The sequence below is a fragment of the Falco biarmicus genome, chromosome 3, assembly GCF_023638135.1.
Source record: "Falco biarmicus isolate bFalBia1 chromosome 3, bFalBia1.pri, whole genome shotgun sequence".
Classification (NCBI taxonomy): domain Eukaryota; kingdom Metazoa; phylum Chordata; class Aves; order Falconiformes; family Falconidae; genus Falco; species Falco biarmicus.
The window spans coordinates 12,689,506-12,759,334 of NC_079290.1; the positions used below are offsets into that span (position 1 = coordinate 12,689,506).

At 50.1% G+C, this 69,829-nt stretch overlaps 2 protein-coding genes across 6 annotated transcripts in view; one reads left to right on the forward strand and one right to left on the reverse strand.

Moving 5' to 3' along the window:
- The window catches only part of TOP1MT (DNA topoisomerase I mitochondrial), a 13,371-nt gene extending 1,414 nt beyond the window's left edge, over nt 1-11,957 (reverse strand). The window contains exons 1-12 of one of the 2 annotated variants that reach the window (XM_056332363.1): nt 11,688-11,957; nt 10,440-10,555; nt 7,735-7,856; nt 6,846-6,968; nt 6,132-6,319; nt 5,330-5,375; nt 4,258-4,401; nt 3,556-3,741; nt 2,879-2,947; nt 1,706-1,820; nt 1,101-1,228; nt 325-419 (exon numbers count right to left, since the gene is read on the reverse strand). In XM_056332363.1, the coding sequence (XP_056188338.1) occupies nt 325-419; nt 1,101-1,228; nt 1,706-1,820; nt 2,879-2,947; nt 3,556-3,741; nt 4,258-4,401; nt 5,330-5,375; nt 6,132-6,319; nt 6,846-6,968; nt 7,735-7,856; nt 10,440-10,555; nt 11,688-11,785 (1,430 nt within the window). In that variant the 5' untranslated portion in view covers nt 11,786-11,957. Of the gene's footprint in view, nt 1-324; nt 420-1,100; nt 1,229-1,705; nt 1,821-2,878; nt 2,948-3,555; nt 3,742-4,257; nt 4,402-5,230; nt 5,376-6,131; nt 6,320-6,845; nt 6,969-7,734; nt 7,857-10,439; nt 10,556-11,687 lie in introns of both variants that reach the window. The other variant, XM_056332361.1, reaches the window with a different exon arrangement.
- A 10,458-nt stretch (nt 11,958-22,415) lies between these two features.
- RHPN1 (rhophilin Rho GTPase binding protein 1) lies at nt 22,416-53,440 on the forward strand. Of its 4 annotated transcripts, none has more exons than XM_056332825.1 (15): nt 22,416-22,956; nt 32,777-32,895; nt 36,832-36,960; nt 40,369-40,462; nt 40,836-40,913; nt 41,933-42,057; nt 42,365-42,531; nt 43,086-43,273; nt 43,442-43,598; nt 45,689-45,808; nt 48,019-48,213; nt 48,506-48,582; nt 49,638-49,784; nt 51,070-51,228; nt 51,385-53,440. In XM_056332825.1, the coding sequence occupies exons 1-15, from the start codon at nt 22,861-22,863 to the stop codon at nt 51,577-51,579; spliced, it is 2,046 nt and encodes a 681-aa protein (XP_056188800.1). In that variant the 5' UTR covers nt 22,416-22,860; the 3' UTR covers nt 51,580-53,440. The 4 variants fall into 4 exon arrangements, with proteins under 4 accessions (XP_056188800.1, XP_056188801.1, XP_056188804.1 ...); XM_056332826.1 differs by having other exon boundaries at nt 32,780-32,895; XM_056332827.1 differs by having other exon boundaries at nt 22,417-22,956; nt 40,387-40,462.
- The last annotated feature ends 16,389 nt before the right edge of the window (nt 53,441-69,829 follow it).

Below are 69,829 nucleotides of genomic sequence, written 5' to 3' on the forward strand. Positions count from 1 at the left end.
CCCAGCTCCAACCTCAAGCTAGGCATACTTTGCACCATGGCATTTTGTAGGATAACTCCAAGCCAGCAGCTTGGGTTGAAATCTCAGTATTCACTGAGGTGTACCCTAAACACAAAGAAATGCCCCTGAAGGAACTCTTTGCATTCCTACCATTGCAACGAACCATCCACAAGACCTCCACCCATCTGCCAGGCTGCCATAGAACAAGAGGCATCCAAAACCCAACACACACATTTCTGTTCTGATGTACTGCACAGTGTTGGACCACACCATTCCCATATGGAGACCCTCTGCAAAAGAGGATTGTAAGGGATTGTCACTTACACTTCTGCTTTGGCATCTTTTGTGTCTTTGAACTCATCTTCAGCTTTTTTCAGCTCTTGCTGGGCTTCTTCCACCTGTTGCTTCTTGGCATCAATCTGTGAAGGTAAATACGAAATCAGCCCATGCTCCCATCCTCCCTGGAGGTTTCAGCTATCTCCCTCTTTCCCTTTTATTTGCCACACCACTCCTTAACTTCTTTCCAACCCCAACAGCTTGCCCCTGTATCACCTGCTGGAGCTCAAGCATTCCTCAGCATCTTGCAAAAGAACCTCACAGCACGGATGCCAGAAACTCAGCTCTTATCTGTTCATCTTGGGCAACTGCCTGAGAACCGACTGGCTTGTGACAGCGCTGGAGCCCTCTGCAAAATCCCAAGATCACCAGTAAGGTGAGAAAAATTAAAAGTGGTAGTTCAAGGTATCTCCATAGCAGACCCATGAAGTTTTCAGCTGGTCCTCCTGCAAACAGCCAGACAGGAAAACCAGTTTCCCTAGTCCTGAAACAACTGTGTCAAAGCTGTGCCATCACAAAAGGCACCAAGTGATGAAAAAACATCCTAAACTGTGCCACGTGCTTCATCCAGCATTTGAACTTTCCTCTCCACTCCTAGGTTGCTGATGTCTCTGCACTGATTAAGAAAGCCACTATTCCTGGTTCATTCCCTGCCACGCTACCAATATGATCTCCTTAGGCATCAGGTTATTTACCCTCCCTCTCCTTGTCTCCCCCCTCAACAACAGATCAGGTCCAGGAGCTCTCAGTTTGGTCTGCCTCACCTTGGTCTGGAGTTTTTGCATCGACTTCTCAAAGGTTTTGGGTGTAGACCTCTGATGGTTGCACAGGATGGCCACAGCTCGGTTAGCTCGGTTGTAGGAAAGGAGCTTTCCTGCAACATTGTCCTCAGCTGGAAATAGAAGCATCACCATGTCTCCTTTCTGGGAGCCGAGGAAGACAGGAAACAGGCCAGAGCAGCAGCAAGCTGTTTTCCATCCTTTCTCAGGAGAGAGCAATACTGGTTGTGGAAATTGGTGAAGGACACTTGAGCATCGCTGATACTGTGCCTCATCACCCATATATCCAAGGCAGGCAAAAAATAACGCAACCAACCAGCAGTGCAAGGAAGGAAGAAGAGGAAAAAATACTCCCATCTTGGCTATTAAATAGTCAAGACTATCACTAGTGGGTAACTATTTCTCACTTAACATGGTTCCCAACCTGCTGCATGCCCCCATAAGTTACATGCCACACTACAACATTGTGTGCATCACCAGCCAAGGAGGGGCAGGCAGTTCTAGGGACCCCAAGGCAATGGACAGACATTGCTGACCCCACTGGCCACATTATGTGGCTGGTAATACCACAAACACTGTCAGTAACTCACAGTTAGTGAGGGCCTTGAGCTGTTCCTGCAGGGTAATGGAGGCATTGTAGGTTCTGAACACTTTGGCACTCAAACCATCCATCAGACTCTGCAGATGTCTGTTCAAGATGGATGTCTGAAGGAAAGAAAGTACAATGAAGTGTGGGAAAAAGGAAGGAAGACAACAAGCAGAAGTCAGGACAATAAAGCACTGGTTTTCTCAGACCTTTTCCTGTCTAAATGACCACGTTAGGCATTAAAAATATAATCTGTAGTTTGCTTGTTGTGTCAGGCCCTCATCTATCAAAAACTGGCACACACTCTACTTAAACCCACAACAAATTTCTCTCAAAGTCAAAAATTTCTGCCCATCTGTGTCCAAGAGGACACATCTTACATCCAGTATCACATCTTACATATATCACATCTGATATCTCTCTTCTACAGAGCACATGGGACTGCAGTTGGACTGGAAACAAAAGATGCTAAGAAGAATAAACTGGGGTTTGGAGGAAGCCTTACTTGTACCAAGAAAGACTATACCAGAAAAATCCTATATAACCAGAAAGAAGCAGCCTCTTCAGAGGAAAGACGGGCAAGTGGGTTATAGGGGATGCAGGCAGAGGGGGATCATGGGTGGCAGCACCCCATATCCTATACCAAGAGGGGGGAGGTTTTTCTAGGGGAGTATCTTGGGAGGGAAGGCTGCAGCACATCTCTCCAGCAGCATCTCACACTTCCCAAGCCCTGGCAAGGCGGAAAAGCATCAAACAGCTGAGGTTTGACACCTCCAGCAATGCCTCAAGCAACACGTGTGTGGGCAGGCCTTCCCAGGCTACAAGAAAAAAGCCTAAGCAGATAAGTTAGAGGATGGAAGGAACAAAAAGACATCTCCTTAGCAGGGACACAGGTTACTGATGAGTGCAGGCAGGCAATGAAGCCTGTGTTCAGCAAAGCAGAGATGCTACTAGTGCAGAAAGAGGATGGGAAAAAGTACTACAGCATCCCAACAGGGTGCTCAAACAGTTACAGTCATGTCTCTGGAGGGGAGAGAGCCAGAACCAGAGTAAGGGATGACCAATGATGCAGCACCACAGCCTAGGAGCCTGCAGGCTGGACAGGGGTGTCACAGGTTTGCTTCTACTCCCTCTGGGCTATCAGTGCAGTTTCAAAAGCTTTGAGGTGACAACGCACATTGAGCCTATCAAAGAGGTCATCTTCCGGGTCCTTGTTCTTTGTGAACAGCTGCAGGTTCTTGAACACCTAAAGAAGAGAAAAGGATGGCCCTTGTCAGGGACGTGGAGCAAATTGCTCCTAGACATCTCCCTCATCATCCAGATGGACTCTGATTCAGACTTGTGTAGTACACATCCTACCACACCACCAGCCTTCTCAACTTCAAGGGCTGGCACTGGGACCTCAAAGCCACTAGTGCCACAGGCTGTTTTCTCCCATCTCTGCTATTACCCCAGGCACTCCAGTTTCCCCACAGACACCATTAACGCCATCCATCCCACAGGCAAAGTGAAAAATAAAGTATCAATGAAAACAGTTCAAGGCCTGATGCCCACCAGTCAATGGAAGATGCTCCAGCAGGAGGCACAACTTCTCTTCTGGTTCATAGGCTAAAACAACCTTGAAAGCCCTACCCCAAAATTCCCCCCCCTTCTCCAGGACAGGGTCAGTTGCCACCCAGCACTATTGCATCTTATGCACATGCTGCCAACTGTGGCGTTAAAGCACAGAGGCATCTTTGCAGCAGGTTTCAGATGCACATCTGGGACTGATGACCACCAAGTGAACCAAGGCAACCGGCTAACCCTGCACCATACTGCCATGCTGGCCGCTGCCTCCATTTCTGCCCCACTCACCAGCTTCTCCACCGACACTTTGTTGTAGTAACGGATTGAGTCTTTCCCAAGGAAGTCAAATTCTACGACATACTCCTGCCCATCCAGATTGGGGTGCAGTTTGATGTGCTCCACGCGCAGGGAGCAGCAGCCAACTGTGTCTGCGGTCTCCCCTTCCTCCTTCTCATTGCCGGCTCGCAGGGCCAGCTGGAAGGAGACAGCGAGTCATCCATCCCAGCCCACTTCAGTTCCCCCTTTCCAAGATTATTGAAGTAGATATGTAGAGATAAAGTAGATATAAAGTAGAGAGAAAACTTTCCCAGGACAGTGCCTCACTGAAGAGTTGCTGGGACCATGGTGGAAACCAGTGACTGCTTCCAGCAGACTGTTTCACTGCTTTAAGAACCCTAAAATGTCCCTCCAGAATAAGGTCACCCAGCTCTCCAGTGGGGTCTTTGCCATCACACAGACACACACGTGCTGTTAAAGTCCAGGAAGGACAGCACAGCTCCTGCACTGCTACACAACTGCATCCTCACACAAGCATCAGCAGATAGTAGAAGTCACCATCCTTCACAACCACTGCCAGATCCCTCTCGTGCAGCAACCCTGGCTACTACAACCAGCAAACACCCATCCACACCAGCATCAGGTGGACCAGCTAAGCTAAACCACAACCTCCATGGATGGGAGACCCGGGGGCCAGGCTGAGACTGCAGATACCTTATCAATGAAGTAGAGGGCCACTGCTCTTTGTCGCTTCTTCATCTCCTTGGACTTCCAATCAGCTTGGTACTGAGCACGGATTTTGTGGACAACATCCTTTAGGCGCCGAGCTATCTCATATTTCTGCCAGTCCTTCTCCCCCTGGAAAGAGGGGCACAGACATTTTCAACCATTGCCCCATCTTCCTTCCACCCTATCAGTTAAACCCTGTTCTGGGAACACCTCCAGCACCTAAATACTGCTCAGACCCCATTGTTTTCTTGAGAAGTGTCCATGAAGTGGAAAAATCAGAGGAGAAAGAGCTCATCTAGTGTTTCCATGCCCTCTGCTGGCAGTGCTAGACCTGGAATCCTGGCCAAGTCTGAACTGCTTGTAGTCTGGAGGTATCCTCCACCTGCTAGCAGCCAGCACACAGTAAATGGGGGGCCAAGCGGTCAAGCACTGTATGGCCATGGCCACTGCTGCTGGGACACCACCTATGGGATGATGCAATCCACTTGCTCAGTTGTGCCCAACTTGTATGCAGTGTCCATATTTACTTTGAGGACTGGAAATAGCTCTAAGCCACCTCTCCCTCCCCACAGTGTTCACTCCCTCCTTCCCAAGGCGCTATAGATTGTGATCCCACCTACCCCTACCCTCCATTTACTGGCATAAATTAATTCAACCTTATAGACTCTGATCCCTGTGGACCCTCTCAGCCCCTGCCTGGCTTTCAACAACCTTGGACACATGTGAGCAGCACAGGGATGGCTCTGCCAGTAGCAATCCACCCCTAGAACAGGCTCGATGCTTAACAATCTTACAAATTGGCACACCAATTTAGTTTACACGCTTTTTTCTCCTTTTTGGCAGCGAGTACATTTTCATTGACATGCCACATCTCTGCTTTCCCCTGATCTTTCCACCTGGCAAAAAGCCAGCGGCTCAAAAGGCAACAGCTCTGCCTGAACAGCAGCACCACTCCAACCTTCAGCTTGGAGCTGGGGTTCAGCATGATGTACTTCAAGCAGTTCTGGATGTTCTCCGTCCACGAGGCCAGCCAGGTAACTGTGTTGTCAAAGCGTACCTCTTTCCACTTGTGCCCTTCCGGTGGCTTGGGGATCTTTGAGTCCCTGAGGGCAGAGCAGGGTTACAGCCCACAGACCATGAAGGAGAAACAGGCCATCAGCTCAACTGCTTCTTCAGTGAGCCAAGGACTGTCAACACATTGTGGCATCACTTACAGAAGACATACAGCCCACCCAAAATCACTCCACAACGTGATCAGTTCTAACATTTGGATGCTGGGGGCAACATAGGAACTTGCTGGGCTGGTGGGGAGTGTTTTCCATCAAGACCACAAAGTCTTTGTACGGATGGTTTTCAGATCAATCCAACTCATGTAAGAGTGTTTGCCCTCTAACTTAACCCAATCGCTGCCTTTCCTCCCTCCAGTGACCATCCTGATGCTTCCAACCAGTACAAGGGACCCATAAAATGAGGAAGAATGGCTCACTGGGAAGAGGAGCACAGGAGGACAGAGTTGTCCCTTCTCCAGAGAGACCACAGGAGCATTGCAGTGTTTGTATTTGATGTCAGGTGAACAGTGTGGACACCAGTGAGAGATGGGAGCCGCTGACCAGCTTCCTGCCTATCCTGGCTTCCTGGTACATCCACAGAGAAACTAAGAGTCAGACCTAACTGCAAAGCAGATATCTGGAGGTGACCAGGAGGCAATAGAAGGGCTCCAGTGAGTTCAAGCCTCAGGGTGTGCAAAGCTGTGATTGCAGGAGATAGCAAAAGCACACAGCAGCTCTGAGCAGAGATGTGCTGTTTACCCCAGTCCCAAAAGCAGATCCACAAGTTCAGCTCTTCCCATGGCAACTCACTTGCTGCAGTTGATGATAACATCTTCTGGCATGATCCTCTTCTTCAGCATGCCCATCTTGGGGTGGTCACCACGGCCACGGAAAAGGCCCGGTGGTTCAGTTTTGAAGTTGCCTATCTTCTCCCGGTGACCATCAAGGATGCAGTACCCATACTCCTCCTGGATCTTATCTGCCTCCTCTTTCAGTTTCTGAAACGAGCACCATGCCACCATCATCCCATAGGGTGAAACAGAAATTCTAGACTCATGCCTGCTTATCACTACCCTCCTTTTCACCGAGAAAGGAAGGTTGGAAAGGCAGAGCTCAAAGGATTGGAGGAAGAAGTGAGCATGAGCCCAAGTCCATTCCCAACAAGTGGCTCATCTCCACCCACTTTTTAAATCCTCAGTGATGCTGTCCCAGCACATGCTGGTGAACAAGCATGGGCCACCAGCCCCTTAAGCAAGGTCCACCATCCTCTGGACAGGGCAGGACCCCAAACCATGGTCCTCAAGGATGACTGGACCCTGCAAAGCCAGGAAACATGCAGCATCTGCAGACAAACTTAATGAATAGGCATGTGATGGTCACAGGGACAGAGCTGGTTCAAAGGCCAAAGAGGTCCCGGGTCAGGAGGGCATAACACCAGAAAGGAGACAAGTAGGAGCCAAAATACTCTGAGCTGGTCCCAAAACATGATATCTGGGACTGCATGATATAGGAAACAGTCCTCACCTGCTTCTCCTCTTTGGAGAGTGCTTTCCGCGCCTCGTTTTTGTCCACAAAATACCTGTGGATCTTCGTGAAGTCACATTTGTCCAGGTCTTTGATTATCTCTTGCTCCTCTGAGGTCATCTCCTGAGCAAGACAGAGGGACCAGGTAAAGCCAAGACACAAAACTGACTTCACACAGAGCTGCTGCCTATCTTTCCTTTCCTGTGAAGGAAAGTCAGACACCCACTTGCCAGTTCTTCAGAAAAACCAGAAGGAAGCAGCCACCCCAGCTACAACTACCCTAGCCGCATCCACCCAAGGGCAGACAAAGCTGCCATGGCAGGAGGCCAGGCTGCCTCTGGACACCTCAGCCTGCACCCACAGAGAAGCAAAACCCAACCAGCTCCGGGGTGCAACAACCTCTAACTTCTGCTGTGGAAACAAGCAGTCCCCAAGCATGACCGCAGGCAGCCTGCAGGGACTGCAGAAGCAGCACAAACTTGCCCTAGTACAGCTCTCGCTTTTATTTGGGGACTAAGATGCAGTGCTGTGGGACCACAAGGTTAATCCTTTAGAGGGACATATGCCCCAAACCATTTTTGAAGATGTTTGCAAGACCCAGCACCTAGTGATGCTTTCTTAGGTGGCATCACTAAAACTCACAAGGGAGCACAATTGCCAATGTGGAGGCCTCTAGGATGCTGCAGACAACAAGCCTCAGTCCAACCCACAAGAAGCAAGGAAATAAATAATTACCAGGTTATAGACAATATGATATGATTATAAAGAACTAAGCCATGAAAACCCTCATCCCCTCCATCCCATACCACCACCTAGTGTCTGCCTGGGTTTAATGCTAAGTGTTTAACGCAGAGGATGGACAGCAAGGAAGCCCTCACAGGGAAGGTACCTTCCTCCAGTCATTGAAGAAGTTGTTCTGGAAGACCTCCTTGGTTGTGTATTCATGATCGAGCATTTTGGCATAGAATGTGGCAATTTCCTCCGTGGCCAGGCTCAGCTTCAGGGGTTTGCCTAGGAAGGGAGAGGACCTTTAACATCAGTTACAGGGACAGCCCAACCCCTCTTCCCCAGGCAGGCGTTCAGTGAATCCTCAGGCTCACCACGGTGCCAAAACAGGGACAAGAGGTGAGAAGACACTGGCACGACTTCAGCAATGCCCCTCCCCACCCCCACCCCCGACACAGCATTACCAGGGGATCAATACCCAGAGCACCTGGCACAGCAGGATGCTGCTGCAGCCCATCTGCAATCACACACTCCATTTCCTTTTCCACAAGAGTGGAAATCCTGATTTGTTTTAAGGTCACTGAGCCACAGGGCTTTCAGCAGCCACCAAGCGATGATGAGCCCCAAACTAATGGCTCCCCAGCACAACACAGAACAAGTTTGCTCTCTGACCACGATCACTTCCAGGACCACGCTGAATAGCCAGGACCCCACTTGGAGAAGTTTTGTCTCAGTACTTCCCCACATGGACTGAGCAATTGTGGGAAGCTCAAAGCTGAGACTTGTGCAACAGTTACAGATGCAAGAGCCTCTCACAGAATGGTTGGGGTTGGAAGGGATCTCTGGAGATCATCCAGTCCAGCCCCCTGCTAAAGCAGGTTGCAGAGTCACATCCAGGCAGGTTTTGAATATCTCCAGAGAAGCAGACTCCACAGCCTCTCTGAGCAGCCTGTCCCAGTGCTCCATCAACCTCAAAGTAAAAAAGTTTCTTCTCACCCTCAGATGGAACTTCCCACGTTGCAGTTTGTGCCTGTCACCCCTTGTCCTGTCACTGGGCACCACTGAAAAGAGCCTGGCCCCATCTTCCTGACATTCTACCTTAAGATATTTGTATGCATTGATAAGCTCCCCTCTCAGCCTTCTCTTCTCCATGCTGAACAGGCCCAGCTCTCTCAGGCTTCCCTCAGAAGGGAGATGCTCCAGCCCCCTCTTCATCTTCATAGCCCTCCTCTGGATCCTCATGGTTTTCCAGTGGATCTTGATAATTTCTTGGAGGTGGCAAAGCCACCATCCTCCCCTGAGTTCTCTGGCTAGAGCAATGAAGTCTAGTGAATCCAAGGAACATCTTGGCTTTTCCCAGGAAACCAATGCTTTGAAATAGCTTTTCTAGGCAAGCTGCAGGAAAAGTACCCTGCAGAGCTCCAGGGGACTGTTCAATCCTACTTGCATTAGACACCGAGTTCTGGTGCTCCTGAACTGCAGGGTATGGTGGGTCACCATGGTCTTATAGAAGCCTCATGACAACCTACATACACTAGCTCAGACATTGTCCCTTCCTGCCTGTCTGGTCATTGCCTGTCTGCAAACACTTTTTCATCCAGGGGATGGTGACACCTTTTAGCAAACCTGCCAATGTCACCCAAGATCCCAGGCCAAAACCACCAGCCTAGGTGCACATAACATAGATGGATCTCCAACAGCCGAGAGGCCACAGAGAAGATACAAACCCTATGCAGGACTACACGCTGCTGCCAGGACTTCTCAGAGCCAAAAAAAGTTGACAGCCCCACCGATGTCCCAGCAGTGCCCTCTGGTGACAGCGTTGCCAGACACCTCATTTCCCAAAATCGGCCTTTTTTTCGACTGTAAAAAAAACCCCAAACCCACAAGGTATAGGAAGCCCAAGTGAGGGGTCTGAGGAGGACCAAGACACCATGGGACTGTGGTGCCCTACCATCTCTGGCATCCCTTGATCAAGCCTCAAGGTCCTTACTGCCTCCTTCCCTTGATCTGTCAGAGAACATGTTGCTCAGGGATGAAGCTGAGAACAGGGAGAAGATGACAGCCCAGCAGGCACGGTAGGAAACCAAGGGGGACAGCAGAGACCTAGATCTGTCCTGTCAATTTCAGTCCCTCAGTGATGCACTGAGTTGCTATAGAGGCATGGTGGCTCTGGGGACAACATCAGAAGCCGTGACTAAGAGCTCACAGCAGCTCAGTCAAATCCTGCAACATCTTAGAGGGCAAGTGAGTGATGTGTCAGTCACAGAGACCACAGGACAGGCAAACTGCAGCTCTCAAAAGTAAAAATCACATTTTCTCAGCTTGTGGGGAAACCATGCATGAGCTGACTTAAAGCTCAAACTCAAAAGGCATCTTAATGAGACTTTTTTTTTTATCTCCAGTCCATCTTCACAAGAGGTATACAAGGACTTCAGGCTACAGCATCAAGATGCATTGCTTCCCCTAGAGAAACTTCAGGTCCAGCCCTACCAATACACATCCCACAGCCAGGAGGGGCTGTGGGCAGAGGCACAAGTCTCAGATCCACACATGGTTGCATTACAACACCCTAAAACCAGCTGCACAGGGGTCCTCACCCTGATAAGGGTGCCCCACATGGGAGGGGATGAATGAAGCACACTGCATCCATCAGGGGCTCGTTAGCTGCCCAAGAACCCTGTAAATCCTACCACATGCAAAACCCTCCAGCTTTACTCAGGGTTCAGGCTTTATCCAGTGGGATATTTAGGCCTTTTATTCTGTGTTCTGCAATACTGCCCATGTCCCACCCCCATATAAGAGAAGATACCAGCTTTTTGGCCAGGCAGAGGACATGCCTCATGTCCTACCACAAGGCAGACATACCGTCATAGTAAAACTGCACATTATCAGGCAGCGGCTCATAGAGGGGGGCGAAGTAGGGTCCTCTGTGCTCCAGCTGAGTCCACTTTACCCCATCTTCTTTCTTCTCCTCTTCCCACCTGGGACAGACACAGGGACCCATGAGATCAAACCAACCCAGGGTCTGGGACCTTCTCCCAAGGTTCCTCTAGGAAGATTGTCTACGAGCACTGTCTGTTGCTGCAAAACCCAAGCGAAATCCTGTTGCCTCTGCTACTGCCTCAGTTTCCCCATTCTTTCAAACAAGGAAGACAACGCAATTCAGGGAAAGGTGTCTTGAGGAAGAGGACACACTTGGTGTGGTGACACAGAGGGACACAGGGGGAGAGTGAAGGGATGGATCAGTCAACCAAACTCATGGGCACAGGGAGAGGCCCCACTGCAGAGCCACAAAGGCTGCTCAGTTTGCACAGAGGTGGCTGCAAGAACTAAAAACATACCCTCCCTTCCCTCCCCATCCCTCCCTGCCTCCTTTATTTAAGGAACCACGCCCCAAAAAAAGTGCATAGGTTCGTGTGTACATGCCAGAGATGGGCAACACACAAAGTCCATGACTACTTACTTATACCTATGATTTTAATGTAAATAAGACCTTAATGCACCTCTACCCACTCCAGAGGAAACAGGATTTTAAAGTCACTGCATGCTTTAGTTGTGAAGATTTTTTTAAAGAAAAAAGTAAAAAAATAAAAAGGTCAAAAAAACCACCCTCAAGATTACAAGAATAGCATTAAAGAGGTAACGCAGCTCAGGGGCGGAGGATGAAGCCCGCTGGAAGAGCATCGCTGACAGCAGCGCACGGAACAGGCAGGGCTCTGCACCACCCTGCAGCTCAGCACCAGCCAGGCTGGCACCGGCCCTGGACCCCAGCACCTCTGGAAAGAAGAAGGATTGCTGGGAAAACCCAGCAAGGGGAAGAAAACCGCCTGGGTTTCTTGCTCAGCAGCGCCCCGGAAGCATTTCTGACTTTTCTCTTCCCCACGGGAAGCAGGGTAGAATAAATCGCTCAGGTCAAAAGGTGCAACGTGCCAAGAAAGCATAGAAAAAAAAAGGAAACATCCTAAAGAACGAAATAACCATTAAGCTACAGAAAACGTGGCTGACAGCATCTCAGGCAGGCAGCTGCAAGGGCTGTTTGCGGGACACCGCAAGGGCTCCACCTCCCCTCCCAAAGTCAGGCGATCCCCCACCCTGGCGGCATTGCCCACTCACCTGCTGCAGCCCCCCGAGCCCCGCCGGAGCCCAGCGGGGGGCAGCCGGGGGCGAGGGGCCCTGCGGCCGAGCAGCGAGGCGGCGAGAGTCCGGTACATGCCCCTGAGCCACCCACGGACACACGGAGGCTGGTGGATGCCCAGGTCACCCCGAGCATCCTGCCCCAGCACCCTGCTACCCACCGGGCTGCGGTGGTGCCGGTGCCTCCGGCATCACCCGGAGGGGCCACCACCGTGCCCAAGCGGTCCGCGTTGTGGCACTCCCCACATGCCGGAGTGGTGAAGCCTTATGGGAAATGTAGTTCTGCCCCTGTTTTGGAGCAAAACTGCTGCAAAACAAGCTGATGCTCGGTACCAGCCTCTCGCCTCCATACCCGGCTCCAGCCCCCCAAACAAACAAGAGAGCTTCATAGTCCCATTTTTCATGCCACTCTGTGCTCTACAGGGGCTGTCCCAAAGGTCCAAGCGCTCATGGACATCCCTGTCTGGGATAACACACTAGCAGCTCCCTGCAGCTGGGGTTTGCAGCAGGCTCCAAACCATCCCCCCACCACACAAATGTTCTTTCTCTGCCCCAGAGTGATGGGGTGCTCTGGGAGATTGTGACATCAAGTGGCTAAAGCCACTGCTCTCTTGAAAGGGATTACATCCTTTCCCAATGCTCTTGTGCCAAAAAGCTTGCCTGGATCAATCAAAAACTGCTGAAAAAGTGGGAATAAAATAAAATGCAGCCCCTCTACAACTCCCCGATATAGGTCCCGCTGTCTTGGAAGCTGTTTGATTACAAGGCATTATACAAATCCTCTCCTTCCACCTGAGAACCACCCTGGCTGGGCACTGGCAAAGTCATTTCAGGAAGAATACATATTGTATATACTGTTATAAGAACAAAAAACTATCATTCAAATACTATTCTGTATTTAGAACCTCTCATTATCTCCCACCCCCTTTCTGTTGCCAAGAGCGCAGAGTTTAAGGCTTAATACAGCCGAGCAGCTGAGAAATAGTAGTAAAAAACAATTTTCAGTTTCACCCTAAGAAATAAAACTAAAACCCCAATTGCATTAGCATTAGACCTGCCCACAGGCCAAAGGCATGCAGAACACTTGCCATTTCCACTTCTTTTCTGCCTCTGCATTCTTTTCTTCTTTCTCCTTCTTTTTAGCCTTTTTGTTTTTCTTTTCTTCTCCTTCTTCCTTAAATTTCCTTTTCCGAGTTTTCCCTGTGGTCATGTCCACTTCACTTTTCTCTTTGCTCTCGTTGCCCTTCTCTTTCAGTTCCCCCTCTGGCTTTTTCTCCTTGATTTTCTGCTTTTTCTTTTTCCCTGGCACATCTCGCTTCCTTGCCGCCTCCTCCTCCTTCACCTCCTGCCCAATCTTTGCACTCTGCATCTCTCTCCACCCTTTCTCATGCACCTTCTCTTCCTGCTCCTTTACTCCTTTTCCATCTTCACTTTGCTTTGCCACTCCATCTCCCACCCCTTTCTCTCCTTCCTCCTCATCTGTCTTCTTCAGCTTTTCCTCCTCTTCCAACATCTTTTCCTTCTTTACTTTCTTCTTCCCCATCTTCTCCACCCCCTCCATTTTCACCTTCTTGCGCTTCTCTACCTTCCCCTTCTCCTGCTTTTCCCTCCAGTCACCCCATCCCTGGGTGCTGCTGCTTCCTTGCTTGACTCTGTGCTGTCCCCTTCCCCAATTCCTGCCCCCATCAACACACTCCTCCTCAGCACCCTCCATCACCTCCCTGGGACTTTCCTCAAACTCATCCTTCCTCCTCCCTCCTTTTCTCCCCAGCTCCCTTCCCTGGTGCTTCCTTTGCTCTCGCTTCTTCTTGCTTTCTTTTTTTCTTTTCAGGTCTTGGGCATCCCCTTGTTGCTGTGGGACAAGGAGGTTCAGCTCCTCCTCCTCACCCTCCCTCATAGCCGCAAGCCCCACATCCACCTTCAAAACCCCAGGCTCTCCAGAGGGGTATGCAGCCCCACCAGCAACACCATCACTTGGGTTTGGGACCTGTGGGAAGCAGCCATAAGGGAAGAAATGCTGAGACTGGGAAAGGAGAGACCTTATCCCAAAGCCCAGGTGAATGGAGGAGGTGCTAAGGGATGGGCCCCATGCAGGTTTGGGTCCAGGGGCTGACAGTCCCCCCAGGTTTCCTACCTCAACTCCAGCCTTGGTTGTTCTTCCCACTGCACAACTTCCTCTCTGGGGTTTGCACTGCAACCTACAACAAAAGCACAGCCACTTCTCACTGCTTTGGTGAGCAGTAGCCTCCTTACATGCAGAATTAGGGGGTTGCTCCCAAATAAGCCCTTTGTTTCCCCTTCAAGCACAGCAGCAACACAGGTGCTGCAGCAGGTGGAGATATCCCAAAGCAGCAGTGACTGGCCCCCATAGGAACTGGCACCAGTTTGCAGCTCATGGCATAAGGATGCTCAAACAAGCAGGAACACAGGTTCTCCAGACCAAACAGGGGAGGTCCCAAGGAAATGCCCCCAGAGACATCTCTGCCCAGAGAAGGTGACAGGTTTACAAGGTTTGGCAGCATCACAGAAGAGGACAGGTATGACATCAGGCTGAGCATTGCTGACACACAGGAGGACGAGACCTTGTGATGGGACACATCTCCTGCGACTGTGGGGGACAGGCTCTCCCACTCCCCTCCCAAGAAGGCAGCCTGAGCACTGGCACAACAAGGAAGGACACAGCCTCATCAGTGCAACACACTGCAGGAGAAGGAGTGTCAGGATCCATGATGTCCACGATCAGCAATAGAGTTGGGGAATCCAGGAGCATTTTCCTGGTCAGCAGAGAAGTCAGGTGAATTTTGGAGCTTTCTGCAGGATTTGCAAGCATTATAAATCACCACCCTGCCCCTGTAAAATACTTTCTCACAAGGCTTCTCCAAGACAGGCAGAGAGTTGGGAACATCATAAACCTCTGAGCTGCTCATGTTCCTCATGTTCCAAAAAAAGCAAAGCAAGAGATGAACAAGACAGTAGCAGGCACAGCCTAAACCAACCTACATCTTGTAGCTTGAGCCTATATATCCAAGGGTTGAGGTGATGATGTCTCCTTGCCCACAGGGAAACTTAGGTCTGTCTCTGCTGGGTCATTACTGCCTCCCAGCTGAGTGAGATGCCCACTAGGCTGCAGAGCATCATATCCCCAGCTTGTAATTGGCACCACCATCAAAAACCCAACTTATCCAAGCAAGCAGGTGAAAAGCAACCAAAGCCACATTCCTCCAGTCCATGCTAGGTGAGCTTGGAGCTGAGTTCAGACCCTTGTACCAGTCTACAGGTCAGGCCCATTGCCTGTCTTTATCCCTGCTGGCACCCCTCGGCATGGCCAGCTGCTACCTAGGAAGGAGCTTAGAAGCCAGGTTTCTCCTTCCGATGAGGATGGTGGTGCCTCCCCTGCACACCCAGGTAAGAGCATGGAAAGATGAGCCACAGTTTCTGCTTTTAGCCAAAACATCCTGCAGACATGGTTTCTGCAATGGAAAGTGAGAATTTTGGCCCATTTCTAAAAGTTCATTTACGTTGATGCTAAATTACCAAACTGTGGGACATCAGTGTGACACAGGGCTCAGGAAAGCCTTCGAGCCTGCTTGGGATGGAGGCAAGAAGTTCTCAAAGAAACGAGGGGCCAAATGCTTTTTCCACACAGCTAGAACATGTTACACAATCGCCACTAAACTCATTAGGGCAAATGGCCCAGCAAAACACACTCAGCCCCTCCAATCTCATTAGTAGCCAAGCAGATTCATGACTCAGAAGGTGAAGTCTTGCCACCTTTTGGGATCGGCTCCTTCCCCAGAAGGTCTTATTAGCGGCCTCTCACCGGACATGAAAGCCCCTGCCTGTAAGACGCAGAGAGGATTAACCTGCTAAGGGCCAGCTTTATGAGTTCAGCTGCCTATCTCTGCCCAGATCTAGGATGGGGCGAGGGAAAGAAACACCCTTTTCCCAGGCTTTGCAAGGCTGGTTGTTCCCATTAGCATTTCCCCACCACCTACCTCTGTATTTATGTAGGTATGTGCATCTGAGCAATCGCGCCCTGCTGACTCTAGCATCCTTGGGGTGCTTGGATGGGGCCAGGAGCCTCTCATTCCACCCTCAAATCCCAGGATGGGGCCTCATATTCCACTTGTGATGTGAAGACGCCAGGACACAGTCAAGCTGCCCAGTGAAGGCATCAGCAGCAGAGTGGTCTCAGTGATACGGGAGGCAAAACCAGAGCTGTGCAACCCCATGGCAAGGAGAGGAAGGACAAACTTAAAGTTCTCTGGGCAAAAAGCATTCAGAAAGTGACCCAGCTTACCTTGAGGAGTCTTTCAGCCCCACTGATGGCCCTTGGTGGAAGGTCAATTTGGTCTCCGCCTGAAAGACACAAAGTGTTGATCTGGGAGAAGGTTAGCTGGCATGGGTACCCCAACAGCAACACCACCCCCAAGCAATCACTCAGCCTCTACAATGGCAGCCAGACAGGCCACAGTACCCATGTGTCATTGACTTCACCTTGCTCTTCCTCAGCCATCTTGGCTAGAAACCAGGAGCCCAAAACAGCAGGCTTTTCAACAAGTGTAAGGACAGCTTTGAGGTTTCACAGGGTTAGGAAATCCCCGTCTTAATTCCAACAACACTGAAAAGGTATTTTATAGAGCAAAAACATGAAAACTATCACCCTTCTTCTTCAACCACCTGCTAATTAGATGTGTTTCTGCTATCAGGGACAGGAGTCCAAAACAGCAGAAGGGGTGGAAGGTCTCCAAAACCATGAAGCATCAAGTGACAGCTTACAGACATCCATGCCAGCTTAGTCCTTAGAAGATTAAATGACCCTTGTAGAAGGTGGCAAGAGGGAAAGGGGGGGGGGGGGGGGGGAGACATAGGGTGGGAAATACAACAAGGGTGAACAGAGGACAAGGAAGAGAAGGGCAAGCAGAAGGAAAAAAGCAAAATATAGGGAAAGTGGGGACAGGACCTAGAAGAAAATGAGCTCAGAGGAGACTCAAACAAAGCCCTAAGAGCTGACTCACGGAGGCCACCAGAAATGTTATCACACTTGGCACACTCTTTCTCAAAGCTGAAGCCAGGTGGTTCTGCTCCTGACCGTGCAAGGCTATGTCTAACCATGCAGTGCCCTGAAACCTGTTCCAGCTTAATCTGATGCTTGCCAAGTATTAAGGCTCTTGTTATGAATTCTGACTTCCCCAAGTTTCTCTTTCAAAGGCTTTCAAGGGAGGCCAAAACCACACAAGGATTTTTTTTGAAAGCTGCTGCTGAGAAGCTGCTAGGTTAACTCAAGGGAAAAAAAAACCCCCGAGTTAATTATAGGTTAGTTATGGCAATATAAACTTCCGTTCCCTGGGAATACACCTGCTCTCAAATTCACAATCCTTCAGCTCCTGTCAGAAATCAGGTTGGTAAATTCAGGAGCAGACAGTCACGATCTTACAAAGAAATTCTGCATGCAAATGCCTGATGCTTGCACCAGGAACACCAACACCACCAGGACACCAACCACAGGCACCCTTGGTGGTGTTTCAAGGCTGCACCTTCAATTTCATCCATTCAGGAGTGTTTGCTGGCATTTTAAGACCCTGTTTGGAAAAGCGATGGAGACTCACCATGGGGAAGAGAAAGAACATCTCTGCTGGTTTTACATACTAAGAGGACAAGAACAATATGTTAATGTGGGCAAAGCAAAACATAGGGGGGTATCAGCTACAATCTGTGCTCTCCAGCATCATCCAAGAAGAGCAGTGAAGACCAAATGCCTCAGAAAGGGATGCTACCAGGATGAGACCAATCCTAGCCTCAAGCTTGGAAAGTGTTGGAGACACCCATGTTCTGGTGCTCCCCATTAGTGCCAGTTCACACTCTTGGTCCAACACCAAAATGTGACTGATTCAACCCCGTCACATGCATCTCAGCTTCAGGCAGTTTACTCTTTAATTCAATTCAAGATGCTCCAAGGATCCCTTTCAGGGGCTCATAACCACAAGTTGTAGGACACCATCCTCACAGCTCCCTTGAGAGCAAACCATGAGTGCTACTTAATCCTTAATACTTAATTAAGCACAGACACCACCACGTACCAACCCAGATGCAGCTCCCTCCTCTGCTTGGATCTCATCCTGTAGGCTCAAGCCAAGACTTGTCCCTTTTGCAGCCTCTTGCTTTAGAGAACTTCTTGGCCAAAAAGGAGACAGAAAAGGAACACAAGTTTTTCCCTTAATAAAAAAGCTTTTTGATAAAGCAGCCCAAGAAGAGCAGAGTTGGGCATGGTGCTCCTGTGCACTACTCTGGGGTGAACCCAGCTGGGGAACCCCAACACACAGGGGTGCAAAGCCCTACAGGTCCCATCTCCTCCCCAGCTGCCACGATCAACACACCCATCCAGCCAAAGGGTTACCTGCTGATGATGTTTTCCTGCAGTGGCTTCTCCTTGACCTCTGGTGATTTCTTCTTCCCTTTTACCATAGAGGGCTGTGCACCAGGACAGAACAGTGCAAGAGAGAAAGAAATTCACACAGTGGCTTTGATGCCCACAAAACACTGGAGACAGTCACAAGGGTCATCTCAACATCCAGGCACAGAGAGGGCTGGCTGGTACCTGCACCATGCATAGCATTTCCTTTGGCTTCTTCTTCACAACCTTTCCCCTGAGCACCTTCAGCACCTCCTGCCCCTTCCCTGACTGGCTCTTTTGCTTCCTGAGGATAAGGACAAATTCATGCCACCAAGGCCAAGCAGGCAATGCCTGCAGCAAACCCCTCGGCAGCAGAAATAAGCCATGGCATGATACCACACTGCTTAACCTCCATGTCTAGCAGCACCAAAAAAGGTCTCCCAAAAATAAGTTTGGAGGGCTTTCCCCACTGACCATTTCAGGGCTGAGCCGCCCAACAGGACCAGCTGCAGCAAGCATGATAACATGATGCTGGAAGCCCCTCAAAATTCCCTTCCATGCCCCATGGTACCCACCTGCTGGCATTCTTCATCTCAGTGGCCTTCGAGACCCTAATGGGACAGGCACCTATTGGCTCTTCAAGATGTGATACAGGGTTAAAGCAGCATCCCATAGGATGGTCACTGCAACAAGATGTGACAGTTGTGTAGCTGATAGCACCCCAGTTTTGCTCTTAAGAGGAAACCCCAACAGGTACTCACTCCACAGCTTAACCCTGAAGCATGCAGCTACCCACAGGGCCAAGCTCAGCTTTAACAAGGATCCAACTAAAACATCAAATAGAAAAGCCTTGAGCTCAGACCCTGAGCTGTTGTTGGAGACGGCACATATAACATGGCTACCAAAATAGAAGGAAAGACCCCCCAAACAGCATAGGAATTCACAGCACCAGGCAGGTGGATGGGGATTGCACACTGGGCTGGATTTACACCCTCAGAACAGCCCAGGGTACACGGCAAATATTATTCAGGCCCTAATTACACCCAGAAAACCACCACAACAAAAACAATAAAACACAGCAGAGAGACAGGAGCACAACTGAGATAATAGCTCTCCCCACCAAAGCAGGCAGCTAAGCCACCATCACCCAGCTATCACCTGTCCTCTTTTTCTCATGGATAGAGCAGCCAGACCTCCCCAAATCCCTGCTCCCCCTGGAAACTCAAAGCCTCAGAGGATGCAAGAAATAAGGACCATATTCACACAGCACCAAAGCAGTCCCTATCCATGAAGGGCCTTCACCAGTGAGACAAAAAATGTGGGCTTCCCAAGGTGAGAACAAACTACAGAGCACCAGAAGACATCCCACAAACTTTTCAAGGAGTAGAAAACACATTGAAAAACATCCATATTTTACCAGCCTTTGGTGAGCCACGAGCGCTTGCAGCTGCTGATAGGACCTCACTCAGTACATGGTGACATGCTCCCCTCAAAGCCTTGCAGACTGGAGAAGACCTCACCCCTTGCCCAGCTGCCTCCCTAAAAGCAACGCCTCTCTGCAGGCAGCTGATTTAAAGACTCCCTCAGCGCCAATTGGAGGGTCCTGCCCCAAAATGCACCCTGGGAAATGAAGTTTTAGCTCAACAACTGAATTCAAGGAGAAGCCCTAGCCACCATCTTTTTAATAAGGGTACTTGCTGGGGGAAAATACTTTATGCTGCTTGTTGGGTTAGACTAAACACATTAAAATCAGCTTAGGGAAGTCTACCTTCCAGCAGATAACCCCTCTTCAATTATTTTATTACGTTAGTTCCCCAAACCTAGCCTTTCTTAGGTGCCCATCAGAGCCTTACTGTTGGAGTTAGAAAGGTCTTTGAGCCAAGATACTTGGTGTAGAAGGCCAATATCCTACAGAGTGTTGCTTACTACTGCCTGTAACCCTTGCACTAAGCACTCACCCCCTCCCCCTCCTCTCCAGCCCTATTAATGCACGTTAGTCTATTGCTTTCACCTGGCCATCAAGCACCTTGTCACAGCTGAGCCTCAAAATTACCTCAACCACCCTCAACCTGGTGTAAGCAACACTGCTGGAAAGGGTCTAGTGCAAAGGGGCTACGGGGACTTTGCAGAGCAAAGCTTTCCCCTAAAATATTGGGTTTGGGGGCAAAAAAAGGCATTGCCCCATGTTGAAATCCCTGGCCAGGGTAAGTAGCGGGGCCACACGTTCCCCTGTGAAGATGCTGCCTGGTTCATGGCCAGGAGTGGAAACGCTCAGAGGCAGGGCTGGCTCTAGGCAAGCCCCTTTGATCCCTGTTGTGCCACCCGGGGAAAAAACATCCAAGCCACCTTTCTTGCTGGATGAGTAAAAGTTGTCAAGGAATAGGAGCCAGCCCTGGGGCAGGGAACAGGAGAGGACAACTTCATGCTGGGGCTTGTTCACTCTTGGCTGCCTTCTGTCGAGCCAGGGACTGGTGTATATTTGATTTTCTTCCATTTTTACGCTGTGACCCATATATGTTTATTCAGCTCTGATGCCTGATGAAGGTTTCTCCTAAGCCCTCTATGCTGGTTGGGATGCCCATGATGGGAAATGATGGAGTTCACACAGTGGGGTGAGGTGAGAGAAAGCTGTCCTAGCCTAGACCACCTCCAGTTCGCTTATCCATCCTACCTAAGCACAACCTGGGTTAAACTTCTTAATAATTGACAGGAGTTGTATGTATTTTTATATATTTTTCCTTTGCAGATGCTCTTCGCAGTGGGGGAGACAGGAGCAGGATGGCTCCACCCAGGGCTCTGCAGTGGGGAAACGGGGACCGCTCATCCTTTGGGAAAACCAGACTGCAAAGGGGGTCCCTGTGTGGTTTAGTGACGATATCCTGCGAGCTGCCGATTGTAATCGGGTTGAAGGCAGCTCCCTCGTCAGCAGAGGAATAGACGCCTCTCCCTACACGTTCCCTGGTGTGCAGACAGTTGCAGCCACACGGTTAAAATGCTTTCCCTTGCAAACCACTCCAGTATTTATATATATACATATAAAAAATATATAAATATAAATATAATTTGGAAAAGCATTGCTGCCATTACAGATTAAACAGTAATTCCACTTTTCTAGTCCAGCGGCTCCTTTCAGATTAGGAAGTCCAGGAGGGAGAGAAAAGCCCTTCCTAACGTACTCCCTTCCCTGGGATGGCACACTCCTTGAAACCCTGAGAAGGAAAAATTGGCTGGGAAAGGTGGAAATGGTTGAATATATTCAGCTATAAAATAAATTCATGCAATATGAAAGGTTTAATGTATGCCAGGCTAATTCCCCTCCGCCCCCTTGTTAAACAGCCGAATCTGCACGGGACTCCCCGTGCCCTATTGAATCCATGCACAGCTTGGGAATTGGATTTTTCCAACCCCTGGACACTTTTCTGAAAAATTTTGCTGGACTTAATGCTGTTGCCTAGTCCGGCTCTTATTTTACGAGCATGATTGAGAGGAAAACCCTCCTGTGGTTCAACAGTATAGCTCAGTAGGGGGTGGTGGTGGGGAAAGGGTATGATTTGCCTGTATCTGGCTGGAAAAGGTAAAAAATAAATTTGATTTTATTTCTTCATTAATTTTTGCATTGCGTTTTCTACGATACTGAGTTTTGTGCAGGAGTGGAGTCGAAAGGCTATAGCAAGGCAAGGGTATGGCATTCCCAGATGTTGCAGAGTCGCTCCAGCAGCTGTGCGAGCTGCGGTGTCACCACCCAGATGTTTGGGTTTTTTTGAGGGGGGGGAGTGGGATGCAGACCAGGAGCCACACGCAGGGGAGCACCCGGGACCCAGCGCTGGGGCAGAAGGCAGCCGGAGCTGGGTGTGTGTGGGGGTGCACGATGGGTGCCGCCTTGTGGCGCTCCCACCCCCTCCACAGCAGCCCAGGTGTTGCGGGAGGGGCGGGGGGGGGGGGAGCCCAGGGCTTGCACGGGTTGAATTATGGGGGGGCGCCCAGATGTGGCCGGGGTAGGGGCGTGTGCGCGGTTCTAAGTGGGGTCGTCCAGATGTGGCAGGGATGGGAGCGGCCGCGCGCCCAGCTGTGCTCATGGGAGGGGCGAGAGGCCCCGCCCCCCGTGACGTCACCGGCGTTCTAATTCCCACCGTTGCCACGGGCGACAGACCCTCCGCCCCTCCCCTCCCCGCGCCGCTCCGTTCCTCCCCCGCCGCTACTTCCTGTCTCGCGCTCCCATTGGCCAGCGCCGCCGCCGATCCGTGCCATCCCTCTTTCCCATTGGTCGAAGCCTGGCTCCGCCCCGCCCCACCACCCTGCTTATGCCCGGCGCCGCGGTCGTTCTCGGCCGGCAGCGCCCAACGGCGGGGCCGAGTTGGGGAGAGGGGCGGCCCGGTCTGCCGGGGCTTGCTCCGGTAAGTGGGGGTGGGTTGGTAGAGCTGTGGGGTTTGCCCTCCCCCCCCAGTTGAGGCATCTCTCTGAGTCAGTTCGAGGGTGTTGGGGGTCTGTGGGGTTTACCCCCGTCCTCCGGGGTGGCAAGCTGTTGGGTGCGAGGGGGGGGGCCGCAGCAGGCGGGGGCTAGTGGGTGTTGAAGCCCCCAGCCAGGCCAGAGCTGGGCTCAGGAGCCCCTGGGGGCTGGCAGGGTGTGGGGCTAGGCCAGGAGAAGTGGAGCGGCCCCAGGTGGGGACACCAAGCCCCAGAGCCAGCCGGTGAGGTCAGGCAGGAGCCTCCAGTGCGGGCCCATCCCCCACCCCACCTGTGGATGCGGCGTCCCTGGAGATGATGCCTCCTGAGGAGGAGAGCTTGGATGGTGGCGGGGACAGGGATGGTGGCCTCGTCCTCCTGCAAGGCCTGAAGAGCGGCAGCACCCGGAAGGTGAGGCACGGCCATGGGGTGCTGTGGGGGGGTGCAGGGTGGCAAAGCACCCAGCTGATGCTCTGTGGGGATGGTGGTCCGTGTGGGTGGGGGTGCAGGTCTGTCCTGGCCATCAGGTGGTGCTGGGTGCGTTGGGGCACAGCAAGGACCTGGTTGAGGAAGGGCTTGATGGGCAAATGAAATGTGGCAAGTAGCTCATCCCTAAGCAGACCTACGCAACTATCTCATGGCTCATCATTCTTCAGTGCCACTCCTTTATCACATCTTCCTCCACTGGCTCAGTCTGCAAGCTTCCCAGCAGCTACTTTTAACCAAAATCTCCTGGATTTTGGCTTTTTCTCCTTCCTGCACTGCCTGTCCCTCCTGTTGTTGTCGGAGGTACCCGGCAGGGTGTTGCTCACTGAGTTTCTTCTCCAGGTGCTGTCCATAAGGAAAGTCGGTACAACAGCAGCCTGGCCATGCCTGTGAGATGGGGCCAGTAGCTCCGCTGGCATCACTTCTTTAATTAGTAACAGCAGGGTGAAACCAGTGGGGCTTGTCCTCAGGCTGCCACTGTCCCAGCTGCTCAGCTTTCCATGCTGTCTCTTGGGTATCAGTGCATGCATGTTCCTGGGGTCAAGTGTTGCTTTTCACAGGAAAAGATGAGTAAACATGAGTTTTTGGGGCTGTTTAAGTGTGCCTCCCGTTAGGTTTGTCCCCTGGGAGCCAGCTTTACAAACCTGCTGTGAGTTTGCCCTGTAATCTGAGCTCTTCTCACAAGTATGTAATTTTCAAAACTTGCTCTTCAGCAGAGCACTGCATTTCTGCAGCCCTTTGGCAAAAAACCCACAAACCCAAACACCCCAAAACCCAGCAGTCAAAAAAGCAGAACTCATCCAGGCTCTCTTTAGAGGTGTTTTTTTCCTGAATGAGAGCTGAGATTGCAGCCCTGGCTGAACAAGGATCAATCTGATCTTGAGTCACTTGAGCCTGGCCTCTGACTGCAGCTAAAGAGGTTGCAACCTTAAACCAGGTTGGAGTTTACTCAGGGTCTTGTCTAAATAGCAGGTGCTGCTTGTAAAGGAAGATTAGCTGGAGTTCTCTTCTGCTTTATATGAACATAAAGTTTATATATTTTATGGATGAGCTGTTCCCTTATATAAGCAATTGGTTTACCCTGTCTGATGGATCTCTAGCACAGAGAATAACATAGGAAAATATTGCAAAACTTTTGGCGGGGGGGGGAGGGGAGGCTGGCAGGGGATATGTAGCATCTGTCATAACATGGTTATTTTTTAATTAAAAAAAGCACCTGATTAGACTTCCTATTAATGATATCAGTTTTTAATTTAAAAGAAACTATCAATATAGCATTCTAGTTGTGGGTTTGGTTTTGTGTTTTTGGTTTGTGGTTTTTTTTTTTTACCCCGAGAGCATCAGGGGCTGTGGATGGGACCACTGTATGTTTGCTCCCTCGCAGGGGATCCTGAATGCTGCTGCAATAGTGATTCTTTATTATTTTTTTTTGCCAAGGTTCATGTACCGGGGCTGAAGATTTAATACATCTGTTTCCTGCTGGCACCCTGCCCCAGCTTTCATGATGCCCTATGCCTCCCCCAGCTCCCTGGAGCAGTTTCACACTACTAAAATTCAAGCTATAGATGCAGGTTTTGCTGCTTAAAACCCCCAATCCCCCATATTTTTATTTCTCACCCCCCCCATTTTATTTTTCCTTCCTCTTACTGAGTGCATTAGCCAGCAGCGAGGGCACTTCGCTGGGAAATTTAAAACCTTAATCCTCCACTCATTTGTTAAAAGGCTGTGTGATGTAACCATATTCTCAATAAAAGGTTTTAGAGGTTTTAGCTGGTAATGTCTCCCACAGAAAAACAGCTTGCAGCCGGAGTGCTTCATGAGATTAGTTTCATGATAGGGACTTTATATATAAATAGATGTTCAGGGAGCAAAAACGTTTGTTGTGACCTACTGGTTGTCTTCCAGTAACAGCCCATATTACTTTCTGAAATGCCCTTGTTTGGGAGGAGAAGGAAATTGTTGATAATCTTTTATGAAGGAGAATGTTAAAGCCTGCTTTTGTGTGTGGGGTAGTTCTCCAGCTTTTGTTTTGCTCTCTATCCCACAGGCTAATGCAGCTAAACGAGGGTCACTTGGCCACTTGTCCTGTGCTGGCCTGACTCAAACTTGTAGGTTGCGAAGAGGAATAATAATCCCAGTCGACAGCTCAGATTCTATCAAAATAGCTTATAGACCAGCATGGTTCTGGAAATAAAACGGGTGCTGAGAGCTTGATGTTCCAGTTACCTTATTTCTACAGTGATTTTTTTTTTTCCAGGTGCTGGATCATCTGTGCACTGGGAAACATCCCTTTTTGGGGACAAAGCTGTGTTAGGAAATACTGAGCCTGAGTGTGGATGAAAATAGGCACTTGCTTTTTTTTTTTGAGTGGGAGGTGTAAACATTTACCAGGTAAAACCTGCAGGGCTGAGGTTGTACCTAGAGACCATGTACTCAATGCATAGAGTTGGGACCATGGATCAAGTGTATCTCTGTTAACAGCAGCGTCAGCGCTTCCTAGAGCTGTGGAAATTGTTGTAATCTTCATCTGTTCTTTGTTCTGGTGCAAGAATTTTGCTCTAGCTTTTACTATTGAGAAAATCTTGATATTCTGGTGCATGCCTTGATGCAGACTTGAGTGGCTAAACACAGCTTGGACTTGACCAGCTTTTATGCAGTTGCCCACCTCTGCTTGAATTGTGCTTGATGGTTGGTCCTTGACCCTCCCAAGCACTGATCTTTGGCTCTTCATTCACCATCCCTGCTGGGGTTGAAGGCTTCCTGGGTGCAAGCCATATGATTTCCTTGCACTTTAGCACCTCATGCTCCTTAGTGTGCTGTTTTCTTTCATTGCATTGTGAGTGTAGACGGGTAGTGCTGGAAAGGTTGGTTGGTCCCTGACTTGGTGCAGGAGCTCATCACCCAGAACCCACTTAGCAGAGAGCTCTGAAGACTGGGTGCCTTTAGGGTTAACAAGAAACTGTATCTAGCACTGGTGTGGATTTTAACAGTGCTTGTGAATCCTGGTCCTACCTAGAGGAATTCTCCTCTGAATGAGAAAACAGTTTGCAGATGAGATCAGTCCTGATGTCCAAATGTTGCTGTGGCTCTGTCTGCAAGTGTGGCCCTTGTGGCTATCAGGTGTCAAACTGAGATCTTGGGCTTCTCTTGTAGCCTTGCTTGGCTTTGTCTTTGGCTTCAGAGGATTTTTATTATTTATTCTGTCAGTTCTCTCTGTGCATGGAAGCAGCACCTGGGGTGTCTTTTCTGGGAACTGCTGGGGTAGGAGGAGATGAAGTGGAGGTGAGAGACATAGGGAGCCAGGCTCCAGCAGAGCTCCTGCCACTTCCTCTTGAGGAGTGTATTTATGCCCTGATCAACCAACGCCAGCAACTGATTGCTGTGAGGAGGGAACAAGGCAGCACTGGAGAGGTCAGATGAGAGAAATCCCAATGGGTTGTCCAACAGAAGGCTTGAACAATGTCATCTTCCTTCCCTGGGAAAGCGTTAAATAGTAGTACTTTTGATGTCTTTTGACTCCCTTCCCTTAAAAAGCAGTAAGCTGTCAATTCCCTAGGAGGCATAACATAAAATTAAAACAAAATTATCCTTAAGGCTTTACGGAACATACGCAGCAGTCTGGGCACCTTTGCCAAATGCAGCTGGGCTACACTTAACATGTTCGTGGTGTCCACCATCCTCCAAGTTGGTCTGAGCAGTAAAAGCTGTGATGGGCCTAATCCTGCCATGAGACCTCAGCTATATCCATGAGCTCTGGTTGTCTGGTATCTAGCACATCGCTGTGTTGTGAGACTGGGTCTGAGCCTGTGTTGTCTGACACGAGGTACCAGGACTGCGGTGCAGATGTGCTGCTGTGAATGGTCTTAATGACAAATCTTGGGACAGATAACCTGCTGTGGTGGAAATAAAGTTATACCCTCACTGAGAAAGAGGGAATTGTGTGTAAAAATGCCTGACTGTCCAAAGCAGCAGCTCATCTCTTACATATTGCATTGCCTGGCACCAGGAGTCTGCGTGTTTGTATATGCACATGGCAGTGATGCAGGGCTGGCTGGTGCCCTGTTCCCTTTGCAACTTTCTCCTTGAACTTCCCTGTACTTGGATGTGAAGGTTGTCTCCTTGGTGGTGAGGCTGCCTGTAGAGCCTATGTCAGCACCAGGTGATGATTCATCTCACCACTGCCGTATTATGGGTGTCTCCAGTCTCTGTGTAAATTAAACTTCTTTCGTTTCTCCTGCTATTCTGTGGGCACTTTCCAGCTGCTTTAATTGGCAGGAGTTCTGGTGACTGTTTTGTGGCTAAAGCTGGTCTTGGAGATGACGCAGCTTGGTCTGTGCTTCAGCAGGTGGGCTGTGGAGCCCCTCCTGTGATCCAGCCAAGCCCTGCAAGTATATAGGAGCTTTTGCTGCAATGCCCATTGAGGCTATAATTTAACTCCCAGCTACAGACCCCTTTCTCATTTCTCTGAAGAGAGCTATGTCTGGCTCCTGCCAGCACGCTCCTGGTCTATGCCTATTCCTCTGGGCAGGGATGCAGGAGCCCCTTAAGCAATTGGATCTGCATCTCTGTTTCTCTCTTGCTTATGGCTTTACCAGCATGTTCTAGGATTGTGTTTTCCCTTGTCACAGTAACAGCTCACAGTCATCCTTAGATTGCTTCATACACTTAAGTTTTGCTTTTGCTCAGTTGCTGGAAGCAACTGCAGTTCCAGCAGAAACCAAAGAGCAGAAATCAGTCCCTTTATGCATGGCTTTGCCCTTTGGACTTGCTGGCATACACCTCTCCTGACAGGTGATTAGGTTTTTCTGTCACTAGGGCTGGGAGGCAGTGGCCTTGTTTTTTTGGCACCAGGGTCACAAATAATGGTATAGGTGTGCCTTGTCACCCAAGACATAGCCAGGCTTCATTTCCTGGAGATGTGAAGTGCAAAGTACACTTGGTGATCATCTCTAAACACTTGCTGCCTGAGGACTTGCTTATAGAAGGAAATGTAACCATGTAATTGCCCTATTTAACACCACAGATGGGTGCTCTTGAACTGGAAGAGGTGTTGGGGAGCTGGCACCACCATTACGTCATTGTGTTCTCTGCGAAGATAGACTTTGAGTTGGCAGAAGCCTTGACATCCCTTAAAGGGGATCTGTTTGTCTTGGCCTCCTCTGGAAAGGGTCTTCTGGCCTTTTCCCTTTTCTTCCTTATGTGGAAGCATTGGCTGAGCACTTTCTGTAACTCTGTCATCTGCCTGTGCAGAGGGTTGAACACAATGTTATTTGGCAAATGTCTTTGAGCATAAAATGGCCTTGCTACAGTAATACTGGCTGTAATCCTGCTTTGTCAGAGGCAGTAAACTTCAGAACCGGACACAACTCGTATAACTTAATGATGCACACCTCATTCATTTTTATGGCTTTCTTAACATATGCTGTCCTCTGTGTACATACAAGTTGTGCTGTTCCCTGTCTGCTGCACAATTTATGGCCCCTTACTGGAAGACTTAGGTCCTTGCTTTCCTTTTGTAAAAGCTTTAAACTAGGAAGGTTAAGAAATCTCATGTTTGACCTGCCAGCTCCTTAAGCACCCAACTCTACTCTTCCGCTGATTTCCCTATGCGCACCCCAAAGCCCAAGAGGCTGTTGAAATAACACCTCTTTCTTCTTTGAGGTCAGCTCTCAATGGGTTGACCTCAAAAGCTTGTGCAAAGAAGAATTAAGCAAGGAAGATGCCTTTTAAAAATGAACACTAGGTTTTGGTGGGGCTTTTTCCCTTCGCACCCCCTACGTAAGGCATGCTTATATCCGTCACCACTTTAGAAACTCTGTGCTGTAGTTTTTAGCTTTTGAGTGCAACTTGGAGAGTATGGGTACAGGCAAAGTGTTGGCTTCTTTTAAACATAAGCTGTTGGAGGATGGGCATGCTTGCCTCTTGACTCCATCTCCCCTGTCTACCTTTTGATTTAAATATGGCTCTTTTTTGCTTGTGGTGGTGTTTACTTTCATATGTAAGTTAGCCTTGGCTAAGCATGTTATTCTGGAGCTGAATTTTCTTCTTGCTCCTATATTTGTGAAATAACATCATTTCTGCAATGCTTCAGGAGCAGGTGCAGCCTAGGCTTGATTGTTCCCCATGGTGGCCTTGGCATTGGTCCATGGCAGCCAGGGATGATGCTTTGGGACTGATGGCAGATCTTCTTTTGGAGAGATATGCTGCAGTCCCATGGGTTACTGCACTTCCCCAACTTCATAAGGGGTGAGTAGCAAAGCAAGGTGTGGGGAGAACACATGAAGTCCCTAAGGGCAGCAAGTCTCAAGATCCTGACTTGACATCCTCACCAGGGTTTGGTATTACATTAGGTGCTCTAATACCTGACTTTCTGGTACCTTTTTGCTGTTGGCTTAGGAGCCTGCATGGGAATTGATAACTATCTCATTAAATCAGATTGAGAAAACACTGTTCAGAATGGGGTGGGGGCAGGGGGGAACCTTGCAGCTTTACAGATGGCTTAGTGTCTCTTAGAGGAAGATGTTTAGGCAAATCCAAATGCCATGACTGCCTGGATGTTGTCAAATCGTGTTTGGTCCCCAGCTACCTCAGGGCTTGCAAGTGTTCCTGGAAGGTAGCTCCTCTTGTGGCCCTGAAGAAAGATGAGGTGATTAACAGTTATCAAAGCTGCTCTGTTTGCATGCTTGAGAGGGTTCGTGTTCATCAGCTTTGACGCTGGTGGTGCCTTGAATTTTGCCTCTTGGTGTTGTCTGAAGCTAGGCATGGGAGAAGTGGGGAGCCGCCAAGTCAATTAAATAAACCCCAGAATTGCTTTTGCAGTGAAGAGGTTTTAACGCTGAATATCTTGAGGAGCCATCCTAGCATCTTCTCATGCCACTCTGCATCTTCTTTTCTTTCTTAATTTCTTCTTGTCTTGTCATCCAACAAGGCAGTATTCATGGACCTTCTCTATGGCTTTAGATAGTCTTTCCATCCATGTGCCTCTTCCATCATGTCTTACCTGCAGCTTCCTCTGGCCTCCTGCCCATGTATTCAGGTAGTCTTTGCCACCTGCTGCCCCTGCTCCCTGCCCCCCCCCCCAAAAAAAACCCACCCAAAACCAACAAAAAAAACCACCCCAAAACAAAAAAAAACCCAACAAACCAAACAAAAAAACCCAAACAACCCAACAAACTCTTCAAATCCTCTGACTGCTTTCAAGCAAACCTTTGCAGGAAGTGTGAAGGTCTCAAAGGTGATGAAAGCTCCTGTAGGAAGAGCTGGAGGCAGAGAAAAGGTGCTTTCCACCTCCAACAGTTGCTACCAGGGTTGTTGAGTTTTGGACAGATTTTTGTGGCTCTGGAGGCAGAAAGAGGGGGCCTCGATCCTGCTTGCTTACATGTATTTGGACATATTTGCATAAGCATTTGGCTCACATGTCTCTCGAGCTGACAAGCACACACAGCTTTTGTCTGTAAACCTGAGAGGCTGTTGAAATTTTAATAAGCTCCATTTTTTTTCTTTACTGCTCCTTCTCCTTCCTTAAGCTTTAACTCCCATGTGTAGGTTAATGTCCTGCACTGTATGAAGAAACATCATTGAAGGCACAATGTTTGTAATCAGCCTTCAATAAAAGAAATACTTGTGTAGTACCTTAAACTACATCTACACAAGAAGCTCCTTTCTAAACAAGAATTTGATGCTGTCGTCTTTGCTTTGAGAGCCTCTGGGTGCTCAGATTTGAGTAGTGCAGATGTGGTTGGGTTGGGTTTTTTTTCAAGGACCGTTTACAGTGATGACCCATCTCTTTCTTGCTAGAGAAAACCTGGCATGGTCCCTTCTTGGGCGTCAAGGTGTGGGATTCCTTATCCTTTCCCTTTTTCTTCCAACTTCTGGATTTTTTCCCTGGCAAGCCAACAATGTGTGCAGGATGGGTGTGTTGCCCCAGGACAAATCCAGAAGCGGCGCTTCTGGATCAGCCTTTCATGTATTTGCTCCTGAGTGTCTCAGACACAAGATTTGTGCAGCTGTTGGAGTGTTTTCATTAACATCCCACTTAATTGCATTTCCAGAATAGTCAGTCTCATGCTTCCAGCTTCTTCCTTCAGTAATTTAAACAAATTATGGATTACTGTAAAGCACTAAGCCTGCAGATTTACGGACCAGATGAAGTGACCCTGATTCCTCAGTCTCCAATGTACCAATTAAGACCTCAAATCTTTCACTTAAATGAAAATGCTAATGTTAATCCCAGACCCTTTTTAAAGGGGGCACCACTTAGTGGTCTTCAAATATGAGAAATTATTTTTCAGAAGGCTGAAGTCCATGAAAATGCAAAATTTTCCATTCCCTACTTGCTAATCAAAGCTAGTTGCGTACTTTTTTGAGCAAGGATTTTTTTTCTTTTGTTGTAAGTCTAAAGGTTGTTGCTTAAAAATTAGACTTGAGTTGCAAGGAGAAACTTCCTTTGTGTCTCTCTAGGCTAGTGCTAAATGCAAACAGAGGAAAAAAAAAAAAGGGTTTTTTTTCCCATTCGTACTGCCTCAGAAAAATGAAATAATCTGCTAGAAGCAAATTTTCCCAGAGTAACACTGGGACTCTACAGTGTCCTCTGAAGAGGTAACCAAGTGTTGCCGTGGCTTGTTGGATTTGAGACTTTTGTGACCCATCTTGGAGGATGAGGTGATACCTGGTGAAGCCCACAGATCTCTACATGGATGAAATTAGCTGAGAAGGTGTTTTGGACAGAATGAGAGCAGGCACTGTTGGAGCTCTGTAGAATCTCTTGAGTGGTGAAACCCTTTCTTGCTGTGGAGGCAAGAGGCCCACCAGTAGCAGTGGAGGGAAAGCACTGGGGAGAAGGGTAAGACTGATATGCATAGCTAACAGAGGTTTTCTAAGGGAAGCAAGAGCGTGAAATAGTGGCTTTGAGGGATTTCGTTTAGTGCTACAGTGGATCTTGATATGTTCTTGGAGGGATCTGCCTGTGCTTTGCACTGGTGTATGAAGAGCAGGCTTGGAGGGCTTCATCCTCTTAAACTACCCAACCTTGTGCCATGCCAAACAGGTGCTGTGTTGTTGTTTTGGGTTTGGTTTTTTTTATCGAGGGGTCTTTAGAGGCTCATTTCATCCATTTGAACCTCTCCTCGCACAAGGGAAATCATCTCTTCTTGGACAGAGCTTTTGTGGCCCTGGATTCGGAGACCCTCCTTGTGGCAACCTCACTGCTTTGGGCATCCCATAATAACCTCTTGCCCCTGTGAGACAGAGGGATATTGCTGTCTGTTATTTCTTGAAGTCGGAGATTAAATGTTTCCCTGTCTGCAGAAAGTCCAAGCCAAAGCCAAGGAAGGAGGCAGGGATGGAATTAATTTACTGCTTTGTACAACTCATTTCTCCACCCCCATGAACTCTTGACTTGCTGCCTGCACTCAATCCCCTAGAGCCAGCAGGAGATGTGAGCACATATAGACATAGGGTCACATCTGTTCCTGAGCTTGAGGGTTATATTGAGCTCATCTGCAGCCCCTTGGGTCTTATCTTGTGTCTGGATGGCGAGACCCTGGGAAGGAGATGCTTAGTTCCTGTTCACAGCTGTGTTTGGGAAGCCTTGCTTAGAAAATAAATCGCTGTAAGCAACATGTGGTATTAGATAGTAAACCCTTTATTTCAAACGAAATGCTGAAAGTGCCAGTTTTAATCCCAAAATGGTGGTTGTTTGCTTTTTTTTTTAATTTGTTGGTGAGACCCTGCCCCTCTCTCTCAGCAGGGCTGCGACCCCTTTGCCCAGACCCAGCGCAGCAAACTGCAGCATCGCCGGGCAAGGATTAACCAGCAGATCAACAAGGAGATGAGGATGCGAGCGGGGGCAGAAAACCTCTTCCGGTGAGTCCTGGTCCCCAGAGCATCTCTCTGGCCCAGGGATCTGGCTGGAGGTGAAAATATGGCCTTGATGTCTAGGAGGCAGGTGATGCTGGCACTCCCCTGGCTATGGTTGGGGTTTGCTCAGCCCTCTCTTGACTTTGCAGTATTCATGCTAGAAATGCCTGCCCTCCATCTGGTGCAATGCTAATGCTCTGCATTTTCATGAAAAATGATGACTTCAATGCCCTGAGAGACTGGTACAAAGCAGGATGTGAGCAGGTGGAATAACAGAAATAAATGTTTAACTAGGATTGAGTTTAGACACCTGAGCTCCTGTCTGATAACCCCAGCAAGTGGATCAAATCCAGCTTTAGTTCTAAAAATCTATAAAAAAGCACAGGCGCAGTGCTTCCACTGGAGCAGAATCTGAAAATTCAAGTATGTCTTTGCAGATGGGCACAGTCCAGTGGGTCTTCACCCTGTTGGAAGATGCATTTACGGGATGGCACCTTTGCATGGCTTTTAGATAGCAGCTGGTCCAGCCGAAATGGAACCAGTGCATTACTGTCTTCCCCAGCAGGGTGTTCATAATGCAATTGCATTATTATTTACATTTTTTTGCATGCAATTGTGTGCTCTTTTATTTTCTTGTTAACCCAAGGATGATCTTTCTTTTGTAGCTCTTGTGTGTATCTCATGTTCCTGTAGGATACTGGAACACGTGCAGGGTGGGCAGGTCTGTTAATATAAGAACATATAAGGCTTCCCTAAAATAGTTTTTTGGCGTATTTTGCCTGTTTGATATTTTCGTTTTTCCCCAATAAAATAAAATTGACATTTTACTTCTGAATGTGAATGTTTTAATATCAGTTGCATGTTCATGTTGCACCTGGAAGAAGGGAGTAATAGTTGCTCCACCAAACTATAGGAAGAAATGGTATTTTACTGGTGGGTGAGGACAGTGTGGCTTCCTAGGGGAGGCAATGTTACAACTCCCATACTCTACTGCTTCAACCAGGCTGCCGTGCCTCATCTAATTTAAAAAAGTCATGAAATCCCAATGTCTGCTGCTCCACGTGACTCCCTTTTATTATAAAAAATTAGGAGAAAATGTGCTGGCTCAGCAGAAATGTGCCCGGCTGCAGTTTTAGTGTGAACAGTGGGAATCAGAGCCACGTGCAGGGGAGTGAGCAAAAATGTGATGCAAAACACATCTTAATTATTCTGCCAGGGAAATGCACTGATGGGGCTTTTTTTCTTGTTGTTGTTGGATGAGCAGTTTGAATGTCCTTTTGTAGCAGCCAATTTTCCTCCCTCCCACAAGTCCACTTTGCAGCTGGGTAAAGTAATAATGTGGGTTTCTGGGCGCTATGGTTCTCAGAGCTTATGAAACAGGAAATCTGGGGGGGGAGGCAGGAATCAAGCTTGTGCATGAGATTAAAGGTTGGGGGGGATGGTATGTTGTAAGTCTAAAGGTTATTGCTTAAAAATTAAAGACTTGAGTTGCAAGGAGAAACTTCCTTTATGTCTCTCTAGGCTAGTGCTAAATGCAAACAGGGGGATAAAAGCTGCGGGTTGCCCAGCCTGGAGTAGTGTTTGCAGCTGAACTTGTTGGTTTCTTTGCCTCTGAAAAAGAAAAAAAAAAACCAAACCCCAAACCCAACTCTGAATGCTTTACAAAAATAATCTCCCAAACTGTTCTGTTCAGCGTATCAGTCTCCTTTCCTGGAGAGGTTGTCGTGAATGGTGTGTTGGAAAAAATGCATGTGGTGTTTGCTCAGTTAAGAGGGTTTGTTTGCTGGATAAATAAATGGGTAGAGGCAGCGGAAACCTTTTCCTTTGCTTTGCTCAGCACCAGTATTTGAACAAGAATCTGGGAGATAAAGGTGTTGCCAACTAACCAGTTTCTTTAAAAGAAAGCAAAAAAATAGATCAGAAATCTCTTTGGTGTTAACTAAGCAAACAGCTGATAACTTCACCGAGGAGGCTGATGGAGACACATAGGCTCAGCTCTTGCTCCGGGCAGGGGCCGTGAAAGCCTCGCTGCAGGTTTGCTCACAGAAACAATTGAGTGATTCCCTAAATTACCTCTCTGAGAGGTACTGTGCTCTTAATTGCTGCGTGTGGCTCTTGTACAGTGCAAACTGAGTGCCCCAATGTGACTTTGGGCTTTACAGCCTTAACCTGGTGGCAAGTCCTGGAAACACTTGCATGTGCATGCAAAATCCTGCAGAGCAAAACTGGGCTTGACTAAGTGCTATGTCCTTTCTACTGCAGAGCAGGGGTGAAAACACTGGTCAGAAACATATCGTGTGTATGTGCAAGTGTTGCCTTGGTGTTGCTGGGTTGCAAATCAGCACAAATCAGCTTTCGGTAATATAAGAAATTAAAAAATTACTGTTGCCAGCTAGGGGCAAGACAGGGAAATTCTTTAGTTCATGTTGAAGGAAAATTGTAGCAACAGTAGTGATGCACCCATGTCTTGGAGGTGTTGTGATGTGTGGAGGACTAGAATAGCAACTAAACATTGGTTTATGTGGAAAGATGATTACTGTGCTGATACCTTATGCAGAATTGCAAAAGTGCTGAAGGATGTTTAATTGGAAGCAGCCGCAGAGATCTTGGGACCTGCTGTGGTTTTGCTTTTGTTGTTTAGAATAAATAAATAAAAAAAAGCATTGGTCTTGGGAAATCCCAGCAAAGGGAACTCAGGAGAGTTGATGCTGAAGGACCAGCATCTTAAAAAGAAAACAGCATAGCTCCTTCTACTACCCTGAGCCAGGTCAGGGCAAAGCCCTGATGGGATGCTATCCACAAAAAAAAAAGTCCAAGGCAACATCCTCTGCAAAAGCTGGGGGAAAGTGGTGCCCTGGCCAAGCAGACCTTGTGCATGTGGTGTTTTTCCTGGAGCCTGATGTGATTTAGCATGAGCAGCCAAAGCCCCTTTCAGCTCTGGGTTATCTCTCCCTACTTTCCTTCAGAGCAGATAAGAGGGGTATAATCAGCCTGGGAGCTTGTCTTGCTCCAGCAGGCAGCTGAAATCAATCCTTGATGTTTACATCTCCTGACATGCATGAGCAGGGAAGGGTCCAGCTCTACCAATGGGTGAGCACCAGAAACCTCTCTTGCAGAGGGGTTGTTTGCACCCAAAATAAGTTGTGTTTTTTTTTTTGTTCCTCAGACCCAACTATAAACCACTTTTATTTGATGTGGGTGAGGGCCTTGAGTGCTCATAGCCAAATCTGAAGCTGCGCTGGAGGGTGGGTGCATGGATGGGCAAGGGGAAGGCTGCTCTGGGGCAGAAATAACAGGCTCATCTGAGCAGGGTGCAGCACTGTAATGAGTTTGCCTGGCCTTGACCTCCACGGCACAGTGATCTGGATGCTCTGAATTCCCCGATCCTAAAAGTCTGAGAGAGATGGGGTGGTTCAGGCTGGAGAAGAGAAGGCTCCAGAGAGACCTTGCAGCCTTCCAGTACCTAAAGGGCACTTACAAGAAAGACAGGGACAGGCCTTTTAGCAGGGCCTTTAGTGGTAGGACAAGGGCTAATGGCTTTAAACTAAAAGAGGGTAGATTCAGACTAGATATAAGGGAGAAATCTGTTACAATGAGGGCTGTGAGACACTGGACCTGGTTGCCCAGAGAGGTGGTAGGTGCCCCATCCCTGGAAATGTTCAAGGTCAGGTTGGGTGGGGCTCTGAGCAACCTGGTCTAGTGGGAGATGTCCCTGCCCATGGCAGAAGGTTTGGACTAGATGACCTTCAAAGCTCCTTTCCAACCCAAACCATTCTATGATCAAGTGCAGAGCAAGAAGCATGGTTCTGTGGGAAGATTTGGATAGATGCACGCGGTATTGCGCTGCTGGATAACTTAATCTCTATTGGTGCAATCAAATGGTGATAAATAAAGGCATTGATGAAATGGGAGAGGTTTGATCCCCATGGTGTTGTCTTGCAGGGCCACCAGTAACCACAAGGTCAAAGAGACTGTTGCCCTGGAGCTGAGCTACGTGAACTCCAACCTGCAGCTGCTGAAGGAGGAGCTGGAGGAGCTGAACAGCAGCATGGATGTGTACCAGAATGACAGGTACACCAGGCAGCCAAGCCAGGCGGGCAGCTGCTTGTGGTGTTGGAAGAGCAGCTTGCTTGGTTGGGATTTGATTATTAGTACTGTTGTTGTTGTTATTACTACTTTTTTGCTCTTTCTGAGAGCAAGGCAGCCTTTCAACTTGCACCCGTTGTTTTGCCTTCCTGCTCTGCAGAGGGTTTGGCCTCTGGCAGGGACCACAAGGTGGTGGCTGGAGAATAGGAGAGGACTTGGGCATGGGCTAGGCTTGCTGGAAAAAGTTTTTCATTCTGGGAACATCAGTGTTTCATTTATAGAGCTGCAAGGAGAGCTAACTCAACAGCTTTTCCTAGCAGATACTTAGATATTTGGGAATGAATGGGTACACCCTCTGGACACTGGTGTCCCAAAGCAGGAGGAATAGCAGGAATCATCTTCACTTGCATCACCCCCCTTTCCTGAGCATCCCACCGGAGCATGAGTTTTTTCCAGGAGGTAAAATAAGGTATTTCGTGGAAGAAATTGAAAGTGTGGCTTCTTAGGTGCCCAACCTTCTGCTCTGGCTGTTCTCAGAGCAGGCTACTCCCCGAATTCTTTTCACATTGAGGGTATTGGGTTATTTTTCTCTCTTTCTGAGGTTAGACCTTTTGTTAATTGAAATGCTGTGTTGCTTTGAAATGCTTACCCAGTCACCTTGATCTTGACTCACTGGTGCAATAATCCTAGCACGCTCACCAGCAGCAAACCAGTATGCCAGACTGGCTCAGCCATGCCATTTTGCTGGGTGAGAAAAGCAGAAATCCCTGAGGCAGAACATACCGGGGATGCTGCAGCAACGTGGGAGCCAATGCCTCTCCTTGCCTTCCTGAGATGGATGGGTGGATGACACCAAGCAGAGTGGTGCGGTTGCCATGCCTGAGGGATGGGATGCTATCCAGAGGGACCTGAAAAGCTGGAGAAGTGGGCCCATGTGAACCTCATGAGATTCAGCAAGGCCAAGTGCAAAGCCCTGTGCTTGGGTCAGGGCAACCCCTGGTATCAATACAGGCTGGGGGATGAAGGGATCGAGAGCAACCCTGTGGAGAAGGACTTGAGGGTACTGGTGGAGAAGCTGGACACGAGCTGGCAATGTGAGCTTACAGCCCAGAAAGCCAGTTGTGTCCTGGGCTGCATCCTGAGCAGCGTGGCCAGCAGGGTGAGGGAGGAGATTCTGCCCTTCTGCTTCACTCTGGGAGTGTTCCCCCGTGGAGCACTGCATTGGAGCATGTCCCGTCCTTGAACTTTGGGGTCCTCAACACGAAGACAGACAGTGACCTGTTGGAGTGGGGCCAGAGGAGGCCACGGAAGGGCTGGAGCACCTCTCCTGTGAAGAAATGCTGAAAGAGTTGGGGATTGTTCAGGCTGGAGAAGAGAAGGCTCAGGGGATACCTTCTTGCAGCCTTTCAATACTTAAAGGGGCTTATAAGAAAGATGGGGACAGACTCTTCAGCAGGGCCTGTAGTGATAGAACAAGGGGTGATGGTTTTCAAGTAAAAGATGGTAGATCCAGACTGGATGTGAGGAAGAATTCTGTTACAATGAGGGCTGTGAGACACTGGGCCAGGTTGCCCAGAGAAGTTGTAGAAGCCCAATCCCTGAAAACATTCAAGGCCAGGCTGGACCAGGCTCTGAGCAACCTGGTCTGGTGGGAGATGTCCCTGCCTATGGCGGGGGGGTCAGACTAGATTCTGTGGTTCTATGTCCATCCACATGCTTTTCCTAGCACATGGTTCTCCTTGAGGGAGGATTGCTGTGCTGTTGGGGGTGCACAGACATGCGAAGACCAGGAGAGCATCAGTGACTCCATCCTGTGGGTTGCTTCAATATTAAATGTCAGAGCAAGATGATGTGGGTATAGGTTTGTGGCATCCCCTATGGGGAGAAGGCTAAGGGAGCCCATATCTCCACCACCCTTGGGTGTTTGCTGCACTCAAAGGGCCTGTTACAGTCTCTGAATGTAATCCTGGGTGTTGGCCCTTCTGTGCTAGAAGTAGGGATGCGTGCAACATTTCCTGTGTTGTGTGCATCCTCCCCAAGTTTTTCCCTGTCAGGGTGGCTCGGCTTTTCCAACCTGCCACTTGTTTGCCCTGGTTTAAAAAAGAAAACAGCAGCAGCAGAAACCCCAAAACCCTGCCCAGGCCACACAAAAGCCCCTTTGTTTGCTCTAGGCATTGGATTCAAGCAGAAATCTTGTTAGGGAACGAGCAGTAATGGCTTTTCTGCACCAATTATAGCTCTTGAAGCTGTTTATTCAGTATGAACAGATGAAAATGTGGGTGCAACCTCTCTGCCCTGCTCCCCAGGTTTCTGCAACTTTCTTTGCCTCTTTGCATGCTTGGAGTAATGAGTGGTGTGCTATCAGTGGTTTCTGGAGGGTAACAAGCAGTGGCTGTTTTGCAAACCTGGGTTGGTGAAGGCTTGGTCCTGCCTGATCAGCCTTCCATCTCGCTCACTGCCAAACTTTCTTGTCTCTTTAAACGAGTCCCCTGGGAGGCCAAGTGTCCAAGGACATGATCACATGGCTCCGTGCCAGGGCTGGGGACTTCCCCGAGGGATAGCTGGGTATCAGGGAAAGCGTTTGCAGAGCTGATGTGATCTGCAGGTACCACGGCCGGTTCGTGTTCCCCATCTCTGTATACAGGAGCTGGATGATGGGTCCAGCTTTGGGGTTCTTTGCAGGGCTGTAATTTTCTGCATGCTCCAGGCTCTACTGCTTATACAGACAGCTTCTTTACTTCTTGGCAGCAGATAATTAAATTGCCTGCTAAATCCCCCAAAAGGTGGTCTTTCCTGGCTGTCATCCTGCAGCACTTCTTCCTCAGTGCTGCACAACTGCCCTGGTTTTAATGTTGAAAAACAAACCACTCCCAGCTGGGCGTTCCCAGAGTCATCATGAGCTTGTTACAATATCAAACGGGTTCTGCGATAGGAGCTATTATTAGATAACTGCTTTTCATAGAGGTAGAGAATTTCAATATCAGGTGCAGCGCTGCAGCCCAAGGAAGTCCTTGTCAGCACCAAAGCCCAGATTAGCACATAGGAAGTGGGTGAATCCATGACCTGTGCACATATCACGCCCAGTTCGCAAGGGTAATTAAAGTAATTTCGTTGCTGGAGCTTATTTTGTTACTACTAAATTTGTTATGGAGAGAAAAACAGAAGCCCATGGAATAAGGGTGATGGTTTCAGGTTATTTTCTCTGCACCTTTTCTTTTGCACTGCCATTCCCAACATCACATTGGAAAGAGCATCCTTCTGCTGTGTGTGCTTTGGTCCTGTTCTAGTTTTACCCTTTAATAGGAGCAGCACAAGCCCAGGGTAAAACGCTGCTTCATTTTAGTCCCTGACACACAGGGTCTTTCCAAGACTTTTAAACCAACCACCAAGTAGGTTGCTGTCTTCTTCCAGTGAGTCCATCAGCGTCCCCATGATCCCTTTGGGCCTGAAGGAGACAAAGGAGCTGGATTTGCTGGCACCACTGAAGGTGAGCATTGGGGATTTGCACACTTGGTGTGATTGATGGAGGGAAGGGACCAGGCACTGTGGGAGATTTTCAGCCGGTGGGTATGGTTGGGTGTCGCAGCAACTGCAAAACACCTTCTGTTTTGGAAGAACTGCAAAAAATAAATTTATGGGGAGGAGCAGGACTTAAAACATGGGGAAAGCAAGAGATGAGGGTCTGGAGATGCTGGAGAGCAAGAGCTAGGCAACGGGGAGATGGTTTTCCCTGGTGCAGCTTTCCTTGTGGTGAGAGCTGGCAAGTTGCTTGAACAGAGTCACTTAAAATCACCCTTTAAATCGTGAAAATCTGTCTTGAACCGTTGCTCAGGTTTTTCTTTTCTTGTTTCTGCATCCAGGATTTCATCAGCGAACACTATGGAGAGGAGGGCATCTTGTTTGAAAAAGAAATCAAAGAGTTCATGGAGCTGCGGCAGGTATGTGTCTCTTGATTGCAAAGTCTGGCTTTGGCTTGTCCAGAAACACTCATTGGAGGTGCCGTGTCTTGCTTTGGGGGTTCCCTCATCCTGTCTCCAAACTGCACCCTTATGCTTGTGTCTCAGGATGCGGGATTCCCACACTAGGAATTTGGTTCATAGGTTGCAAAATATTACAGACAATTCAGTAATTGTTCTCTTTCCCTGTGCTTGTCCCTGCTGACCTAGAACTGAACAATAACAGCAATAACAGTTGTTATCTATTGCCGGTTTATGAATATTAGTTCACCCCCAGCAAAGCTAAATAACTGCTCTCGCTCCAGCTAGCGCTTGGAGAAGAGGAAATATAAAGCAATCCAGTAAAGGTGAATTTTCTCCTCTCCTACAAAACAGCTCTCATAAGTAACTTCATGTTTTGCCTTGCTGCGAAGCTTTGATCCAGGAGAGCGGAAAGAAAGAAGCTTCCTCAAGCCCTTGTGAAGGGCCTGATCCTGCTCTTCAGGCTGTGGGAAAGGAGCCCTGCAAAGCCAGAAGATGGGAAAAGGCTCGTGGTTAAAATTAGGCATTAGGAGAGCTCTGACCCTCCTCACTGTGCCAGGTCAGAAGCTCAAGAACTTTTTTATTAAGAGCAAAAAATCTTATTTCTTCCCTAGCATTTCTTTCATCAGACTTTGCATGAGTTTTTCTTAAAAAACCCCATAAAATAAAATAAATATTCCAGCTTGGTTTACATGAGCATTGCCTCCAGCATGGTTACCAAGCTGCTGGCTCTGGATTTGGGTGCCCCAGCACCAAATTGGTGCCTCCCCAACCTTTTCTGTGGCTGAACTGGTGCCAGGGGGCTGCCTCCCACTGCTGCACAGCATCTCATCTACTACTGATCCGATCCTATTGATCTAATAACTCAGGTGGATTTCTCTCCCCTGGGTTGCCCAGCATGTGCAGCTCCATAAATCTGTCATTTCCCCTTCTGTTTTCCCCCTCTTCCTACCCACGTGTCTCCTCTCCCATCCCTGCAGGCGATGCGCACCCCGAGCCGCAATGAAGCTGGGCTTGAGCTCTTGATGGAGTATTACAACCAGCTGTACTTCCTTGATAGCCGTTTCTTCCCTCCCACCAAAAGCCTGGGTGTCTTCTTCCACTGGTTGGTGCAGCTTTCCCTGTCCCACCTGGGGCATCATGAGTTGGGAGGGAGTTGGGACCAACCCTCCACGAGTGGGTTCACTCCCTCTGCAGCGAAGTTGGGGCTGGTAGACAAGAGGAGTTGGGTTTGCTGTTGCCCTGGGTGGGTTAATTAAGGGAGTCAGGGGAAAGCACTTAGCCCGTGGGGTTGAGTCATGATGGAGACAGTAGCCGCAAGCCCATGCGGAGCGCTGAAAACCCTTCAGGATCCTCCTGCATCTGTGGGTGAGGACCGGGCATGGGCAGCTCTTGACTCTTCCCTTCCCCAGGTATGACTCCCTGACGGGGGTCCCATCCCACCAGCGGGCACTGGCCTTTGAGAAGGGCAGCGTGCTCTTCAACATCGGAGCCTTGCACACCCAGATCGGAGCGCGGCAGGACCGTGCATCCCTGCCGGGGCTCAACCAGGCCATCGATGCCTTTCAGAAGGCGGCCGGTACGTGGGTTCCCCCCTTCTCCAGCTTCCCGGGGGCATGCAGGCAGCATTTCCCTGGGGTGGGAATAGTCCACACCAGTGCAAGAAGGCGAGGGAGCAGTTGTGCAAAGAGGGACGAATACAGGTCATCTCCAAGGGGCCCCCAAAGTGCAAGTTGGCACTGTGCTGCTCCTATAGGTTATGAAGAGGAGCTGGGACGACCCAACAGACACCCAGAGGGCTCTCTGTTGGTACACAGCAGTAGGGGTGTCCTAGCTGGGGAGAGGAGAGATGCTGTGAGCATCTCATCTGAGGAGAGACCCTGTGAGCAGCTGAGGAAAAAAGGGACCCTGGCACTGCAGTCATCCAGGGCTTTGGAGAAGAAAGCTGTGGGCACAAGGATGGTTCAGATAGCAAGGGAGGGACCCCTGACCTGTGTACCCACCAGGTATGGTGAGATGTTTGATGTGCAAGCTGTGTTGCCAGCTCTTTTCCTCTTGCACCACTGGTGGTCCAAAAGTCTGACCCTCGTGCTTACAAGCCCAGTGGCTACCAGGAGCTTCTCCCATGTGCAGGTGCCTTTAACTACTTGAAGGAAAACTTCTCCAACGCTCCCAGCCTGGATATGAGTGCCGCCTCCTTGAACATGCTGGTGCGACTGATGGTCGCCCAGGTCCAGGAGTGTGTCTTTGAGAAGATGACCTTGCTGCGTGCCCAACATGACTTCCTTGCCCGGCTGCAGCTCGCCCAGGAGGCAGCAAGGGTGAGTACCTTGGGGAGGAGAAGACTTTGTGGGGCTGTTACCACTGGAGAGGCTCCTTCTGTGGTCAGCCATAATGCCCAGGAAAGGACAGCCTGCCATCACTGTCTCCTGATGGGTGTCCTACATCTCAACCCATGGCTTAGAAGTTTGTCTCTTGATGCCACACAGGTGGAAGATGTCTACTCGCTGGTGCACCAGACGATGACCCAAGCCCATGTGAAGGATTACGTTCCTTTCTCTTGGACCACCATGGTCCACGTCAAGTCAGAGCATTTCAAAGCCCTCTCTCACTACTTCGCTGCCATTGCTCTTTGTGACTGTCCTGGTGAGTGTAGTGCCTCAGAGGCAGCTGCTTGCTCAGATAAGTGCTGGCTGCACATGGTAGCCTGGTGTTTGGGAGGGATTGCAAAAAAAGAGAAGGGAGGCTTCCATAGGGTAGATGGATATAAACCCTAAAGTTCTGGGGACTCTGAGCTATTGATCTTGCTTATTGACTCAGTGATTCATGCACAGGGCATATTTCCCCCATATTTCTGGTTTGCGCAGTGGTAGCAAAGTCCTTCTAAGAAGGTTAGCAAAAAGGTGCTGTAGGGATGTCATCTGCTGTCCCCTTTGAGACTGGGAGGGTAAACAGAAGGTCAGCTACCTGCTGGCCATGCATGCGCTGATGTCCTCAGCCAGGCATCCTCCAATGCAGGCAGGCCAGCTGGGGGCTTAAAAAAAAAAAAAAAAAAACAAAAACCCAAAAAAACCAAACCCCAAACCCCCTCAAACTTAATTGCCAGCCTTGTGGCTGGCTGCTCTGGGAATCCCACGGTGGTGGGGTGCTTGCAGCAGGGTACACGTGGCTGTGCCAGAGCCTGGCTGACGTGGATCTGTGGAGCCAGCTGGAGTGTGAATGTGGGATGTGACCTGTGATCTCGATCTGTGCCATCACTGGCACCCATGCAAGCAATTTCGGGTCGGGCAGAGGATCTGGGGGCAGGCAGCTAATGCGTGCTGTGTCCTGCGGTGCTGACCCGTCGCTTGGCGGGGTGGCTGAGGACAGGCTGGGAGCCTTTCTGGGGAATGGCTGCTGAAAGCAGTGCTGTGCCACCGACAGTGATGGCTGCCAGACTGTCCCAGCATCCTCCCCCGACTCCGGAGCCTGCCCTAAATCTTGCTGCCAGGCTTGTGCTGTGTGGGCGTTGCAGAAGCAGGATTGAGCAAGGAGAGCTGCTGGGGCTGTGACAGGAGAGAGTAGGGTGTCATGGGGCTGGAGCAGCTTAAAGACAGAAAACAGCAGAGGATGGGGATGCAGCTGTGTTTGAATGCGGTTACAGGGGACAGGACAAACTTTTCCCCTAATGTTTTGAGGCTGTTTGTCCTGGTAACCTTAGGTGCTGAAGGAAACAAATCTTCAAGAGATGCCTGATTTAGGTGTTCAGGTATTTTTTTTTTTTTTCTCCGTCCAGAGCATGCTGTTGAGAACCCACATGCCTGCTCGCTGCCTCTCCCTGACCACCTTGTTCAGAATAACAAATCTTTTGCTCTTGTAACCAGCGGGCAATAAATTCCTTATGCTGCAGTTTAATCCCTTAGGGATGCTGGCACAGACAGGGCTGGCATGGGGAGAGCCAGCCCTGGAGCTGCCAGGTTCCCAGTCCACTGGATGCTGATGCCAGGGTGCTTACCAGGCTTTGGGATCTTCCATTTGGACCAGCAAGTCCACAGAGCTCCCTGGAACCCTCTGGGTTGCTTCTTACTGCACTCTGCACCCAGAGAAGGAGGCTACCAAGCAACCCTGAGCTCCCTGTGAGCGAAAGGGGATTAGGAACAACTTTGGCTGGAAATAAAGGTGTAAAAAGCACACGTACAGAGCCCAGCATGGTGCTTGGAGCACCTGTGCAAGCTGTATCCATCTTGGTTTCTCCGTTGAAGGACCCACTTGATTGTACTGCAAGCTCGCTGCCCATGCGGGGGTCCCAGGCACAGCAAGGAGGGCTCATCTCCCAAATTATGCTTTAGTCTGCTCTGCTCTTGTGCTTTAGTTGTCTGACTTGGCTCTGTGTCACTACCCTCCAGGTGGGGAAACCCCAGAGCTCTTTATTTCCAATGCTGCTTCCAGACCGGAGCAACAGAGGGAAGGAAGCAAGAACCAGATACCTCTGCTTGTGCACAGAACAAATCCTGCACTTAGTTTCAAAGCCTGGTGCAGCCTTGAATGTTGATCACTCATCCCTTTCCCCGTCAGTGAGGTCTTGGTTGTTGCAGGGTGTGGTTGGGTGAGAGGAAGCTGCTGCTAAAGTTACTGGGGCCATGGGAATGTGGATGTGGCTTCCTGGTCCCCTTGTCCCCACTGCCATGGGGGTCTGGGTGGCCAAGCAGCACCCTGATGTCTCTCAAAGCCCATCCCCACCCGTTTGTTTTACACAGTGGCATCTGATGCTGAACTGCCAGAGCAGGAGAAGGCTTTTATCCAGTTCCACGTCACCATGCCAGAGGGGCCATCACTCCGTGTCCTGCTGCAGGACCCCGAGGAGAGGAGGAAGCTGGGTAAGCACATCAGTGGGGGCAAAGCCCCCAGTTCTTGGAATGAAACCTCAATGTGCAGGCAGAGCGCCCCATTGTAACCCTAGCCTTGTAGGCATGGTCTCCATGAAGATGTACGATGAGCTGCTGGGGGAGGTTCTCCACCATGCAAAGACACCTTTTTGGGGGGCTTTCTTTGAAAAGAGCCTCTCTTAGGAAGGCAGGAAAACATCACAGTTCCCTATTAGTGTGTTGAGGACCAACTCACAGCTTGCACCAACCTGTCCAGCCAAGTTTGACAGTAAAACCTCAGGCGATGAGGCTTCCTGAGCCAGGTAGCATCACCCAATGCAGCATGGAGAAATCCGTAGGGACGCAGAGATCCTGAAAGCTCTTTGGCTTGGGCTTGTCCCTGACTTGGCTTGATAACAAGAAGACACAGCAGATGCCAGGGGGTGGCATTTTTAGCTGTATCAAAATGCTTGGGAAATGAGAACTTCCTCCCATGTGGATTTTCAGCTTCAGGGGAAAAACAAAGCGTTGCTTATTCAGCTGAAATCATGTTTTGGCAGCCTCTCCCCAAGTGAGAGCAGACTCAGCGCCCTGATTTTGGGGTGTTGTCTCCCATTTGCCTCCCCCACGAGCTGCCTCCTGGTGCTCTTTCCCCTCATTGCACACATGTGAAAGGAGACAGGTCCCACCAGGAATGAGTTTGTAGTATCACTGGCCCCAGCAAAGTCCTGGCTGCTCGGTCAGGTTTCACTGCTGGTGACAGGAGGTGGAGGATGTGCATGAGGAGACTCCTTAAATAAGCCCCGGAACCAGTAACACCACCCTGACACACTCAGCTGCAGTCATCTGGTTTCACAATTTGCATCAGCCCAGAGCTCTGCCTGCTCTTCTCGGGGAGTGGGATCCATTCAGCGTCTGCTGGTGATAAATGAACATGCAAATGCCAGCTGAAGCTGTGGTTTTGGCTTACAGGAAGGGAAGAAGCTTGCAGCAATAAAATTATCCCCCTGGAAGGGTGTTTTTTCCCCCTTCCCTTGTCTCCTTATTTGTCTTACAACATCTTTTTATCAGACATAATATATTCCACCACCTTCAACAGAGGAGACATAAGCTTGCACAATTTCCATGCCCAATCTGTGTTCCCCGTAATCTCTTGGAAATAGCAGGAGTCGTTGACAGTTGTTAAAATCTAGTTGGTTTTTTTTTTTTTCCTGCTGACAGTGGGTGCTTTGATAAAATATAGTTGATGCATTTGATACGGTTTTTGTGGAGGAGTCTCTTCCTCTCTGTTTTCCATCCAGCCTCAAAATCTTTCCTGGATTGCAACTTCTCACAGGGGAAAGTGGAGGGCCTTCAGGCCGCTGGCTGTGGTCCTCCCGAGTCTGGAGCGAATCCCGATCGTCTCCCTGGGTTAGGTTGCCACCGTGTGTCCTAAAATTGGAAATGCTACAGGCACACGTGTTTCTGAGACGTGTACATATATAGAGCGAGCTTTTTCGGTAGTTTAGCATTGGATACGGGTATCTTGGTTGCAGTCTCTCGCAAAGGAGATGTTCGCATTGATATCCGTGGGTCATCGTGATTTCGTCTCTTCTGGCCATTTTTCATCTGCTCCGTTTTCACGAGGGTGGAAACACGTTGAAGGCAAGTTGAGAGGAGCAAAGCAAGAAAGGATGCTGAAGATGGAAAGCAGGACCTGCGGGGCAAGGAGAAGGCTTTGCGTAGCCCAGAAAAGAGGGAGACGTGTTGCATCTTTCTGAAGCTAAAAGGCTGTCACTAGGAGGACAGGGCTCAATTGTCCTCTCTGTGCGTCCCCCCGGGGGGTGCAAAGCAATGGAGAGAAGTTAATTTGTGGAGGAGATTGAGGTTAAGCATTAGGAGGGACTTCGGGGGCAGCGCAACATGGTGGCAGCTCCCTCGCTGGCGCTTTTTGGGAACATCTGCCAGCTCTGCCACTGGCGCCGGGGGAGTGAAGTAGGTCACCCTTCAAGGTCCCTTCCCAGCCCTACTTCGAGGGCTCGAGCTGACAACTGGGACCTACTCCATTTAGCGAGTGTTGAACGCCTGGCAGGCTGCAAATGTGACTGGGCTGTCCCTGAGTCACATCGGGTGATACAGCCGCAGGGGCTGCTGTCATCCGTGGGCAGCCGAGCGAGAGGAGAGGGAACGGCGGCAGGGCTGCTCCGCTCCACTTGGGCTGCGATCTTTCTGCTCCCTTGCAGGCAAGGCTCATCTGAAGAAAGCCATCATGAAGCACGAGGAAGCCATGAGGATTCACGGCTTGTGCAAGATCCTGCGGAAGATGGATATTCTCCAGGAGGTCCTCTCCTTTGCCCACAAACGCTCACTGAGCAAATACTCAGAAATTGACCACGAAGAGGACTTCTTTGAAACTGGAGATGCTCCGGACGTTCACCGTAAGTGGTTTTTTGGGGGTGCAGCTGGGAAGGGGATTTGTGGCAGGTTGCATGGGGTAGGCAGACTCCACCGGGAGTTCATGGCATGTCGCTGTGGACCAGAGCTACCTGCACAGAGTGGTGGAGTGTCACAGGTGGGAGTAAGGGCTCTGGTTTGCATGTCTGGCAGCTACCTGAGCAGGTCCTGGCTCTTGTGGGTCATACCACCCCTCATCAGGGAGCATGATATAGATGCAGCAGCTGCTGCAACTACCTGACCCCTGTGCATGTGCTTTTGTCTCCCTACCACTAGCCAAAACGCACCAGAAACCAGAGATAAAATCCCCCAACTTCTCCCAGGTGAAGGTGACTGACATCTTCCACAGGCTGGTACGTACAGCTACGGGATGGAGGTTGCCCCAAGGGAGCAGACATCTCCTCCTCCCCTGCATGCTCTGCTTGCCTGATTTCCTTCCTCCCCACAGCCTCCTCTCCCTCTCCTGGTGCAGCCGCTGCACTTGCAGGCGGCTTTCCAAGGAGGATGAGTTGTCTCCTTGCAGGCAGGGACCTGTGCAGGAGGGGGGCTGGGAGGGTGCAGATCTGTCAGTGCAAGACCTAAATGGGTTGCAAATCTCCTCCAGTGCATGAGGGAGTGGGCACAGGTGTTTTGGGTGGGCAAGGACCGAAGGGACCTTTTAGAGGAAGCTTTTTGGGGGCAGGATGATGCCAGCTGGGAGGCACCAGGAAAATCCCAAAGAATCTTTATCCCTACCGTCTTTAGGCTGACAGGGTCCCAGGGAGAAGGGCTGAGCTTTGGGGCTGCTGTGAGACCTGGCTGTGCTGTCCCTGTCCCCCAGGCACCCCAAGGGCTGCATAGCACTCCAGGGAGAAATAGGGTATCTCTGCGGCAGCAGGGAAAAACCTGAACCCCCATCGCCCCTCCTTGGGTGATGGGTTTTTTCCCCCTGAAGTGGGGAATTAAGGAGCCAGCTCTTGCCCACCAGAGCTTTCTGTTTTGTTTGCTCCAGGATTATAGTGTCTAAACTGATGCCGGCTCACTGACTGTGCCGAGACCACCTCCTCCTGCATTATAGGAGTGGGGCAGTGCCGGCAGGATGTCCAGACCTAAGCTCTGGGCAGAGAGTTGGACCAGAGACCTCCCGAGGTCCTTCCCAACCTGCACAAGACTGCTGCTGCATCTCATAAAAGTCAACATCTGACATGGGCTTTTAAGTACTGCTAGCTTTATGGTGCATAAATTGCATTTTTGGGTATGCAGGCAGGGTAAATCACAGAGCAGGCTCAAAATCACATCCCTAAAGAAATGCAAGATGGGCTTTCTTGCTGTGCCTCCTCCCTATCAGCAGGCATTTTGCAAGGTTGCACATCCCCAGGGAGTTGTTCTTGCACAGAAAGGTGCTTTCTGTGTTTCTGCCTTACCCCAGGGGCCCCTTTCGGTCTTCTCGGCCAAAAACAAGTGGTACCCAGTGCGGCGAGTCCACCTGATGAGAGGAGAGAATGGTTTTGGGTTCACACTGCGAGGAGACTCCCCCGTCCTCATTGCTGGTGTCATCCCGGGGGGCTGCGCAGCCGTGAGTACCCCAGGCTCTTGCTGTCCCCATGGGGATGCTGGAAGTGAGGTGTCAGGGGTTGCCTTGAGAGGGGTACCCAGGTGGTTTTAGGTCTTAATGCTCAGTTGGTAATTGCATTGGTATCCTCAGGTGGAGACTTATCCCTGCCAGACCTCAGCCCAGGGCTTTGCAGATGGGTGTCACAAAAGAATTGAGGTGCTTTTTTTTTTGTTTGTTTGTTTTAGGAGATGGCTAAGAAAAAAAAATGGAGGTTAACTTAGTTTTTAAACGCTAGCAGCCTCTTTTTGGCAAGCACCCAGCTCCCTTCTCCCCCATTTTTGGGGCGTGAGTGGATGGAACAAGATGGAAAGTCTGAAACACAAGTTATCTCAGTGAAAACTCACTGTGTGAGCTTTCTGATGTATCAGAGGCAACTCTTTTCCAGCAGAAGCTTGCTGGAGCATCCTGGTGGGATGCCTGCAAGCGATCCCTCTCCTTCAGCACTATTCAGCATCAACCCTACCATCCAGAGCCCAGCATCTCTGTAACAACATGCTCCTTAGCAGCAGAATCAAATCCCTTTTTGGGAGACTAAAATCTTCTCCAAGACTGTTTATGGTTCATATCTAGACCAGTTGTGTCCCCTGGGCTTCACTGCACTTAGCTGGGGTGGGATTGGACTCCAGACAGCCACAGAAATGCAGGTGTCCCTGTGTGGACAAGGTTTTAAACCTGCGTGTGCTGGCTGAGTTTCTCCTATCTCTGATGCTGTGCCCACAGCCCTGAGCTGGCATGTGCTTTCCTTTAAGCATGTCAAGAGTCTTGTTGATGCATTGATATGGGCGAAGGATATACAAAGAACCTTGCTGATCTTGCTCTGTTTTCTCTAGGATCAAGGCTAGCAGGCAATATTTTAATTTATTTTTTTTTTCTGGAGACCTGTAGCATTTAACCTTTATTAAAGAGTCAGAGCTAGATGCACTTCTTGCAAGGCTGCAACAAGTCATGGGGCTGGGATTTCATAACATGCTGGATGTCCAGCATGGCTATCTCCAGCAGCTGCAGAAGAGATGCTTAGTCTTTAAAGCATCCTACTTTTGTGTGCACACTGCAAAGCAGATGTAAAATCTTTAGGATGATGAAGGCATCAACTGTCTTGTGCTGTAGGTGGAGGGTGAACCCCACCCCTCCCTGTGGCCCGTATCTCTGAAGGAATGGTACCTAAGGAGTGGGGGGGACACTGAGCAGACCCTGTGCAGTGGTATCCATGAGCTCACACATGTGCATCTTATCTCTTCCCCTGCAGGAAGCAGGGCTGAAGGAGGGAGACTACATCATCTTGGTGAATGGCAAGGACTGCAGGTGGTCCAAGCACGCTGAGGTGGTGCAGTTGCTGAAGAGCACCGGGGAGGAGGGAGTGGAGATTGGTGTGATAACCCTGCAGGGTTCGGAGGGATCAAAAGCCGTAAGTCACATCCCAAGCCTTAGGTGGGAAACTGCAGAAGAGGTTCCCAAGTGTCTTGCTCCCAGGCTGGAGGTGCAGGGCTGAAGCCGGGCATCACACTTGCAGCCCAGGTGCTGCCCTGGCTTCACACCCCTCTCCGCTCCCCTTCCCATACAGGCAGACAAGAAGGCAGCAGCAATGTCCTCGGGCAGCGGGATGTTGAAGAGCAACAAGGAGAACAGCCGAAAGAGCCTGATGAACAGCAAGAGTGCTAGCACACTGCTGGTCTGGAGCAAGAAGAGCAAGCGGAGCAAGAAGAGCACCTATGGTGTCCCCTTCACTGCAGTGGGAGACAATGAAGCCATGTACTGAATTGGCCTCTGGGCTAGGTTGTGTCCCGCGAGCTCTGGGGCTCGCTGCCCGTGAACCTTCACAAGCACCAGTGGCCTGTCCAGGCTGCACTGGTGTCAGTGCTGCAGGGACCCCCCTGCCCCGGGGACACGCCGCTGGTCGGATCCTCTCCGAAGAGGCAAGTGATGCACAGCACCGGACTCCTCCATCTCCCAGCTCCTGCGTTAAACGATCCTCAGCTAAACAATATGGGGAAACACTGATTTATTCTTAAGGGTTTGTTGTTTGTCTTTCTGCTCTTAAGGGGTTTGGAGGGAGCTGTGCTTCGATGTAAAGCAGGGACTGGTTTGTGTCTTCTGCTCAGGTCGAGGAGCAGCCAAACCAAACCCCAGCCATTAAAGCAAAAGCTGTAACCCTCTTTAGCATCTCCTAGGCTTTCTCTGCAAGGTAGAAGGCGGCACCACTGCTACTGCTCACCAAGAGCTGCTGGCAGAGCCAAATCATTCAGCAGCTCTACCTTCAATGCCCCTTTTTTTTGGGAGAGAGGATAGCATCGGCATCGACGACCTATGGTGATCCCATCATGGGGTCTAGCACAGCCCAGCCCAGACAGCACCGGGCTGTGCATCTCTGCCGTGGTACCAATTAGGGGTGTCCCAGTGAAAGGGGTTGAAGTTAGAATGGGTTTGACCATTTTTTAGTGCTTTTTCTTTTTTTTTAATGAACGCCCAGGTTGTCCCAGCAAATACAGCCCAGCTGCACAGCCTGCTTCTTTGGAAGAAAAGGGAAAGACTCTAATGTGCATTTGTTGTCTCGCTGTTTTTAATCAGTAGAGGTGGATTGCCCTAAATATGTGAGTAGATTAATAGCTAAGAGCCTTGTTTCTTTCTTGGTATGAGATTAAAATTCCAGGAAGATAGCTCCTCCAGATTATTAAACTACTAAATTTGTGCTAGTATTGGATCTTGCACACGTTGCTAATACCCTAACACTATGCTGTCAGCATTCATACCCGAGCTGGGCTGATGGATACATGCATCTTGGTAATTGTACTGGAAATGCTGGGAGACTCCAAATACACACTTAGATATATTGGCAAAATTTTCTCAATCCCATTTCTTCCTTGTGCATTATTTTTCTGAAGGCTAAAGAGCTGTCTGGTCTTCAGTGCTTGGATGATCTTGGTAGGTATAAAATACCCTTCAGAGATGCAATTGTATTTTTGTACTTTTTAAGTCGTGACAAATTTGTAGCAGTAGTTTAAAGAAGCAAACATGTACTGGCAGCGGGATATCATCACGAAAGCATCCCCCCAGGGTTGTACTGTGAGTACTTCTAGGTGGTTCAATGCCCACATGCCAAGCTTTTGGCCCTAGTTTTATTTAAGGAGAGCTAAAGGAGAGCTTCTAGCTCTGCAGTATTGACTGAGAGGCCTCTCCATAGACCGAGACATCACCAAACCGGATTACAGATCTGGCTGCCACCCCGAGGCCATCTGGTGCAGTCAGATTTTCTACGTAATCTTGCCAGCTGCTTGGCGCGGGAGTGCTAAGGAAAGGGGGTAGGTTCACAGAAAAGGCCACCTTGCCATTAAAGCATCCCAGCAGCATCTTCCCCCGGTCCTAAACGTGTTGCCAACATGGACGTCTCCGAGCTGGAGATGTATTTATTTAGAAGCCTGCACAAGCGGCGAGCCTGCGTGTCGCATTTCCACCCGCGTCACCCAACTCCTCTGTTGGCACTGGCGGAGGGAGGGGTTGTGTTCTGTGCGAGTTGGATAATTTCCCTAACACCGGTGGTTTGGTTTGTTGTTTTGTTGTTGTTTTTTTAATTTGTACATGGACTCACCTTTTATGGATTAAAAAGCACTGATGCGAAAACACTCTAGCGTAGCATCTCTGTTTCAGATTACAGATGGACTGGGTGCACCAGCTGTGGTGGGAAACAAGCCCTGGTTGAGCTCCAGAATGGGTCAGTTTTGGGTCATTTTTACATAAACCCGGAGCTGTTGAGGTTGGGGGAGATCATTTGGCTTTAGTTCGGCCTGACCCAAGGCAAACCAAGCTCCTAAGCATCCAGACTGAACCCTTGGTGAGCCATTGTCCCCATCTCCAGTGTGGTGTAACAGGAGTTGGTGGCTTTGTTGCAGGAGTTATTTCACGGAAGTAATGTGGGAGGTGAGGAGCACGGCTCAGGCTGGATCCTGTGGGGAAAAAAGAAGGAAATCATTCAAGAGAGTCATCTTGGCTTCAGACAGCATATTTTGGTCTGCTGGTTTTGGATTTCTAAAAGAGTTTCCAAACCCTTTGTTTTTGGAAGAGCCCATCAATGGGAATGAAGGCATCACTCGTGCTGGAGGAGCTCATTGGTGTGGTAAGCAGCAAAGACTTGACATGGGACAACTCCCTCTACTTTCCCTTGGGGATCTGTGTTTCACTAGATGCCACCCCCCTGCCATCCTGGGAGGATGACCAAGGCCATGGCTGTGGGGCTGGACTATAGGTCCTGGCAGCCAGACAAGTTGCTCGCTCAGGGAACGTGCGCCCCACAGGAGGTGAAAGGAGTGAGTAGCTCATCTTCAGAGACACACAGGTGGGTTTAAACACACTTAGATGGGAATAAACCAGGGCCAATGCTTTCAACATTGGGTTAGTGTATTAAAAGGGTGGTGGGGAGCCTGTATTTCTCCTGCCTACCAAGCCAGGGTTAAAACGGCATCTTTTTATGACAAGATTTTGTAATTTAAAGTGTTTCCCCTTTCCTCAGAGCTCCTGTACCCAGCACCAACCTCAAAGCACTACTAAGATTTTTCAAGCCACCCACAGTAAGTTCTTCTGCTGCAGTAGATCCTTTTCCCACCTACATTCAGTGGATGTGGGAAACTCATGACTCCACAGCCGAGATTGCCTCCCCCTCTGATGACATGCTTTCAGATGAGATGCGTGTTCCATTAGCAAGAGCCTGTTGCTCCCTCCCTCTTTGCCAAGAGACTGTGGAACTAGATGTTTCAGTGCTTGTCTTCTCCATCTTGACCATCCTGGGCCTGGTGAAGGGGTCCTGTAGGATCCGGGCGGGGTGGGGGGCAACATGGGTAGAAAGCACAAGAACCGTTGCAAAAACAGCTTTACAGTAACCAAAACTTGAGGTTTCTTCAACCTCTGTCCCTGCAGAGAGGAGCTCCAGGGGTGCTTGGGAGCTGAGGCCATGTGCAATGCTCCTCTGTCTGGGCATCCTGGGCTGGTACCAATTAATGTAAATCTTAGGGGCATCTTATGATCAGAAAGAGGATGCAAAGAGGGGTTTGGTTTGGTTTTTATCCCTTGTTGATTTCTGGAGCCCTTGAGACAGAAAACACTGGTGCCCACCACCCTGGAAATCCCATCAGGGAGAGCTCAGCAAATCCACGGGGATTTGGCTGAGTTCACTGCCTTTCAGATTGAATTTTCCTCCTCTTGGAGCTTCACACTCAACAATAAAAATCTCCCAGCCCATATATCAGCCCTTCCAGAGTAGTGGGAAGGTGTTTTGATTTTCCCCTCCAGTAAGTATGCAACAGCTCTCTTAATAGAAGAAGAGAAGGTACCTGCAGTGTCTGGAGCTGTGGCCTCTGCCTCCTTGCTTCATGGCTCGTTGGCACCATAACCCATAATGGCTCCTCTGGAGCTGTCACTGGCTACAAATGAATGTTCCTGGGCGTAACAGAGCGAAAGCAGCTACTGGGCTGGCAGCCCCCAGTCCGGAGTGGTTTGGTGCTGGGATGCTGCAGCCATACAAGGTGCTCTCGCTACTTGCTACACTGAATTTGCAATTTTTCTAGTGGGATCAGGCCCTTCAGCAGCATCTGGTGCTGCTTTCAAACAGTCCTGGGCCAGGAACGCATCAGCAGGGGCATCTCAGAAGGACAGGGCAGAGCATGCTTTCTCCAGCTCCCAGGAAGAGGAGACACGCTGTGCCCACTTGGTCCCTTGTCCGGTGCTCACTCCATTCCGTGGAAGGTGTCATCCTCAGCCCCACAGCCCACCTTGGCCGTCCCGAGCACCCTGTGCTGGGTGCGGAGCGGGGTGCCCACTGCCACCCTCCTCTCCAGCCCGAGCCCGCTGGAGGGCAGCAGCACCCTGTCCAATGCGCCCGCTCCTCGCAGCACCCGCCCCCCACACCTGCCACCCGAGGGTGAGTAGAGGTGTCCCTGGGGCGCTTTGGAAACCAGGGCATTGCGAAGCATGGCATAAAAAAAGTAGTTTTAAACCATATATCCTGTGAAGTCCTTATAGGGGAAGTATGCAAGAAATAAAGCCAAGCATTGCAGTGCAGCATCCTCTGGTAGAGCACCTTGAATTCATAGCAAGCTCCATTCATCCTGTAAAGGAAAGGGTGAAATTTTTCTGGGAGTACTAGGAGCACCCATCCTGCTCCTACAAGTTGGCCCTTGGGCCCTGCTGGGGCTGAAGTGTGGGGCTTGCTCCCCTGGCCGATCCTAAAAGCTTTTTCAAGGTGCTGTCTGAGATTTACGAGGTCCCGTTTTGGCCCGGGCTCCCCAGCAGCCTGGAGGTGCTAAAGCTTTGGCAGCGAACAGCACTGGGAGGCTCATCAGGCATGAGGTCAAAGGAGAGGGGCTGTGCCACAGGGGTGCGAAGCCACCAGCAGGGTTAGCAGAGCCAGGTAGGTCAAGGCTGGACTTCAGGCCAACGCACTGGAGGCTGCAGGGGAGAGACCAGCAGGTTCAGGAGCTGGTGGAGCACCTGGAGTTCTGTATCCAGTTCTGGGCTCCCCAGTTCAAGAGAGACAGAGAACTGCTGAGGAGGGTCCAGCGGAGGGGCTACAAAGACAGTGAGGGGATGGAGCAGATATCTTTCCCTTATGAGGAAAGGCTGGGAGAGCTGGGCCTGTTCATCCTGGAGAAGATTGAGAGGGGACCTCATCCATGCATACAAATATCTTAAGGGTGAGCATCAGGAGGATGGGACCAGGCTCTCTCCAGTGGTGCCTGCTGACAGGACAGGGAGCAATGGGCACAAATTGCAACACAGGATGTTCCATCTGAATATGAGGAAGAACTTTTTTCCTTTGAGGGTGACAAAGCACGGGAACAGGCTGCCCGGAGAGTCCGTGGGGTCTCCTCCGGAGACATTCCAAACCCGCCTGGACGTGACTGTGCAACCTGCTCTGGGAGAACCTGCTTTAGCAGGGGGTTGGACTAGATGATCTCCAGGGATCTCTTCCAACCCTGACCAGTCTGTGATTCTGTAAACTGGCAGCGCTGCACTAGAGGGCAGAGTCAGTACACGCTGAATCCTGCTCCCACAGCCCAGCCAGCCCATCATCATCCCAAGCCAGCCCAGCACAGGGTGGAACGGTGCCTGAGTCCCAAATTGCCCCATACTCCCACGCATGTAGCTCCGTGCACATGACTGCGCAAACTGATCTACGCACTTGCACCCAAGTCAGCTCTTGCTTTAGCAATTGCCTTAATGCTGCCGAACAGCAAGTCTTCTTGCATCTGCCCGGTGGGCAAAGTGCTGCTGGGAGAGGAGGGAAGGCAAGCTGCCATGAGCAGGGACCTGCCAGGCACCTGCCTGTCCCCAGGCCCTGTCATCCTCAACTGCTTCCTACCAGGGACAAAAGCAGTGGCTGGGGAAACCTCCCCATCCCTGCGTGCTTGACCACCTTTCTGTGCACAGAGGAAGTTCATACCTGGCCCAGGTGGACATGGTCTGGCAGCAGGACAGGAGTGGAGGGGGAACCTCCTTTGATCCCTTGTGCCCTGTTTTCTGTGGGACATGAATGTTTCTGAAGAATCTGCACTCTGTAGTCCAAAAGAGGATGGGGGAGGATTCTGGTCCTCTACTGGAGTCATCCCCAGAACTTGTCCTGTGGCATTATGGGTCACCTTTTCCACGTTGATAGCTTCCACACAGCTCCCATTCCTTATTTTAATCTGCAAAATTTTTACTCTAGACCTAGTACAAAGCTGCTCCACTTCAGGATTTGCATCCCAACTTGAGGAGCTGCCTCTGACCATCTTTTTGCAATAGCAGCAACAAGACATGGACAAGTTGCCACTGTGGCACAAACTCCACTGGTGTAGGAGACGGAGGCTGGACCAGAGATGTGGGGCTTTCATGGGCTGTGGGATACACTGGGAGAAAGTCCAGGTCTACACCAAGCACCAGGGGCAAGAGGGCCATGCTGTGGGGCAAGGAGATCATGCTATAGCACAATGGAGTTATGCTATTGAGAAAGAGGATCATGCTGCAGGTCAGGGGTGTTGCGCTATGGAGCAAGATGGTCATGGTGTGAGGAAAGGGGGCTTTCAGGGTCCTGGTACTCAGTGGGGATCCCTCAACAGCCTGGAGCAAGCCCAGCTGGTGTGACCTCCCTCTGCATGGCTGGAGGCAGTGGCTGGGCCAGGCAGGGATTTGCCCTTGCATTGAGCAAAGCCAGCAGCCTGCATGACCCTGCAAGACCTGTGGGTCCTGCTCAGCTCCTGGGGGCCAGGGGCAAATAAACCCTGCAGCGTATGGAGGGTCCAGTATCCGCAGCACCCTGCGGCAATAAATGTAAAGCAGTGCTGTGGGGTGCATCCCTCTGCTCTGCCTCTTCCCTCTTTCTCTCCTGTCACGGAGCAACTCCTGCCATGTCCCTAGACTCTCCCAACAAACTCATCTTGGTTTTTTCCCCGTCTCAGGAACAGTCCTCTTTTTCCCTGCAGTCACAAAAAGCCTCCTTCACCTAGGCCCAGTCTTTAATGGGAAGGACAGAACTGAGCCGTTCGGAAATGGCTCCTGAATCTTTAATAAAGCAAACATTGCCTGGGCCATAAACATATGATGACAGCAACAGAGGCTCTCAAGCTTATTGCCTGGCCGCTAGTTCTTTACTTAACTCTGCCATAATGGCTTTAATAGCCCGGGAGGGAGCTGAGGTGAAAGTCCTATTAAAAAATGTATTTCCGAATTTAATTGAGGCTCCATCTGTGGGGAAAGACAGAGGAGAGGTCGCTCCACAAGAGAGCTATGAAAAAAAAAGAGCTCACTCTGCCTTCCCCTGCCCCTGCCCTGCCTGGTTAGTGTCCAGCAGCAAATCCCACCCTAGCTGGTGACCTTAGGGACGTGGGACTGTCACAGTGTTTCCTCCCTGGGTGAGACCACCAGATCCCTGGGACTATCCCTTGCATGAGAGGGGGCATCCCCATTTGTGGTGTACCTCCGCTGGCTTTGCAAAGGTGTCCCCTTTGCAATTGGCCAGGACAAGTGGCTACGGTCCACAAAGCCCATCAGCACGTGCAGGCTGCACTGCCATCTATACTGAGCGGCATCAGCTGCCTGCACTCCACGGTGGCCTCACCAGAGGTATGGCCTGGGCAATTGATCTGAGTGTCTCCCCACCCGTCCAGCCTGCAAGTGGCCCTCCAGTGACCCATCAGTCTGTCCAGCTATTCCCATAGGTTCCTAGACACCTGGTCCCATATAAATATACATACACACTGGCATCATCAATCCATTTGCTTCAGCCCCATCAATATCCATCCACACATCCATCCATCTATTCATTCACCTCTATCAAACTGACTCTTTGGCTATCTACCTACCTATTTATCCATCTGTCTATCTATCCATCCACCTACCCGTGTCGGCCTATCCATCTCTCTGTCTATCTCTCCATCCATCTATCCATTCATCTATCTACCAGTCCATCTATCCACCTATCTACCCATCTATCTACCTATCACTCTATCTATCCATGTATCTATCCACCTCTATCCTTCCATTGATCCATCTGTCCATCCATCTGTTTCTCCATCTATCCTGTCATCCAGCACTGAGCTTTTCTCCATCAAGGGAAGCTTTGTACATTGAAGCCTTTGCAGCCCTTTAAAGAAGTCACCAGGGATGAGCTCGACACTCCAGACTGGGAGATATCCCCATGTCTTGGATCACCACTATTTGGGGCTAGACACCCTGAAATACGGTTATTTCTCCCCAGAGAAGTGTCTGTTGGAAGGTGGATGGATAAAGGGACAAACACAAGAAGGCAGATGGATGGCAGGTAGGGAAAGGGGGAACAAAAGAAGAAACGGTTGGGATCAGGCTGGGAGACATCCCTGTCTACTTGAACCACGCCAGCATGTGGGCTTGCAAATAGCCAGTCTAATTAGTAATGAAGAAGAGGGGTCAGAAGAGTAGGAATTCACTCCTTCCTTCACCCCCTTCCTGCATCCCCTCCTGGCGAGCATCACCCTGAGTCAGCAGATCTGCTGAGGTCACGCCACCCGCTCTATTAATTGGATTAATAAAGATGTACGTCATTGAGGTAATTACCCGCTAATTGGGGATGACAAGGTTGTCAGGGTTTGTCCCTCAAAGGGACAATTTCCCGTCCCCAACCCTCCCCTTTCTCAACATGCACTGAGTCAATCACATTAATTAAAAATCGGAGAGTCCATAACCTTGCGCTGCCAAGCCCTGGGGAAACGGCTGCCTCCAGAGCCGTGTGGCAGGGCAGGGTGGTGGCATCTGCCACCTCCAGCCACCAGCTCAGCTGAGGAGCGTGGTCCAGGCTGCTGGCACACAGCCAGCAAGTTGGTGGGGTCTCAAAGGCCCCCTCTGCCTCCCCTGCATCCCTCATTAACCCCTTGATGATGCTGCAGGGTGCCAAGAGGAGACACACGGATGCTGCAACCATGGTCAGTGAATACACTGATGTGCAGCACTTCCCATGCCATAAGATCCAGGATTGTAAGGTCCTTGACTTTTGAAAGAAAACCAAACTGCAACCCCCAATAACACACAGGTAGCTCTTTCAGTCATGGAAACACTCACTGGAAATGTTTTGTTAAAAAAAAAATAATCCCTGAGGAAAGATCTCAGCCTGATGATATTTCAGTGATGAAACTGAATTTGATGAAATTTCCATTCTGCCCAAACTTTCCCTGCCCTTTCCCTGTGGCAAGTCCTTGTTGTCAGCTGCTGGCTATGGACCGTCTCTGCCTCTCCCTGGACTCCTGCCTTTCGTGGGGATGTCCAGCGTGTGGCCGAGCCTGTTTCATCACCATGGCCAGGATGCCCCAGGGCAGCCCAGCACTGAGCCCCGCACAGCTGGATGCTGAATCCTACTCGCTGCATGCTGTGCTCTGATACTCTGCACAGCTGGATGCTGAGCTGTGCTAGGCTGGTGATGTGTCCTACACAGAGATGAGGAGCCTTGCACAGCTGGATATGACCCTGGCACAGCTGGATGCTGAGGTGTGCACATCTGGATGTTCTGAGGACTGATTCTGAGCTCTGTGTGAGCTGGTGCGGAGCCCCACACAGGCGCAAGGAGCCTGGCACAGCTGGATAGTGAATCCAGCACACCCGGCTGCTGAGCTCTCTATGAGAACTCGGAGCCTGGCACAGCTGTATACCGAATCCAGCACAGCTGAAAACTGAGCCCTGCACATCTGGATGCTGCACAGCCTGGGAGGAAGACAGGTGCAATGAGACTGTGCAGCCTCAGCGCCGCTGCAGCCTGGAAGTGCTGAGCTCTGGGGATGGGATAAGGAACCTGGGTTTAGTGGTGAGGCAGGGGGGCTGTTCCCCCAGCGCAGTCACCGCAATAAAAAAGGCCGAGGGACTTCACAGGGAAATCAGTCCTGCCAAAACAAACATGACTGCTACCCTTTTGTTTTTATTGTGAACAAAGCAACAAAATTAGCAGCAGAGGGAAAGTGATGGCTGCACCAAGGCTACAGTGGGACGTGAGCAAAACCCGTGACTCACTGCCTGGCAAAGCTCAAAAATTAATAGCAAGTGGCAGGACTGGGAGGGTTGGGGGATTCAGTGCCTGTCCCCACAGAGGGAACAGCCAGTCAGGCTGGGAGGGTGCCTCTGAGCTCTGCAAAATACAGGGAGGAGGGTTACATGGCTTGCAGGGACCTGGGGCTAAGGGGACTTTGCTCGGACTCAGTTCAGCCCTGCATGAAAATTTGAATTTTCCCAAGTCAAGTTGGCTTGGCCCTGCAGACAGGCCCCCTAGATCTCTTGTGCTGTTGTTTTCTTGGAGCGGTCTGTTCTCCAGAGAGGGGAAACTGAGGCACGTGGGGTCAGATGGCTGGGTTGGGTCTGCTGCTGGCCCTTATCTTCTCTAATCGCCAGTCTGAGGGATGGGAGGTGGCATTTCCTCAGCTGCTTATGCGATATAACCAAATCATTTAATCCTTGCTGAGCCGAAATCAGCCTCCCTGCCGAGGCCCCATATTGTACAGAACACAGATGTATTAAAATGCGTATTAAATTGCTTGAACAGCATTAAAAATTGCCACACGTGTAATGCTACTGAGCTAATGTTTGTACAGAGACTTGAACTTCTTAATTACCTGATTTGAGGCATGTTTATTTTCTCCTGAGGGTGGTGGGTGTGTTGGGTTTTTTTTCCCCTTTTATTAAATCACACTGGTGATTATTTATGTGATTTAAGAGAAAACTGTAGCTAGAGGTGGCACCTGCACCGTGGCCTTTTTCCTTCCATATTCCCATTCATATTGGATGTGTCTTTGAGCAACCTGGTCTAGTGGAAGGTGTCCCTGGCCATGGCAGGGGGTTGGAACTGGGTAATCTTAAAGGTCCCTTCCAACAAAAACCACTCTATGATTCTTTGTTTTTATGATATACACAGCGAAATGTTGCAGGTGGTGTGCTGTGCTGATGTCACCTCCACCAAAACTCAATAGAAGGGGATGGGAAAGGAGGCTGGGGAAGCCAACAAGCTGAATTTCTACCCTGGTACCAGGACAGGTATAACAGATGATGCATCAGAAGATGTGAAAGAAGGTTTTTGATCCCACCACCAAAGATCTGGCCATTCAAAGGGGGCTGGGCTCTTCTTTCTGTGTTACCCTCCACAGAAAGAAAGGCAAAGGATGAACACATGATTAGGGCAAAGAGATCAACACAGGCTCAGGAAGCCTTCAGGCAGAGGCTCATCCCTGAAGGAAGCACCAGCACGCCCTGGAGAAAAGACAAATAGTGAAGAATCAGCAGCATTGTTTTCCCCAAATCCCTCTGGGGACACCTGCAGAGGATGAGGAGGCCAGAGGGATGTCACAGGGCACGTAATGGCCCTGGTCTCTGCTTTTTAACCCAAGAGCTGCTTTTTGAAAGCTCTGGTGTAAGTAGGGCAGGAGATGCTGAGCTGAGGCTGGCGGGTGTAGAAAGAGAGTGATTACCCAAGCGATAAATCAGCAGCGAGGAGCTGATGATATAATAATGGCGATATGATGTCATCTCAATCCTGCCAATTGATTTTTTTTTTTTCTTTTTTTTTTTCCCCTCTCACTGAACTGGCTTTTCCCATCCATTACCCTGCCCAAGCCCACGCTGATGCTGATGCTGCGGCTCTTTATATCCAGAGATATTGATTGAGCCCCAACACCATGCTATGGTAGCAAAGAGCAATGCTTGGGTGGGTGCAGCACCTTGGGGTCCCCTCACCAAGGACACCCTTTCTAGGGCACCAGGATGCTTGTTGTAAGCTGTCAGAGCAGCCCAGTTGGTTTCTTAAAGATCACCTGTCAAGAACAAGAGACTCTTTTCTTACAGCTGGGCTGGAACCTTGTGCAATCCTTGGTCTGTGAGTTGTAATCTCCCTTCTGTCCTGTCCTTGCTCTTCCTCCCCTTCTGCTGCTGCAGGTGAGAAAGAAATGGTTCCCAGCCTGGCAGCCAGCATCCGAAGGCATGTCTAGGGCAAGAGGAGACAGGAAAAGGTTTCAGCTCAGCTGAAACCAATAAAAGTGAATCAGCACGTTCCCTGGGTGGAAGCATTTATAATACCCTCAAGCCCTGGCTGGGGGTTTGGGCATCCCTGGTTTAGGAGGACTTGGCTTATTTCATGTTTCTCCTGGCTGTGGTTGCAGGTTTCAACCCTGCTGTCAACACTCCCCATCCCTTTGAATGAATATCCCCATCCAAATCCAGGTCAAGGTCCACAGTGCGACATCCACACCTGCTGCCCCATGCCATGAGGACAACCCAAAACCAGGCTTGGCTGCAGCCCCCCCAACTTCCCCATTATTTCCTTGCAGCATCCTCCTAGGGGGGATTTTCCCTGTCCCAGCATCCAGGCTTCAGCAGAAAAAGTACCAGGCAAGCTGGCTCCTCCAGAGCAGACGGGTTTCCATTGGAAATGCGAGAACAAGCATCAGTCCTCAGGCTCTACAGAGTCTGGATCTGCCAAGCACGAGCATGAGCTCAAAGCAGGGAGCAGCTCCCCAACATGATCCTCCACCCGCCACCTCCCCCTGGCCCCACCATACCTCTCCACCACCCCACAACCTGTCTCCCCACCACTCTGTCAGCCTCAGGCATGGAGGGAAGATCTGACCCCACCTTGGATCAGCTCTCTAAGGGGCCAAGACTCATCACACAACTGGGGTGATACCCAGTGGTTTGAAATAAAAAATCTGGCATTAAAAATGTAGATGTGAAGATGCTTTATGGTTGGTTTATAAGCACTGAAACCACATGCCAAGCCCTGGGGAGCTCATGGGGTGAACTCCACCAGGATGTCGTCGCTCTCCTGGACCCCAGCTCCTTCTGTACCCATCCCTATCCCTGTCCCCAGCCTTTCTGAGCCTCAGGGAAAGACTGTGGATACCAAGCTCACCTGGGGAACTGAAAAGTGGTGAGCAAGGAGTAGCTGATGGATTGGCCGAGCTGCTGCCAGCAATTTCATGCAGGGTAAATCCATTTATCACCCCGGCATGAGCAGAAGAGCCACCGGCAGCATGAGCTGTCAGCAGATGAGCACATCTCTCACCAGTGGGCAGGGGGGGACGCCAGGGCCTCCCCTGTACTAGAAAACCCTGGGCAATATCCTGACTCCCAGGGAGAGGCACCTGTTTGGGGGACGGAGCTGCAGCGAGGGATCGCAGCTTGTGATACCCATGATCGTCTGTCCTCCTTCCTGCCTCTGGACACATCCGAAGCTGCCAGTAGGGATGAGATGGGATTTTGCACGAGCCAGTACCACAGCAGATGCAATCAAGAGTGCTGCAAATCATTAGGCTGAGGAGGGACAGGGGTGTCACGCCACAGATGGGATCCACCAGTAGCTCAAGGGCCCCTGGACTGCCCATGGGCTTCAGGGTTGGTGTACCCAGTGGAGCACCCACGGCTAAGTGAGGTCTTTTGTGACTTGGCTCTCCGCCGTGGGTCACAGGCACATTGCTGGTGGCAAGGTGCTCTACAGAACTCTCCACCCTGTAGCATCTCCTCATCCTGGCAGTGGTTTCTCAGCCTCTTTCTTCCCTGGAGCTCACCCAGACCCTACTGGAAAATAATAACAGCAACATACAGAGCTCTGGCACATGTGTGTTTGCCCCTTCATATGTTGTCCTCTGCTTTCCCCTTGGTCTCCATTGCTGCAGTGGGCACCAATTTCCACACCTCCCTGGACAGCCTCCAAGGGACAGGTTCAGAGCCAGATGGGGACAGGACAAGAGCATTGGAGCCCCCATCCAGGCAGCATCTGGGCAAATTCTCCTCCAGCTCTGTGTGTGCACACTCAGTGTATGTTTGCAACGTGCCTTGAATAGAGCTTTGCTGCAGGCATGCATGTGGGGCTGCCATCCATCTCCGAGCGTGCAAATGCACGCTACTTGTGTGTAAGTGGGAAGATGCTGTGTGTGCAAATCCATATGCAGATGCCCTCGTGCAGCCTGCAGGCCCCTTGTGGGGCATTTTTGGAGGTGCACAGGAACCTCATGCACCAGTGGGGTGCAGGGTGTTATAGCATTTGCTCCTTTAGGAGGAAGTCGTGTTTCGCAGAGTTAGCACTTTGTAGTGTGTAATGTGAAGGCTGCAGTGGGAATTGCTCTCTGATATTGAACAGGTAAATAAAGCACGGCTTGGAAAAAACCTTTAGAAATGGGCTGCGTGCGAGGCAGCCTTCCCTAGGGTGTCCTTAACCTGCAGCCCTCCTTTTCACCCCAAGACCATGGTGGGGGGCTGCCAACCCCACAGCAGGGAGGCCTGAGCAGCTCTAAATCCTCTTAACCCTTTCCTCATCCCCATGCATCTTGAGAACATAAAGGGTTTGTGCAAGACTCAGACCAGAAAGTGCAAGACGAGAGAGGTCCAGCCTAACAGGGTGCTGATGACCAGGAATGGTCCTACAGACATGCACGCTCTCAAACCTCCTCACGTGCTCCCTGCTGTGGGGCTGCCTTGCTTTGGGGGCAGCTTCAAAGAGGGAAAATTCAGAATTTCAGAGACAAGAGGCATCTGCAGAACATGTCCAACACAGCTCTGTGTCTTGCAGCACTGCCACCGGGTGCCAGCAGTCTGAACCCCTTTCTGCAACCGAGGCGTAGGGTAGCGATGAACCCCATTTCCCAGGGCATCCAGCAGCAGGGGGTCTTTTTCAGGGGAATCCTTGCTGGGAAATGAACCCCAGCATCCTGCCCTCTTCCCATGAGCAGGCCCACTCATGTTATCCCCCATCTGACCCCCCTCCATGGAGTCTTTTCTGTGTGCTCATCCCTGCTTAATGCAGGGCTCACTCATGACAACCAGGATGGATTTTTGTGGTGTGACCAGATTTGCATGGATTTAAGCCAGAAGGGACTGGATGATGTCCCCCAACATCACTGAGCAAGTGCCACTGCTCATATTCCTGCAACCCCAGAAACCCACAGAGAGCTCCCAGGCACCTGCCCCCGTCCTACATTTACAGAGTAGCAATGCGTTCATCCCCATGCTCATTCCTTTCCAATTCGATCCCCCTCCTTTCTCCACAATCCTGCCGGGTTGTGAAACGGTTACATCTCCACTGAAAGGGATTCGTGGCCGATAGTATATCAGGATTTTCACCTCCCCTCAGGGATCCATTTGTGGCATTATTGCTGTAAGGTAGATGGCTGTTACCGCACACCGGGCGGCCCTTACTTGCGGCATTTGGACAGATTAACAGTAGGTTTCTTTCAGAAATATTAAATGAAAAGTTTATTATTTTTTTAAAAGAAAAAAAAAAACAAAACAAAACAAGAGAAAGGAAAGGGAAAGGGGGAAGAAAAAAAAAACCCAAAAGATGAAAACCCTCCAGAGTCTACATAAACCTCCACCTGAAGAAGTTGGGAAATGGAGTTAGGTGTGTTTTTTAAAAACTAACCAACTGCTTTCCCCTGGTTGCTTTTTAAAAAGTGTTTTCATTTATCAAAAACTTGGAAGCTGAGGCTTTGCATTTTCATTTTCTCATTGGAAACGTGGAGAATTTCAAGAAAAATAAACATGAATGAGAGGAAACAGCACTTGCAGTAAAATCATAGATTTCCCTGCCCTTATTCTGAATTTACACACCACTTCACCGCTACTGAAGTATCAGATCAGTGGCTGATCTGATCCACTCCAAGTTTTGGTGGGGTTAAAATCCCCAGATCTCCCCTGTGTGTGGTTGCACTGTGGCTTTGCACAGAGGGAGGGAAACACATTATACATGTGCATATATGTGTATATTCACCCTTGCAAAGCTGAGAGCTTATACAGGTCGGTGCAGAAGCTATGGCTGCTTTTGGGCAGGGGAGTTTTGTGAATTCACTCTGGGTTTTTCCATCCTAAACCCAAGGGTAGTGATGCACCCGTATGTCCAGAGGAGAGTAAGTACCTTCTGCTCATGTGAGCTCTCCTTGCCAACACGAGCTCAGCAGAACGGGCACAAACCCCACAGGGCTGTAAGCAGCGGGTAGGAGCTGGAGGCACATAGGGGTGTGATACCTCCACTTGCCCCAAAAGTGTGATTGCCCCCGGGAGGGCCATTGCACACACATCCTCATGTTTGGGATCCCCATGTGTGTTTGCAGATGCCATTTGTGCATGGGCAGCCCTCAGGAAGGCTGGTGTTTCCTGAGCCCTTGGGACCAGAGCAATAAGCATTTTTTCCTCACATGGAAAGCCCAGGTGCACAGTGGTCCTAGTTTCTCAGCTTGGCATCCCATGCTGCTTACCATCTGCTCTCCATCACCTCAGCTCCTGATCCGGTTCCAGCTGAGCAGCTTCACAGTGAGGTTCATCCCAGACCTTCCTGTCCCAGAGACATGCAGGTTCAATCCATTCAGGCTCCAGGGAAGTCAAGCTGGTGATGGAAGAAAAAGAACTCCACATCCTAAAACAGCCCTTCTTGAGAGCAAACAGCCATTGCTGTCCCTATGGTGATGTACATCAAGGTGAGGTTACCGTAAAGGGCTGGAGCCATGGGGAGAGCTGGTTCTGGGCTTGGCCTCAGCGAAACATTGCTTGGTGGAGTCAGATAAGGACTCCACGAGCAACCAGGGCTGGTCAATACACCTCTACTGCGATCAATGGGCAAGCAGCAGTAATTACATTTCCAAGATCAAATGGCCACATAAATGTTTCATCTGGGTAAGCGTATTGTTGGGTGTGTTGGTTTATTCTGTTGTGGTTTTTTCCCTCTTTTGTTTCTCCTTTCTGCACATGCTGCAGACATCTAAGTGGATCCCATTTACTTGAACCAAGCTGCTCTGCTAAGGAACGGGAGAGCCTTGCCTTGACACCTAGGGACCAGCACCCCAAAATCCCACTGCTCGTTACATGTTGTGGGGGCAATCAGCTGTGTGCTTTCACCTGGCCTGGCTGCGATCCACCATAGAGATGTGGGCAAATGGGCAGGCAAAGGGCACACCTACACCAATGTATCTGCCAGGATTGCACCATACAGGCTGCTCAGAGAGGCTGTGGAGTCTCCTTCTCTGGAGACATTCAAAACCTGCCTGGACATGACTCTGCAACCTGCTCTAGGAGAACCTGCTTTAGTAGGGGGTTGGACTAGATGATCTCCAGAGGTCCCTTCCAACCCCAACTATTCTGTGATTCTATCATCACTCTGGCTGGCTCTAGCCTTGCATGACAGACTGCCTTCCTACCATCTCCCAGACTCGCTGAAGGCTCTGGCAACGGGGCTGTGCCTATTTTTGCACCAGTCCAGGGCAGCTGGACACTGCCTATACTGATACACTTGGCTGTGATGTGGACACATCCCAAAGGACCTGATGCACCACAGCCACTGGCTGTGACACCCACTCCTCCAGCTCTGCCATGCCCCATGGGAGGTTCTGGGCTTCTGTCAAGCCCTGCAGGCACCCCTGCTGGCTCCCCTAATTTGTAGGCCAGCAGTACGCAGGCATTGGCATCCTCATAGTACTCAGCAGCTGGACATGTCCCCCAGCAGCAATGTTGGGAAGCATCATTCCCAGCTACAACTTCTCCCTCCCCCTGCCATCCAACGCCAGGCTGTTTTGCACAGCAAAGCAGAAGAAACCTGAGAAGCCTCAGGACACAGCACAACCACATGAATCTGTTTCACCCTGCAGACAAGCCCCCAAAGCATTTACTTTCTGAATGCTTCAACCCTTTTCTGAAACCAGTACTCTCTAGGCTGTGAAGTGCCAACAATAAAGAGCTACAGGAGAAGGAGGTGGTTTCTTCTAGCACCAAGCAAAGACTTCTACACAGCTCAGGGAATGGCTGACCCCACCCTTGCTGTTCCCCATATCTTCCTTTTTCTTATTCCTAGCTTCCAGTACTTTCTTCTGGGCTGCTGTAAGATGGAGGTGGCTGGGAGTTGATTCTGGCAGCATGCAAGGAGCAAAGCCCCTCAGACCACATGAAAGGAAGAAGGTTAGAGAAGCTGTGGATATCAATTCTTGTGTCCAAGGAGACCAGGAAATGTTTTTCCATGATTTTTCAGTGGGGAAAAAGAAAAACAACAACAAAAAAGAAGTCCTCTTTTGGCTGCATTTGAGTCTAGGAGGCTGGAGTTTGGACTGTTTTCAGCATTTAGAAAGTCCAGTCTCATTCTCTTGTTGACTGCCTTTGTCTTTGACAACATCACAGCACCAGAGCTTTAATGCTCAGCAAAACAAGGACAAATCTTCCTGCTGAGGATAGCAGTGCTCCTGGGAGCAACCCATTACCTTTTTTTCCCCCATCTGCTCATGCACCAGGGTGGGACTCTGGTGACCCATGTGTGATGCTCCCTGGTGCCTCAGTGTCCCTGCGTGATGGGTCGATCACTTCTGTCTCCCTCCTGAAGGTCACATTGCTCTCAACCTTTACAATAGCACTGGAGGTCCCTGGAGCAGGGGCTGGCCCTGTGCAGGGCTGGTCCCAGAGGTCTTGTTTTAGAGGCATGGTAAAGGGTGTCCTGAACCTCTTGCTCCGTGACCAAGGTGCTCCTCAGCAGGAAGGTAAACGGTCTGATGGAGAGATGGCCCCAAGACACT

Excerpts from the sequence above, each read along its gene's own strand:
- RHPN1 (XM_056332825.1), top strand. The coding sequence starts at position 22,861 with ATGATGCCTCCTGAGGAGGAGAGCTTGGATGGTGGCGGGGACAGGGAT. Across the intron at positions 42,058-42,364 it reads CTGGGTGTCTTCTTCCACTG|GTATGACTCCCTGACGGGGG; the intron begins GTTGGTGCAGCT and ends TCCCTTCCCCAG. Across the intron at positions 43,599-45,688 it reads TGCTCTTTGTGACTGTCCTG|TGGCATCTGATGCTGAACTG; the intron begins GTGAGTGTAGTG and ends TGTTTTACACAG.